The sequence below is a fragment of the Rattus rattus genome, chromosome 1 (assembly GCF_011064425.1).
Source record: "Rattus rattus isolate New Zealand chromosome 1, Rrattus_CSIRO_v1, whole genome shotgun sequence".
NCBI lineage: Eukaryota > Metazoa > Chordata > Mammalia > Rodentia > Muridae > Rattus > Rattus rattus.
In genome coordinates this window covers 57,533,804-57,605,892 of record NC_046154.1, presented here as the reverse complement: position 1 = coordinate 57,605,892, position 72,089 = coordinate 57,533,804, and the positions used below count along the sequence as shown (strand labels likewise).

At 38.4% G+C, this 72,089-nt stretch overlaps 1 protein-coding gene, 3 non-coding genes and 1 pseudogene across 4 annotated transcripts; 4 read left to right on the top strand and 1 right to left on the bottom strand.

The window, feature by feature from the left end:
- The first annotated feature begins 36,921 nt into the window (after window positions 1-36,921).
- LOC116890432 lies at window positions 36,922-36,983 on the top strand. The gene has a single exon (XR_004386630.1). It is a non-coding gene; the product is annotated as a U7 small nuclear RNA (small nuclear RNA).
- A 12-nt stretch (window positions 36,984-36,995) lies between these two features.
- LOC116890429 lies at window positions 36,996-37,058 on the top strand. The gene has a single exon (XR_004386627.1). It is a non-coding gene; the product is annotated as a U7 small nuclear RNA (small nuclear RNA).
- A 13-nt stretch (window positions 37,059-37,071) lies between these two features.
- LOC116890414 lies at window positions 37,072-37,133 on the top strand. Its single transcript, XR_004386615.1, has one exon. It is a non-coding gene; the product is annotated as a U7 small nuclear RNA (small nuclear RNA).
- A 22,898-nt stretch (window positions 37,134-60,031) lies between these two features.
- On the bottom strand, window positions 60,032-60,719 carry LOC116887770 (annotated as a pseudogene).
- Window positions 60,720-69,709: 8,990 nt separating this feature from the next.
- Window positions 69,710-70,742, top strand: Tbc1d5 (TBC1 domain family member 5). Its single transcript, XM_032889319.1, has one exon. The coding sequence runs from the start codon at window positions 69,866-69,868 to the stop codon at window positions 70,397-70,399; it is 534 nt and encodes a 177-aa protein (XP_032745210.1). The 5' UTR covers window positions 69,710-69,865; the 3' UTR covers window positions 70,400-70,742.
- The last annotated feature ends 1,347 nt before the right edge of the window (window positions 70,743-72,089 follow it).

The following is a 72,089-nucleotide window of genomic DNA, read 5'->3' as shown; positions in this document are numbered from 1 at the left end:
AGGTACATTCCCACCCCCCATGTCTCAAACTGTCTGGAGTGGACAACTTGCTGTGGATTTGATTTCTATAGGGTGCAAGACCCCCTCTTTCCCAGCTCCCCGTCTTGTGCTTGGCTCTTTGTTGATTCTGTAACTAGCTCCTTTCTGAGAAAGTCTGAGAGGATGGTGAACGTCCACCTGGAGGCTCTCTGGCAGTGACTTAGGAAGAAGTTCTGGGGAGGCTGATGTGACCACATGGTGTCAGTCTTGCAGCACCTACAGAAGGACCCTGGCACCCTCTTTGGTAGCAGGACATGCTCTCAGCTTCCTTCCCATATCCCTCGGGTGAACCAGGGTGCAATAGCACCCATGGGAGCCCTTTCTTACCTTAGAGAGATGATATATGAGAGCTCTACTATACATACATTTCCCAAGCTTTTTCTTTCCCCCTCACTGCCCCTTTACATTCCATGACCCCCACCTGATTTCTTTTTTTTTCCAGGCAATGAGAGAAATCATACTTTTAGATGATTTTCTTTCACTAGAGTATGATCTTTTCTTTCACTTGGTATGATCCAGGATACTCCCAAAACTTTCACCTGAGATGGTGAAATTACTCAGTACATGTGGGCTCTCCTGGGTTTTATCGAATGGTTTCTACCTACACTTGCATTCTTAGCAGTTGTATAACATCAATCCAACTTTAAACATTTCGTGCCTCAGTTTTCTAGTCCCATGAAATCAATTTCTGAAACATTTTGTGATGCTCAAATCAAGTTTGATTTACAGTGCATAATTCATAATTGGTGTTCAATACAGGTCAATTATGAATCACACATGAGGAATAACTGCTGTAAATTTATGTATAAAATAGGACTTTGTACCTTTTACTAGTGTCTGATGAGGAAATATAGAATTATGTGCACAGATGAGAGTAAGGGTCTGAGAGAGTGATGGATACAGAGCTAGCCTACGAATATAGTGCTCAGATAAAATGTACGGTAATCAAAGTATTTGAAAGTGCTCCTGACACATGTGACACAGATGCTAGACTGGTCCTAGCATCTCATTCACCCTGACAATTCTTCGACTTTGTTCAGGTGTCAGGCAGCATTGGGGGATAGTCGTGATTGGCAGTGCAGTGCTGAGGAAAGACCAGTATCTTCCCCTGAAACAATTCCCAATCTTGTGCTCTAGGATCCCCTGTACCAATACCATCACACTCCCAGAGGTAGGTATAGACCAAATCCCAGGAAGATGCAGTCAAGGGCAAGTTGAAAATCAGCTCCAGGACTCATTAGCTGTATGAAAGAGAATAGCCACTTACTCTCTGGAGTTTTGCTTTCGTCATCTGTAAAGATGGGAGATGATGACATTAATTTTAATGTTTCCTGTTGAAGATTAAATGAGTATAAAAGAAGGCACAGGAAGTGTGAAGTCCCCATGTGTTTAGACCGTCAACAGATGCAGGAAGATGTCCAAGACTTGTGCCGTGATTGGGAGTTGCAGCTTCGTAGATGTATGTATTTTGCATGTAAATCATCTTCCTAGTATATTGTCATCTCCTGTAAAGTGGCACTGTCTTCATTTGTGTTGGCATGCCAGTGCACACACAGTGCTCACATTATGGGAAGCTCATGTCTGTTACACTCTGGTAGTTGAGGCTTGAAATCTTTCTTGCACTTAAGAGAACTGAACTGAAGCCAGTTTTCTGTAACTTCAAAGACCCAAATGGTTTCCATTACACCGTACTGCATCCCATTTCAATCATAAAAGTTCTATTATGTTTTGGCCCAAATAACCAATGGACCCCATTTTTGCTCCCATGGTAGTTGATAATTCTGTGGAGGATTACAGGGAACAAATTGTGGAAAAGCACAGGCACCTACACTCAGATTTCTATGACAGCATGGATTGCATTAGGCATCTAAATATAAACCCTGCCACACAGGGCTGAGAACAAAGAATGCTCTGAGTAAACAGCTGCTATTTAAGCTTCTGCAATGCAGAGACTGAGTTGCTATTGTCGGTAATACTTTCCTTTCACTAATGCCTGGAGTCAAAGATTAGATTCCAGTGTTCTTTGTTGCTTAATGCCTTGACTGATCAACCTAAGGGTAAGATTCTGGTGGTAAGGCACTTTGGCACACACAACCCAGGCTCTTTTCCCTGACCTTCTGTAGTGCACGAGGCCTCAATCAGAATAGCCGTGCTTGGAATTTGAATTGAGTCCCCCTTCCCTCTCCCACACTGTAGAAAACCAAGGGAACAGTTGACTTGTCTGTAGTTTGCAAATTTGCCAGTATAACACTGAGATTAGTTTCAGCGTTTTAGTATTTATATGTATCACCCTTCTTTCCCATCATGGTTTAAGGCACGCGTTTCCGTTAAGCCCTGAGGATTATTCTTCATAACTAGCTCCCATTTCCCTGTGGTTCCATCACATTCTCACAGTCCCTGTGTCATTATTGTGGGTTCTTTGTCTTGTCTTTTGTCTCAGGCTTTGTTAAATCATGTGGATTTCTTGTTTTGATATCACCCATGAGCACTAGGGAGAATTAGAACAAGCGACACTCTTGACTATCTTTGCTGAGTGCCTCTGTGTCCGTAGCTTCTTTTATGGTTCTTGTCCAGATGTTGAGGTGCACTTTGAAATTCCTGCTGTTTGCCACTCTGTCTCTGAACACTCTTGCTGCCATGAATTTTCATTCCACGTGCTTGGCTGTTCCTACTCATTCTTAAAGTCCATACCTAAAGGTCTTAAGCATTCCCTCTTCTGGGAATCCTTTCTTTCTCCTTTAAGACTAGTAGTGTTGCTAGCCAACTATTGACCTTGGATAATGAGAAATTATTCTCCTGTCTTTAAGCAGAAAGAACTTTCTGGAAATGGAAGAGAAGACTTAGTCGGGACAACAGAGAGATTCCAATGGCTAATTCCTGTTGTGTACACTCCTCACCTGCAGCTAGAAAATAAGGTTTAGGCTTAGTGTATTGCCTGCAATTACCTAAGACAAGAGAGGGAAAAGAAACTGACTGAGCACTAGTCAGTGAAAAGAGAAGTTACTGGAGACTAGTTCTGAGTTCAATCCTACAGAGATTTATTCCTATTTTCCAGAGTATGTGTGGATCTATGTTCTTCCCTGCCACTGGGAATGGCCTTTGGGGAGGTGAAGCACAAGGAGCCCTCGACTGCATCTCCCTGCACCAAGGCAGTGAGGTAGGCTTTAGGGAAGTGTGGGCACACCACTCATGGGGTAGGAAGACGCAGTCTAAGATGTAGGGGGCCCAAATTGGGCTTCTCTGATTTTTTTGGCCTCTTGTTGCCACTGAAGAACTGAACAGAGAAGTCAGAAATAAGTGCCAGGGGTCCATGGACTACAGTGAAGCCTGGACCAGGCCCTGTCAAACTCCTGGACATTCAGGTGCCACTGAGAAGCAAGGAGTTGAGAGCAAAGTCCTGGAACCTGTAGGCTAAGGACAGCAACTAGTCCAGAGTAAGGGTGGAGTGGGGGGATGGGAACTCCAGCATAGCTCATCACTCATTTTCCTTAGTTTGGTAGCTGCTGTCTGGAAGACTCACCCCATTAAGTAATACCTGGAAGAGGTCTACAGAGTTTGGCTGTAGGTCTGTAGGTTGAGGCCTTCTCTTTCCTCCCCATAGCAGTTCTCAATGAAAGAAATAGTACTTGGTTCCAAACTGCTTATTGTTTATTCATCCTGAAGAATGGACGAATACAAACTTCTCAGGGTGAACCAACGTCTAAGTGCCTTTTTCAGGGAGGAATATCCAGGAAGGGAAGCCTATTGGCTAAACCCTCAGGGACTCTAGGTACCCATTAGCATGAAGAACTCTGTTTTGGGCTATGTGACTGGCATGGGGAGTGATAGACACATATTCCAGGCCAAGAATCTGGCAAGGAGTAGGGAAGTGCCTACCATCTCAGGTGAGTTCCTCAGTTTCTAGAATCTCAGACCCATTCTACCTTACCGAGTTTCCTGGCATGGTCCATTGTCCCAAAAGTACATAGTACTGCATACTGAAATTCTGGTGGAAAATAAACAAAGAGCACATAGCTTCCATCTTTAGGTTTTATTTTCTTAGATGCCTTGATGTCCAAGCAAGGACTTTGTTCTCCAGCTCTCTCACAACCACACAGCACATCCCACAGCATATTAAATAGCATTGCTCCCAAGTTTCTTCCTTGACAGACTGTACGTATTCCTGTGCAGGGTTGAAAAAGCATATTCGCTCTAATTTTAGCTCTTACCCAACACAGGAGAGGATGCCTGTTGACATAGAGTGTGGATTTAGGAGGCAGACAGCTAAGGTGCTGATCTCATTTGTATTAATTAATGGGGTGAGATTTCTGGCAAATTCTATAACTACTCATGCCTGAATTTCCCCATGCGTAAAGTAAGGTAAACAGTTTTGCTTTTCCTAAGTTATTAACATAACCAAATGGCTTAGTGAATTTAGAAAGTCTTTTTCATAGAGCACCTCCCTAGTCGTTATTCGTCAGGATGGCATCAAAGTCATTCAAAACAATGCAAGCTATTGCCATTGCTTTGTTGATCTGCCAGAACGAGATGGTAAGACCTCACTACTAAAGATAACATTCTCTTTAGATACAGAAAAATGAGAAGCCAATTTGGAACTGACAGAGAATTCTCTCATTGATGATTAGCTTACATCTTGTCAGAAGGCACAGTAAAGAGGGAGAAAAGACATGAATGGTGTTATCCAACTCTAGACCCTGCATGTTACAACACTGACATGCTGGCAAGTTGTATTCGTAATACAAAAGTGATATCATAAACATAAGTGCTTTCTGATTGGATTTGAGGTTGATTTCACAGGAGGGATTTCCGGTCTAATACTACAAACCTGGACAAAAGCACAATATTGAGGAGATCATAGTCCTCAGAGTTGGTAAAAAAAAGCTTTTTTTCTGGAACGGGAAGTGGTTAATATAGAGCTTCACAGCAATAGAAAGTTCTGAGTGTAAATAACTGAGTTCTCGGCTGTGTGTGTTACCTACATCAACCTCCCACCATTCACAGCTCGCGGGACTTTGCAGAAGAGGAAGCAGAAATAATGTAAAAGGCAGTGATGGGAATAAAGCCATGAAATGCAGACTTCTGAATAAGACATAGCTATTGCGCACATTGGCTCCTATCAGCCACAGTGAAACATAAGACCTGCTAAATATTAAACAGCTAGAATTTCGTAGGAACAAGGAGTGCATCCCAGTGGCCTATCCCTGACTGGAAGAACCATTTGATACTCTTGGAGGTAGATTTACTTTCTTTGAAGATATGGCTACTAGTAGACTGATTGTACTCAGAGTATTACCACATATCCTGTACATAAAGACATCACTAGTTGGATTCAATAGCTTATTAATAACAATAAGAAGACATGAAGTTCAGAGAAGATGAGGTGGGAGGCAATGAGGGAATCAATGAAAGATAGTAGAGATAAATATGATTTATATAGGTGGTATAAATATAAATAAAAGCATTTATAGGATACAAATATTATATAAAATATAGTTATTATTGCAATAGAAAGGTATGTCTATAAATAGGCCTTGACTGAATACTAATATGATCATATATTTCTCCTTCTTATCTCCTCCTTGGTCTTTTGAAACACATCTTACTTTCCTCCCAACTTTGTAATTTCATAACCTCCTTAGAAACAAATAAACAAACAAAAAAAGTCATCGAGTACAATTAGTGTTGTTCTTATGTACACAGATATGAAGGCATCCACTTCTAACACTTAGTGTCTATATTTAGTGGCTGTACTCTTAAAGAATTAGTCTTCCTTCCCCCACTTCCATGCTGAAACTTTGGCTGGATTGATCTTGAACAGTGTTTGTGGGTGTAACCATAGCTCTGGTGAGATTAGGGTGCAGTTTCCAAAAGCTAGCCTTTCACGGTATTCACCCCATCCTCCCGCTCTCTTACATTGGTTTTGTTTCCTCTTCTATGTTTTTTTGTTTGTTTGGCTGGGTTTGGTTTTGTCTTGGTTGAGGGCAGGGGGCTTGATAAAGGTGTCTTATTTTGAGCTGAGCACTCACAGTGATTTATTCTTGGAAATTTGACTATGTGTGAGTCTATATGACTGTTGCCTACTGTAAAAGAAATTCTCTGACTAAGGCTGAGAACAACCCAGGTCTCTGAGTATAAACATATTTAAGAAAAGTGAATTTGGAAACATGACTTGTTCACAAAATAACAGTGCCAGATGTAGTGGCTTGAACAGAAATGGCCTCCACTGATTCATGTGTTTAGATGCTTGATCATAAGGAATGTCATGATTAGGAGGTGTGTCCTTGTTGGAATGGGTGTGGCCTTGTTGGAAGAAATGTGACACTATGGAGGCTGGCTTTCTGAAATGGTCAAGCTATAGCCAGTGTGACTTACAGTCTTCTTCTGCTGTCTTTGGATCAAGATGTAGAACTCTCAGCTTCTCCAGTGCCATTTCTGCCTGAATACTACCCTGTTGCCTGCCATGAAAGTGATCCTATAAAACTGTAAGCCAGCCACAATTAAATGTTTTTCTTTATGAGTTACTGTGGTCATGGTGTCTTCTCACAACAATGAAACAATAACTAAGACACCTGGCTTCAATCTACAGCCCATGACCTCCTTAAGCATCAGCTTTGGACTTTGTTTTCAGTTCCAAATATGAGATCCTTTCTGTGGAGCAAACTTCAATTCCAACCAGAAGGTAGAACATAACAGTCTTACCATTATTGTACCAATGGGCACATGTTGTCTGACTGATCAATGTTATAGCATTCAGGGTCCAGTGCTAGATAAAACCACTAATGTCTTTTGTTCACCACAACACTTTTTGGCCAGAGATGGGAAGAATTTTATGGCAAGTTCGAAGTTGATTTCTCATTGTCCTGTATCCAGTGTGATTGGTATCTTTTAAAATAGGGTCTTCCCATGTTGCTATGATGAGAAAGCAAGGAGAATGGCAATAGTACACGTACTTATAAGTATTCATATTCCTCTCAGGCATATGATTTTATCACCATGTTTTAGTCAGATAATCATTATAGAAAAATAATTTAAGCCATGGATGATTAGTTTTGAAGGCTCCATATAGCTTGGTTTCGTGTAAGTAGGCAAAGAAGTGCTACCAAATACATGGTAGAAGTCCAAAGGCTGAGTTTCAATAGCTTTGGTTTTTTTTACTGTTGTAGCATGAACATCATTTGTTCTGTTTCAGATCATGCAATTTCATCTTTTTCTTGTTGTTATCTATGGTTTGTCCCCAACTATCTTATTAGTGTCTTTCCTTTACACAGCACGCTAATCTCTAGATAAAGAGCTAGATGAATGGAGACTTAGTAACTGTGTGAGAGGGAGTGGGACACGCAAATACAGGAGCACTGACTCCCAACTTTTGCACTCTACACATATCAGCTGTGAATATTTTGATCCAAGATTTAGTGTGGGTGTTCATTTTGCCAAATTCTAAACAAACAAGCCTTACATTTTTCATGCCTGTATCATTTCAATTTGGGGGGAAATATTAAGCAAAATCCATTAATTTCAATGTACTTTAAAAATGGCTAGTTAATCTAGTAAATTCATTTGAATTTTATTTTTGAGAATTTAAAGCAAACATTTTCATTAATTTCAACTATATCTAGATTGCTAAAATTTTTAAGTAGAGGATTTTTTGAGGTCTTTTGTACAATCCTCTGAGCCAAACAACCTTCATCTTTGGTTGTTCAGCTATAGCCACTTGCTGGATTTCCTGGCTGTTAACACCCTTCCATATAAGAAGGGGTGAGGAGATCATGGGGCCCTCTCTTGCATATTCAGTTACTCCATATTACTTGTTGCATTAAATTCTATCCAAATTTTGCATGGGGGTTATGGTTTGTATATGCTCAGCCCAGGGAGTGGCACTATTAGAAGGTGGGGACCTGTTGGAGTAGGTGTGGCCTTGTTGGAGTAGGTGTGGCATTGAGGGAGTAGGTGTGTCACTATGAGTGTGGGCTTTAAGACCCTCACCCTAGCTCAGATGGAGATGTAAAACTCTCAGCTCTGCCTGTACCATTCCTTACTAGATGTTGCCATACTCTTACCTTGATAATAATGGACTGAAGCTCTGAACCTGTAAGCCAGCCCCAAATATATTTTGTCTTTTATAAGATTTGCCTTCATCATAGTGTCTGTTCACAGCAATAAAACCCTAGCTAAGACACATTGTCTCAGGGAGGAGTTAGAGTATTTAGGCTGGCAAAGACTATGGAGGATGCTCTATCTATGTTGCTGTAAGAGAGCTTTCCCTTTTTGGGGGGACATCTGTCACCTTTGGGGTAGCCATGCACAATGAGATTTATAATCATGATACTCTTGAGTGGTAGTTTCCAAAGACACTAGTGATGTGCAGAAAGCATTCCAGCCTCTACTGCTGGCAACTACTGTTTCATGTCAGTCAGATCTGTGATAATTGTTGGAAGGATGTGGGTTTTTTTTTTTTTTTTTTTTTTTTAGAAAAGCTTGAGAATGAAAACGAACCCAAGAGTTTCATGTGAAGATGAGCCATTTCTATCATGCATTCTGATGTCACGGCAGAAAATTTTGAAGATAAAAAAATAAGATTAAAATGAAAGAAAGAAAGCTTTCATTGTTGCTAGATAGAGACTTTCTAGTGTGGTATTTTAAAGAGAAGTATCCATACTATTCTAGGAAGCCCCTCATCCGTGCTCTATAAGTAACCCCAGTAAACTCATTGATTTTTTTTTCAGTGTAAACTTTGGTGGGATCGTATCACAGTTTGTTGTTGTGACTTTAGAAGAAACGGTGGACATTGCTTACATCTCTATCTGGGAAAAAATTATTACCTGGTTGTCTTGATGAAGAGATGAATTAGTTAAGGCTATCTGGAGCTAAGAAACAATGGGATGTGGTGGGTTCCAATTTATTAAATGCTTATTTTAGCTCAACCTTGCCATTATCTGTTATCCTGACCATCATCTTCTTAGCCATAATCAGTTCCCTTCTGAAGTATAAAGCTGGGCTGATCATCACAGACTTGGAGCAGCCATTCCAGAACAAGAATCTTGAAGCAAGAGTCTTGTGTTCTGAAATAGCAGTAAAGTTTCCCACATCCATGCATACAACAGGGTCTCTGGGGTTATCTACTATGTTTCTCCAAGTTTCCACAAGGACCAAAGTGATAAACGGCCACAGAGATGGAAAGAGACTGAGAAATTTTAGGAAAGTAAGGGGAAGTTTCACACTTGACATTCAAAGCCAAGACACTGAGAGGAGGAGGCAGCAGAAAGTGCTGGCTGCATACACAGATGTTTATAAGGAAAAGAAGTCAGTGTTACTGAGGCCTCACTTCATCCCTGTGGGCTCGGCTGATGAGTTAATTAGTCAGCTATCAGGAGATAACTTCGTTGCAGTCACACTTGTAACTGTGTAATTATCAAGGAGTTTCCATGAAACAACATGTGTTTGTAAATATACAATTAAGTGTTGTCACTACCATTTACTATGAAATAATGCCAGCCTCTCGCACTTAAGGTGCCAGCTGCTGGTCTCTGCAATTACACTTTTCTTAAAATAGGTCTAACTTTCTTAAAGGTGCCAACTCACAGGACCCCACAGGAGCACAGCTGATGCTGCCAACGATACAATCCTTTGGCCTCAAAACTCAAGTTTCCTATTTCCTATTATGCTTTAACAACCCCTGTCTAGTCCCTGAAGCAAGGCTCAAGTGTCTGTTCTTTTCCTTAAATTGTAGATTCCTTTGAACCAGATGTTTCTTAGGCTTCTTTTCCTACTTAACATTTTGTAGCTCTTAAGAATTTTTTAATACATTATATCTTGCTGCCATACCGAAGAGCAAGGAGAAGAAAGCATAGAAGTGGCATAAATACAATACTAATTCATGTCCCATATATCTTGGGGCCTTTGTTTTATTTTGTGTAGATCCCTGTTTAAGGGACTGGGAACACAGTCATTAATAAAGCAGATATGATAAGTACAAATAACAGAATCAAATGTATCTATACAAATCATTGACTATATGACAAATATTTTCAAAATACTTTAAATTTTGTATTATAGTTATTCTCTGTGTGTGTGTGTGCATGTGCATGTGTGTGTGTGCATGTGCGTGTGTGTGTGTGTGTGTGTGTGTGTGTGTGTGTGTTCGTTCCTGCATGTAAACAATGGTCAGAGGACAACTTGAGAAAATCAGATAAGGAGAGTAGGGAAATTTTATTTCTCCATGGATGAATGTCTTAACAGGTTGTCTGATACTAAGTAGTCAGTTTTAAACATGTGTACATACAGTATACATGTAACGTTAAATAAACTCAGTAGGTGGTGTGGTGTGCATATGTAAAGGTATGCATATATGTATATATCTGTACATATGCATGTTACCTACTGAGTTGATACACACACACATATACACACAACAACAACAACAGTAGCAGCAGCAGCAGCAGTGTCAACAACAATAGTTGAAGAACATGGCCTTCAAGCTCCTGGAATTCATCTTCAAGTAAATGAAGCATTTCCAGCACCTCTGCCCTAACCAATAATGTACCCTCACTCTTGAAATCCCTACCCACTCCCCGAGATTTATATAGCCCTTTATCACCCTGAATAAATTTGAGCTGTCTCGTTGAAGCTGACCTCAGAAGTCATTCCATCCCTGTCTGCCCCCTTACTCTTGTGGGTTAGTGGCCAATAATCTTTAAGGAAGGGGAGACCCACAGGAGTGTTACATATATTCTAAGTTTACCCTTTATACCACAAAAGACAATGTTAATGATATCTCTGATCCCTTGGGACTGTCTATCAATTCTTTTTGCATTCTCCTTCTGTAAGTTTCTATACACAACCACCTTAGCCTCTTTCTGGAAGCTTGCTATCTGGTTTCTGTGGCCTCTTTGCCACAGGAGGTATCTGGGAATGTTAAGACTTTCTCATCTATGTGGCCTTCAACGACCCTAAGCAAAGGAGTTTGAAGGACCAGCAACTTTGCCATAGACAAGGAATGCAGTCCAGCACTACCTTGTAGGAGCTGCCTGAAACTCTCTCTGCTACTTTGTATGTGACCAAATGATTTGGAATTCTCTGCTTCTCTATCTACAATCCCAGTCCTGAACAATCACTCCATAATAGTTGGCAAATTCAGAAATAGTGTTTCGAGGCCTGCCCTTACCTTGTCAAAGATAGCTAGAAAACTTGTACTTATTTTTTGTGTCTTGGGTCAAGCATTGTTCCTTGTTCCTTAGGAGCTTTCAATCAGTCGACGCTCCTCTCCTTACCCAAAATGACACTATCTCCACTAAAGCATGTTCACTTGGTAAAAGTTGTTTGGATCAAAGCTTCTTTATTATGAAGCAAAGGATACTTGTGTTAGATTCTCTTTGTCCGCAATGCTTGCCATAAAAGCAAAAGGGTCACCAGTAAAGATTTGTTAAACAATAAGTGATCCTGATATAATGACATGTGAAAATTGCATCATTTATATTATGAGTAATAAATACCTTCCATATAACAATAGAGTGGTTAATACAAACCTCATACTGTCTTATCTTTCCACACACTTAATAAATATTTGTGAAATGAATGCGTGAAAGCATTGAAACATAATGATGTATAAATTAATTGTACAATGGTAAAAATCACAATCTAATTTGAGGAAATGAAGCATGAATATGGGAAAACATACCCATATTCAAGTTACCAAAGGAAACTTAGGCTCTGAGATATTTTTGAAAATTTCCAAGTTGGTTTCTAGTGTACCTTAGCAAAGGAAAATTTGTACTTCTTGTACATCTTCGTAGATGGGCTATTGCCAATGCCATCTTTAATGAAATTGGCCAAAATGAAGTGTTTTGCAAGAGCTAAGGTTCAATATAGCCCAAGTCACCCTCATTGATGAGATTTTGCCTTGACACAATCTTCTTTTACAACAGCTTAGAACTAAAGCAGTTCTAAGCCTCATGGTTTCTTGCCACTGTATTTTAGAAGCATAGAGAGTTCTTCAGTTGACAAACCTTAGTCCAGAAAAAACATATTAACATTTTAAGATATTTTATTTAATAGGAACTTATACCCTAAAACCAGCAGTTGATATTCGAAGTTCAGTGTGTCAGATATTAGATTTAATGTCTTAGACATTAGATTTAATGTCCTCAGACATTGGATTTTATTCAGAGGCCCATCCTCCAAATTCTACCACTGCTCCAAAGCTGGAAGACAGATTTTTATCAATATTATACAACTATTATTTTTGAAAAATCTTCCCTTTGAGGCAATTTTTAGGTGGAAAATTTTAACATCTGTATAAGATAGACATGAAATGGATTGAACTTGAGTGTTAAAGCCAAATTTTAAGGAAATGTTTATTGAAATGCTTATTCTGGATGTTAAATGTGGCTAAGGAAAGAGAACATTTTTCACATGAGTGAATAGCAGTTGCTTTTATCGATATATATTTACCTATATAATATTTATATTTATTTATGTTTCTTGATATGACATACATTGACTATGTGTACCTCAATCACAATATCAATAACAGCTAACTGACTGTTGAGCATATTTTATATCTAACCATCAAATTGTCATGAAAACCAAGACATAAACAAGATGACCTTCAAGTTAGAGATTCAAAGATTAATTCTATCAGTTTCCCACTCTCTATCTCAACTGATCCCAGCCAATAGAAGTTTAGCTGGATTTGAATAATGCATAGATTTCGTCAGTATCCAAGCATGGCAAAAGCTTGGATTCTGGAGCCAGAATGTCTGTGTTCAATTTCCCTTTCTGCTATATATTGTCTAAGTTTAGAAACAAACTGCTTAACTTTCACTCTTGTGCTGTAGGAACACAGTAACCTAAAAGCAGAACACATAGTAACAGCTGTAGCACCCCCTGCTTTTTGGGGCAGATTAAATAAAATTAATGATGTAAAGTGCTTATTATTATGTATTATATTTAAAGTAACACGATTAGCTCTGTCATTTGTTCACTCATATTTGTACACTCATGCAGAAACTCCTTAATGTCTTCGAGTTTACTTTCTATATTGCAAACTGAGACCAATAACAAAGTATTCCACTGTGCTTTGTGAAATTTTATTTAATGATCTGGGAGAATACCCCTCACTTATGATAAACCCATCATTTGAAATATATTAAACATTTAAAAGTATTGCATGAACGATTGAAGGAAATTGCATGAAATGACAAATTTTGGTGATAAATTATTTCATGGTCTCCTCATTGATTTATTTCACAAAAGTCATGGGGTATCTTCCAGGTGTTAGCTTTCATGTTAACTCTTAGAGAATGTGAAAAGCGGCCTTTCATGGAAATCTGCCATCTCATGTGAGAAATAGAGAGTTGCTAAGTAACCAAGCAATCCATCATTACAGAGACGTGTACCAACCACACTGATGAAGATATGTGACGACCATATTCAGTGAGTGCATCTCTCTCACATTGCAAAGGTAGAACAGGGATTGGAAGAGGTGGACCAAAGCCGCGGGCTTACATTTAATCATTGAATTCTATATTGAATGAAAAAAAATTGGTGACTTTTTACATCTTATAGGTTAAACTTTGTTCTTTAGGTCAAATTGTACAGCTTAGTAAGAGATAAATGTCCATCCATTTATTAAAATATATTTTACCATGAAAGGCAATTTGAAATAAAATAATATAAATAATCATGGTTTCCGATTGTCAACTGCCTTCCCCATACAAAGTACTTTTTCTTTGAATGCAATCTCTTCTATTGCAGCACACTCAAACACAGTTAATTAGGAAGAACTCAAGGAAGGAGGGGAAGGAGAAAGAAAGGAAATCAAATCTGGACTTTTGGCAAGGGGCATTTTATTTGTCCTTATGCCTGTTAGATCCTTCTTTGCCTTCCACTTCACATTGCTCAGCCACTCCTCTAACAAACACAGATTAAAAATGTTCCTAGAATGTTTTACTTATTCAGTGACTTCATCATTAAAAGGACACTAGGGAAGGAGGCAAGAGTAGTGTTTCCAAGATCCATTACCATGTGCAAGCTGCCTTCTCCCACATCCCACTCTTGAAATATCACCATCCATTCAGTTTTATGCTGTCACAGTAGCTATAAAGCAGTTCTCTGCAAGATATGTGGAAAATCTATCACTCCACACTAGAGCAAAGAACTTTAAAATGTAAGGCCAAGAGAAATAGGCATTTTATAAATTTGAAACCCAGATGAAAAAAATGCACATGCAGTGGTAATACTTGTTGTGTATTTTCTTCCATAAATACTTAAAATTATTGGAGCAGTCTTCAAATAAGATAATGCAGTAGAAGTTGGTCTCCTTGTTAGACTCCTTTAAGCATGGAATAAAGGGGAAAATCAGTAGCCCAGAATCAAATTAAGTGGCACTGTTCATTTGCAATTGTTTAAATAATCAGGGTTCAGAACCAGAGTAGACTATACATACACAAGAAGGATTTAAATAATGAAACACCTTTGTAATTATGTCCTTGGTGATTAGAATACAATTATAATGACATATGCATCTTTAATTGTGACAAAGTAAGTGCATCTATGTGTAATATGTCTTCTCCAGCATTCGTGGAGTCAGCTGACAGTCCAGAGGAGAGGCCCAGACAAAGGAGAAGGGGAAATGGTTTTGTTCTTCCCATCAGTTTCCTTCTTGTTAATTAGCTTCAGTTTCCTTTGTTCCCAACTGTCTCTTAGCAAATAGAAAGTGCTCTACCTGAAGCTGAACCTAAGATTTCAGCATTTGTCCTTTCTCGTTTCCTTGGGGGAATCACAAGCTCCATATGACAGAGCCCTGGACAATGAGGACCAGTTTCAATGAGCAGGTGGTAAAGTGTAGCTGGTGATTCTCAGGCAGTTAGGATCAGAATTAGCTGGAGGGCTCATAGAACACAGGGAGCTGGATGGAAACCGTAGAATGTCTGATTCAGTGGATCTAGTCTAGAGGTACTCTTTTGCTTTGTAGTGTGATAAAAATCAATATGACCAAAAGCAACTTGGGGAACACAATTTTATTTACCTTTCACTTCCATACTGAAGTCCATTATTGAAGGAAATCAGCACAGAAACTCAAGTCAGCAACCTCAAGCAGGAACTGAAGCCTGAAATAGCTGTCTTATGAGAGGATCTGCCAGAGCTGGACAAATACAAAGGTGGATGCGTACGGCCAACCATTGGACTGAGCATGGGGACTCAGTATAATGACTGAGGACTCCCTACCAATGGAGGAGGTAGGGAGAGAACTGAAAGAACTGAAGGGGTTTGCAATCCCATAGGAAGAATAGCAAAATCAAGCAACCAGACCCCCCCACCCCCAGAGCTCCCAGGGAATAAACTACCAACCAAAGAATACACATGGAGTGACCCATGGCATATGTAGCAGAGGATGGCCTTATCTGGCATCAACAGGAGAAGAGGCACTTGGTCCTGTGGAAGCTCAATGACCCAGTGTAGGGGAATGCCTGAGCAGAGAGGCAGGAGTGATTAGGTGGGTGGGTAGAAAGCAGGGGGAGGGGGTATGACATAGGGGTGTTCTGGAGGGGAACCAGGAAAGGGGATAACATTTGAAATGTAAATAAATAAAATATCCAATAAAAAGTATACATAAAATTGGAATAAAATGGTGGTGGGGTCAGGATAGAGTAAGAATTACAAGGAAAGATTACTGGGATGTATTTGACTAAAATATATGATATACATCTATGAAATTATCAAACAAGAAAATGACTAAAAAAACATAAAACAGATCCTGAATTAGTTGCTATATGTGAAAAAATGCCTAAAATAAATTTCAAATATTGAACATTACTGCACAGGAACAATGCATGCAGGTGATGGAGACTCCCAGGGTGACTATAGAGTTGTTTTAAGGATGTAGAGTCAGGAACAGCACACATGAGTTGTGTTTGTTTTAACAGTTTTGAGCCCTACCTATCTCAAATAGGTACATGATTTCATGAACCATAGTCATGGTTCATGAAAGTCAGAAACAAGCATTCTTGGTTTCTGTCATTGTAATTTTGTTTTGGTTTTGGGTTTTGATTATTTTTTCTAATAGACTAGATTATTTATATATAAAATTTTCCTATGTATATACCTTTATAATAAAGCTTAGCTTCTAAAATTGGTTCAGAAATATAAAAGCAACAACTAGCAATAAAATGGAAGATTAATACAATATGCAGTAATGAATGCCTCCTTTCTTCTCTCTCCATACTACCAACCATGTTCACTGGTAAGTGAAAATATGGATGATGACCCTCTGGATAGGGAAGAGACTATTTTCTTCTGCCAAGTATTCTGATATGTAATCTAATTGTAACTCCACAAATCATCATTCTGAGGTAATATTTCGTCCACTTTAAATATGGAACATGCACTGTAATAGAATGGTAAGCTCTACACATCTGCCTTAATATTAGCAATTTCTTTAGATTTATTGTAATTGCATTTACAAAATTCATTTAAACATTTGTGAAATATTATTCACTGCTATGGAGTTAAAATTCGTTTGAGAGGAAGAACTAAAAGAAGTTCATTTAACCATAAGAAGGAGATAGAGCCTCTTCTCAGGTCCTAGGCAGAAATTAAAGAGCATCAGCACAGATGTCTTTTGGTTGCTGTGCTTGCTGTGTGCTGAGAAGTAGCTCTGAAAACATAAAGCTTATAAATTGATTTGCTTATTCTTTGGATATTTTATTGTTCTTGCAGTTTTCCATCCTCTCCTCGCCATTTACAATATTGGACATAAAAGTAAAACAATTTATTGAACAATAAAAATGTCCTTATAAAACAAAGGTTGTAAATTCTTTCAAAAGACAGCCCAATGACATTCCTCAGGAGGCCCAGGGAGAGGACCTAAGTGGCATAACAGAATCACAGCTGTGGGAGCATACTGAATCCTTACTGTCAGAAAGCAACAATTAGAGAACCCATGGATGTTTATGTAATGGGGAGACACATGATGTTGTGTGTGTCAGGGATGAATCAAGACCCTGGCATGTAAAGAACCGCCCAAAATAGTTCTACTTACATGTGTTCTGCATTGACATTGAACATTCAAAGGTGTTTTAAGTCACTTTGGTAGAAAGATTGATGAGGTATTGTGTGGCAAGCTCATTTAAGTGACAGCTCACCTGTCATAGACAATGGAACTGTTTTAAGAGAGTTTCCATATTCATACCAGTCTCTATGACATTTTCCTTTAATAATGCATTGTGAAAAATAAGATGTTTAGCCAAGGCTGGTAATTCTTTGAAGCTCTAATCATTTAAGCTGTCTAACCTTGTTCAGGATAATCATTTCTATCCATTATCCATCATGTTAAGAAATGACAGCTCAGGGACAAGGAGACTTTTCAAGTAAATGCTTTAAGACAGTACTTCAGTGTGCCTGCACTGGCCTGGCCGATGTTAATTAAATTATATAAACAATGACTCACGATATAAACACACAACAGAGAACCCTGAAAAATACAGTCCAATAATTTAAAACCATAGATTTTTTTCAAAGAAAATGAATAAGGATCTTTTAACTCTTGGGTGTGTACTTATCTTCCTAAAGTTTCAATTGTCAAAAATGCATATTCTCTCAAAGTCTCACTTCTTTGGTTAGAGGAGGGAAGGAGGATTATCTCTTTGTTCTTGATAAGACACATTTTAAAGGGAGGAAAAGAGGATTCTCTAGGAGTCACAGGACCACAAATAGAGATTTTTTTGACACACTTAAATTGAAAAATCAAATGCCAGTGGATGAGGTTTCCATTATTTTGTAAACACCAATATTTATTTAATATGCATTCTTGTTGAGTAGCTGCAATACTTTTTAACATACATTGTTCTTTTCTAATGAGCATTGGAAATTTGAGAAGTGTATCATGTTTCTGGGAAGCTTTATTTACTCAGATGGACAACAACTTTGGAATAAGCAGCAACAGAAATTGCAGCAGCAGAAACATGCTCTCCACAATAGTGTTTACCCAAAGCCAAGGGAACATATCCCCAGGCCACTCGTGTGTGTGTGTGTGTATGTGTGTGTGTGTGTGTGTGTGTGTGTGTGATATTTTTATTGGATATTTTATTTATTTATATTTTAAATGTTATCCCATTTCCTGGTTTCCCTTCCACAAACCCTTTATCCTATCGCTACAACCCCTGCTTCTATGATGGTACTCCCACACACACACACACACTCCCACCTCACCTCGCTGGCATTCCCCTATACTGGGGCATCTAGCCTTCATAGGACCAAGAGCCTCTCCTCCCATTGATGACAGATAAGGCCATCCTCTGCAACACATGCAGCTGTTGCCATGGGTCTCTTTATGTGTATACTTTAGTTGGGATTTACACCCTGGGAGCTCTTGGGGTTCTGGTTGGTTGATGTTGTTGTTCTTCCTATGGGTTGCAAAACCCTTCAGTTCTCTCAGTCCTTTCCCTCTCTCCTCCATTAGGGTGCCCATGCTCAGGCCAATGGTTGGCCCCAAGCATCCACCTCTGTATTTGTCAAGCTCTGTCGGAGCCTCTCATGGAACAGCTATATCTAACTCGTATCAGCAAGAACTTCTTGGCATCCACAGTAGTGTCTGGGTTTGGTGACTGTGTGTATATGGGCTGAATCCCTATGTGGGACAGTCTCTGTGTGACCTTTCTTTCAGTATCTGCTCCAAACTTTGTCTCTGTATCTCCTTCTATGAATATTTTTGTCCCTGCTTGTAAGAAGGACTGAAACATTTTGAGCTTTTAGGCTAATATCCACTTATTAGTGAGTGTGTACCATATGGGTTCTTTTGCAGTTGGGTTACCTCACTCAGGATGACATGTTCTAGTTCTATCCATTTGCCTATGAATTTCATGAAGTCATTGTTTTCAATAGCAGAGTAGTACTCCGTTGTGTAACTATACCATTTTTTCTGTTTCCATTCCTGTTGAAGGACATCTGGGTTATTTCCAGCTTCTGACTTTTATAAATAAGACTGCTATGAACATAGTGGAGCATGAATCTTTGTTGTATGTTGGAGCATCTTTTGGGTATATACCCAGGAAAGGTATAGCTGGTTCCTCGGGTAGTACAATGTCCAGTTTTCTGAGGAACATCCACACTGACTTCCAGAGTGGTTGTACCAGCTTGCAATCCTACTAACACTGGAGGACTGTTCCTCTTTCTCCACATCCTCAACAGCATCTGTTGTCACGTGAGGTTTTTTTTTTGTTTTTTTTTTTTTTTTTTTTTTTTTTTTTGTGTGTGTGTGTGTGTGTGTGTGTGTGTGTGTGTCAAGCCAGGAGAGGAAGAAAGGAAGAGAGAGAGAGGAGAGAGAGAGAGAGAGAGAGAGAGGAGAGAGGAGAGGAAGAGGAAGAGGAAGAGGAAGAGGAAGGCAGAAGTCACGTGAGTTTTTTATCTTAACCATTCTGACCGATATGAGGTGGATTCTCAGGGTTATTTGATTTGCATTGTCCCTAGTGCCCATATGTTCAAGGCTCTTCCCCACTTTTTCTTCTACCCGTTTGATTGTATCTGGTGTTATGTGGAGGTCCTTGATCTACTTGGACTTGAATTTTGTACAGGGCGATAAGAACGTATTAATTTGCATTCTTCTACATGCTTACTTCAGGATGAACCAGCACCATTTGTTTAAAATGCTATCTTTTTTCCAATAGATAGTTTTAGCCCCTTTGTCAAAGACCAAGTAACCATAAGTGTGTGGGTTCATTTCTCGGTCTTCAATTCTATTCCATTGATCTACCTGCCTGTCTTTGCCCAATAGCATACAGTTTTTATCACTTTTGCTCTGTAATACAACTTGAGATCAGGGATGGTGATTCCCCTAGAAATTCTTTTATTGCTGAGGATAGTTTTTGCTCTCCAGGGTTTTCTGTTATTCCAAATGAATTTGCAAATTGCTCTTTCTAACTCTATGTAGAATTCAGATGGAATTTGATGGGGATTGCATTGAATCTGTAGGTTGCTTTTGGCAAAATGACCATTTTTACAATATTAATCCTGCCAATCCATGAGCATGGGAGGTCTTTCCATCTTCTGAGATCTTCTTCAACTTTCTTCAGAGACTTGAAATTCTTGTCATACAGATCAATCACTTGCTTGGTTAGAGTCATGCCAAGGTATTTTATATTATTTGTGACTATTGTAAAGGGTGTCGTTTCCTAGTTTCTTTCTTAGCTTGTTCATCCTTTGAGTAGAGGGAAGGATACTGATTTGTTTGAGTTAATTTTATATCCAGCCACTTTGCTGAAATTGGTTATTAAGCTTGGGTATTTTCTGGTGGAACTTTTGGGGTCACTTAATTATACTATTATATCATCTGCAAATAGTGATATTTTGACTTCTTCTCCTTTTCCCTTTGTATCTCTTTGACCCCCTTTTGTTGTCTGATTGCTCTGGCTAGGACTTTAAGTACTATATTGAATAGGTAGGGAGAGACTGGCCAGCCTTGTCTAGACCCTGATTTTAGTGGGAATACTTCAAGTTTTTCTCCATTCAGTTTGATGTTGGCTACTAGTTTGCTGTATATTGTTTTAACTATGTTTAAGTATGGACCTTGAATTCCTGATGTTTCCAAGACTTTTAAGATGAAGGATGTTGAATTTTGTGCTATCATCTCAACATCTAATGAGATGATTATGTGTTTTATTTTCCTTTGAGTTTGTTATATAGTGGATTATGGTGATGGATGTCCATATCCCTGTATCACTGTGATGAAGCCTACTTGATCATGATGGATGATCATTTTGATGTGTTCTTGGATTGGTTTGTGTGAATTTTATTGAATAATTTTGCATTGATATTGTTAAGAGAATTGGTCTGAATTTCTCTTTCTTTGTTGGGTCTTTGTGTGATTTAGATATAAGCTTAATTGTGACTTGGAATTGGGTAGTGTTCCTTCTGTTTCTATTTTTTGCAAAAATTTGGAGAGTATTGGTATGAGGTCCTTTATGAAGGTCTGATAGAATTCTCCAATGAACCTCTCTGATCCTGGGCTTTTTTTGGTTGGTAGACTTTTAATAACTGCTTCTATTTCTTTAGGAGTTATGGGACTGTTTAGATGGTTTATCTGATCCTGATTTAACTTTTCCAGTTTTGTTGAATATAGGCCTTTGTAGTAGGATCAAATAATTTTTTTGAATTTCCTCAGATTTTTTTGGTATATCCCCTTTTCATTTCTGATTTTGTTAATTTGGATACTCTCTCTGTGCCCTCTGGTTAGTCTGGCTAAGGGTTTATCTATCTTGTTGATTTTCTCCTGGTTTTGTTGACTTTTCTTGTGGTTGATTTTAGCCACAGTTTGATTATTTCTTGTCCTGTACTCCTCTGGGGTGTATTTGCTTTTTTGTTTCAGATGTGCTGTTAAGCTGCTAGTGTATGCTCTTTCCAGTTTCTTTTTGGAGGCACTGAGAGCTATGAGTTTTCCTCTTAGCACTGCATTCATTTCCCATAAGTTTGGGTATTTTGTGCCTTTATTTTCAGTAAATTCTAAAGTTTTTAGTTCCTTTCTTTATTTCTTTCTTGACAAAATTATCATTAAGTAGAGAGTTGTTCAGCTTCTAAATGTATATGGGCTTTCTGTTGTTTTTGTTGTTATTGAAGACCAGCCGTAGTCCATGGTGATGTGGGAGGATGCATGGGATTATTTCAATCTTCTTGTATCTGTTGAGGCCTGTTTTATGACCGATTATTTGGTCAATTTTCAAGCAGGTACCATGAGGTGCTGAGAAGGTATATTCTTTTGTTTTAGGATGAAATGTTCTATAGATATCTGTTAAATCCATTTGGTTCATAACTTCTATTAGTTTCTCTGTGTCTCTGTTTAGTTTCTGTTTCCGTGATCTGTCCAGTGATGAGATTGGGGTGTTGTAGTCTCCCACTGTTATTGTATGAGGTGCAGTGTGTGCTTTAGTAAAGTTTATTTTTACAAATGTGGGTGCCCTTGCATTTGCAGCAAAAACATTTAGAATTGAGAGTTCATCTTGGTAGACTTTTCTTTTGAGGAGTAAGAAGTGTCCTTATCTTTTTTGATTACTTTTGATTGAAAGTCGATTTTATTCCCCATTAGATTGGCTACTTCAACTTATTTCTTGGGATTGTTTGCTTGGAGTTTTTTTCCAGCCTTTTATCCTGAGGCAGTGTCAATGTTTGTCACTGAGGTACATTTCCATTATGCAACAAAATGCCGGACCCTGTTTATTTATCCAGTCTGTTAGTCTGTCTTTTGATTGGGGAATTGAGTTCATTGATATTATGAAATATTAAGGACCAGTAATTGTTGCTTCCTCTTATTTTTTGTTGTTAGAGATGGAATTATGTTTGTGTGGGTATCTTTTTTTTTTTTTTTGATTTGTTGAAAGAAAATTACTTTCTTACTTTTTCTAGGGTCTAGTTTCCCTATTTGTGTTGGATTTCACACCTCTTATCTTTTGTAGGGCTGGATTTTTGGAAAGTTATTGTTGAAACTTGTTTTTGTCATGGAATGCCTTGGTTTCTCCATGTATGGTAATTGAGAGTTTTGCTAGGTATAGTTGCCTGGTCTGTCCTTTGTGTTCTCTTAGTGTCTGTATGACATCTGCCCAGGATGTTCTGGCTTTTAGAGTCTATTTTGAGAAGTCTGGTATAGTTCTGATAGATCTACCCATAAATCTTACATGCCATTTTTCCCTTACAGCTTTTTAATACTTTCTTTGCTTTGCGCATTTGGTATTTTGATTATTATGTGGTGGGAGGAATTTTTTCTGGTTCAGTCTATTTGGAGTTCTGTAGGCTTCTTGTGTGTTCATGGGCCTCTCTTTGTTTACGTCAGGGATGTTTTCTTCCATAATTTTGTTGATGATATTTACTGGCCCTTTAAATTGGGAGTTTTTACTCTCTTCTATACATTATACTTACAATTGGTCTTCTCATTGTGTCCTGGATTTCCTGGATGTTTTGAGTTAGAAGCTTTGGGAAATTTGCATTTTCTTTGACTGTTGTCTCAATGTTTTCTATAGTATCTTTTGCACCTGAGATTCTCTCTTCTAGCTCTTTTATTCTGTTTGTGATGCTTGCATCTATGTCTCCTGATTTTTTTCCCTAGGTTTTCTATCTCCAGGGTTGTCTCCCTTTGTGGTTTCTTTATTGTTTCTATTTCCATTTTTAGATCCCAGATAGTTTTGATCAATTCCTTTACCTATTTAGTTGTGTTTTCCTCTATTTCTTTAAGGGATTATGTGTTTCCTCTTTAAGAGCTTCTATCTGTTTACCTGTGTTCTCTTGTATTTCTTTAAGTGAGTTATTTATGTCCTCCTTAAAGTCTTCTATCATCATCATGAGATGTGGTTTTAGACCAGACTCTTGTTTTCCATTGTGTTGGGGGTATCCAGGGCTTGATTTAGTGGGAGAATTGGATTCCAACAATGCCAAGTAGCTTTGGTTTGTGCTGCTTGTGTTCTTGTGCTTGCCCCTCATCATCTGGTTATCTCTGGTATTAGCTGGTCTTACTACCTGTGACTGGAGATTGTCCCTCCTGTGAGCCTGTGAGTCTGTGATTCTGGGAGACCACCTCTCTCTGGGAGGTATTGGGTTATGGAGAGCTGTGATAAGATGTGCCAGAACTCCTGGGAGATCAACTCTCTCCAGGCAGAATTTGGGTTCAGAGAGCTGTGGCACAGGGTTATCTCCTGGATGCAGATGGAAACTGCAGTCCTTTGCCCTATGTGCTCCTGGCAGGTCCCTCTTTGTCCAGCTATTGGAGCAACAGTGCTGGTCTCATCTGTGACCTTGTGTGTGACAGCACTCCTGGGAGACCAGCTCTCTCCAGGCAGAACTTTGGAGAGCTGTGGTACAGAGCACAGATGGAAATTGGAAGCACTATTCATATATTTTTAAATATTACACAGTCAACACCCTGACATCTTCCTGTAAACTCAGATGTTTGAAGTGTTAAATTAATATCTTTAAGAATGAAAGGGGCTCTTAGATCATTCTTGTCTTCTGACATCACTGTCTGAAATCATATGTAGTAGTAGGCCCACAAAATGGTAAGTCTTCCACAACAAATGCCCAACAACTTACTATGTGTTCATATCCCTATGTACATTTTCATGTTCCTGAGGTTACATACTGTCTTATTCATCTTTGTATGGTCCTAAAGGAGGACCTCAGAGTGAAAGTTATATAAACTAATGTTGAAACTTTAGTGTGGATGGTGTATATAGGAAGTGCTTCAGCTTAAGCCCATGAAGCTTACCAGAAGAATGCATTGTTTGAATACTCCATAAACATGGGAAAACCAAATGCTGCAAGAAGAGAAAATTGGGAACTTATAACCAAGTATAAGAGCTTGAGCGTGCATTCAAACTCCTTTTACCCTTCTGTTACATTCAGATTCTCGGTGCATCATTATATGACAGCCTCTCACATTGGAAGGGGTGGAGTCTCTTTACTCAGATGCTACTCTCTTTCAGAAACCTCTTCGCAAATACTTCCAGACAAAGTTTTCACCAGATACTGGAATGAGGCCTATTCAAGTCTACAAATAGAATGACAGCAGATATCCAGCTTAATTCAAATATAGTATCAAAGGAATGATGGATATAATTCACATATCAAATTTATATTTTCATTGGTACAATGTCCAAAAATTCATGAGTAAATATAAGCTTTCTAGAGCTCCAATCATTATTATTAGTAAAAACAAATGAAGCAGAAATAAACAAAGAGCCACAAAGTACAATATATGAAGCTATGCCTGCAGTGAGAGATCACATCAGTCAGGATCTGCGTTACCTGTGGAAGGGAGAGCTTTGGAGATACAATTTAGAGTCTTCGATTATCAGAAATCTAGGCACATACATAAACTAGCTTAGCAACACTGGTGGAGTTTTTGTAGAGTAGCTGGCTCTATGCTGATGTGACCAACATCACAAAGCAAATTTGATCAATATTTTTGATAAAATAATAACATTGGGAAAGTCAATAAGGACATTCTCTATTGAAGCTACTACTTTATTCAAATTTTTATTAATCATTTTATTTGTTTACATTTCAAATTATACTCCCCTTCCTAGTTACCCCTCCACAATCTCCCCACCCCATCTGCCCTCTACCTCCTCCTCTTTGCCTCTATGAGGGTGCTCATCTACCCACTCACCCACTCCATCCTCATCAGTCTCTTCCTATGCCAGGGCATCAAACCTCCACAGGACCAAGGGCCTTCCCTCCCATTGATGTCAGATAAGGCTATCTTCTGCTACATATGTATCTGGAGCCATGGTTCCCTCCATGTATGCTCTTTGGTTAGTGGCTTAGTCCCTGGGAGCTCTGGGGTTTCCAATTAGTTTATATTATTGTTCTAAGTGTGGGATTGCGATCCCTCTCCCCTCCTTCATTCCTTCCCCTAGCTCTTCCATTAGATGGGCACAGCTCCCAGTTGAGGAATGAGGTCACACACAGCTCCAAATTGTTAACCCAAAAATGTTAGGAAAGACAAAGATAAAAAAAAAATGAGGGGCTGGGGATTTAGCTCAGTGGTAGAGCACTTACCTAGCAAGCACAAGGCCCTGGGTTCGGTCCCCAGCTTCAAAAAAAAAAAAAAAAAATGAAACAGAGATTGAAGGAAGGGCCATCCAGAGACCGCCCACTTAGGCATCTAGCCCACTTGCAGACACCAAACAACAAATTATTCAAACTTTTAAATTCCTGCTATAACCTAATAACACCTGAAAAGTCAGATATGATTTTCCTGTATTTATGATAATATTACTAAATGAAGGAAATGTTAGCTGATAGGGTAACTAAGACTTCTATTAAGGATTGGCTTCTGCCTCAATATCATTTTTTTAATGATTCCAAAATTATTATTTGAACTATTTACTTGAGAAAATAGGCCCTATTCCCTCAATGGACTAAGACTACTAATAGGAAAGAAGGCCATTTGAACAAATTTGTTTTAAAGATAGGAAAACAAGGTCAATGTATGTATAATATCTAAATGATGTTTGTTAAATAGGGGGACATCAGAAAAACGATAGCTAATTTGATAATAAAATCAGATGATAAACATTCATATTCTCAACTACTGCACTTAATGTGAAACGATGAATGAGGTACAGAGGAAAAGTAGAGAGAGTGACAGAGAGAAGTGTATGTCTATGTTAATAATATATAAAATGTGACAAATAGCACAAGCAATGATCAGAAATAAATTGGGACATTAAATGCATACATCAGAAGAGAAAAAAGACCTAAAATCAATTGATTAAACAATAGGAAACTAAAAGTAGAGAAAATTAAATTCTCAGTAATCAAAATAATATAAGTAATAAAAATTAGGACTGAAATAAATTGTTTATATTAAAGCAATATAAAAGCACTTAAACTAAACACTTTTCAAAGATCAATAAAGGAATATTAACTCTGCAATATAAGGACCTTTGCCTCTGCCATGAGACTGCTCACTCCAAAGTTGATCCTCCCTTTCTGCTCCTTCTGGGACCATAAGTTCTACCATGTGACCTTCACTAAACCTGCTTTAGCCACAGATAGCCCTTCCTCTATCTTTCTCTGGGACCTAGACTCCATCATCTGAGAGGTTATATTGAGTACCTTCTCACCCTTCAGTTAACTATCCCCCATATCCTGTCTAGGACCCTAAAATCACCATCTGCATATATGTACCAAAGACCTGCTCACTTCAAAAGTTGCATACATCTCTCCCTCCCTCTATGTCTTCCCAACACTGCCATTAGAGACCTGTGTGGAAATCTGTGTGCTCCATAGGTAATCCTCATCTCTGCTTCTCTCTGGTGTTCTAACTTTTGGCTTCTAAGGAACCACAAGGACAGCTTGCTCAGTGTACTGACTGGTTTTGTGCATCAACTTGACACAAGCTGAAGTTATCACAGAGAAAGGAGCTTCAGTTTAAGAAATGCCTCCATGAGACACAGCTGTAAGACATTTTCTCAACTAGTGATCAAGGGAGGAGGACCCAATGTGAATGGTATCATCCCTGGATTGGTGATCCTGGATTACAAAAGAAAGCAAGCTGAGCAAGCCAGGGGAAGCAAGCCAGGAAGCAACATCCCTACATGGCCTTTGCATCTGCCCCTACTTTCTTACCTGCTTGAGTTACAGTCCTAAATTCCTTTGGTGATGAACAGCAATATGAAAATAAGCTGAATAAACCCTTTCCTCCCCAACTTGCTTATTGTCATGATATTTGTGCAGGAATAGGAACCATGAGTGAGACACTCAGTTTACAGAGTGCCTGCTGATGGGAACTAGATGAACTAAGAACTCTACTGCCTACATCCTGAACCAATACTGAGTGATCACAAGACTCAACTTCAAACATCAAACACTTGATCTGAAACCTGTCAAGCCAAGGTAACAGCAAATAAGATTCAAATAATCACTCAATGAAGGTGAGCCTAGCGTACCACAGGACACAATCAATGTTCTAATTCCAGATACCCAGGTCTTATTATATAAAACATAATAAAGCAAAATATCTCCTGCAAAAATATTAACTCCCCAGTAATGGGCCCAAGTGAGAGCAACTTGGATGACACTTAAAAAGAATACATTCAAAATAACTATTACAAATATAGTAGAGGCACTCAAAAGGAATGTTGAAAAAGAAAATAGAATTAAATGAAATGAAAAAGACAATCCAAGATATGAAAGTAAATGTCAATAAAGAAAAACATGAGAACCCACACCAAAATATGACTTGAATAAAAATTCAGTAAGTCTAGGAAGTTCAGTGGAAAGCCTCACCAATAGAATTAATACAGTTTAAGACAGAGTGAGAAGCTTGAAATCAAGGGAAAGGAATTGGATTACCCAGTAAAGAAAATGACAAGTTAAAAATGAACAAATAGAAACATCTCACAAGAACTATTAATAGAATGTGGCAAATCTTTGGAACATTATGAAAAGATCAAATCTGTGAATCATAGGCATAGAAGAAATTTAATTCAAGGGTGAAGAGAATATTTTCAATAAATCACAAAAATGAATCCTCAAATCTAGAGAAAGAGATGCTCATTCAGGTGGAAGAGGCATATAGAATACGAAATAAACAGAAAAAGATAGGAAAGTCCTCCATATCACATGATAGTCAAAACATTAAGTGCATGAAAACAACAACAGCAACAGAGCAGTCATTGAAGGCTACAAGAGAGAAGAACCATGTCATTTATAAAGGCTGGTCTATCAGAACAATACCTGGATTGTCATTCTCCCCTCCAGCACCCCACACCTTCACCAGACCAGGAACGTCCAGGTTAGATCCCTTCACTACCCCCATTCCCCTGCACTAGAGTCCTCTAGGGCATACCCAGCTGTCCTGAACTGCTTGCTACCCCTGGTCCCCAGCTCCATTGTCCAGCCACTGCTCTACCTTTCTTCACTAGACCTACAAAACCAAGAACATCACCCTACACAAAACTCAAGTCAAGTGGATCAAAGACCTCAACATAAAACTGGACACACTAACCCTAATAGAAGAGAAAGTGGGAAACTGCTGTGAACTCATTGGCACAGGAGACAAATTCCTGAGCAGAATACCAATAGCTCAGGTGCTAAGATCAACAATTAATAAATGGGATCTCATAAAAGTGAAAAGTTTTTGGAAAGGCTAAGGATACTACTCATGGGAAAGAACAGCAGCCAGCAGAATTGGAAAAGATCTTCACCAACCATAGAGCTAACAGAGGAATAATAGGGAAATGCAAATCAAAGAAATCCATGTTATATTTAAAATAATCCCATCTTACACCTTTTGGAATGGGTAAGATCAAAAATTCAACTGACACCTTATCCCTGCGAGGATGTAGAGCAAGAACACTCCTCCATTGGTGGGAGTGCAGGCTTTGGAAGTCAATCTGGCAGTTTCTCTGAAAATTAGTAATAGTTCTAGCTCAAGTCCCAGCTATAGCAATCCTGGACACACACTCAAAATATATCTTCTGTTCCACAGGGACACTTGCTCAGCTATGCTCTTAGGAGCTTTCTTTGTAATAGCCAGAAACTGGAGACTATGTTGACACCCATCAACTGAAGAATAGATAGAAGGTGGTACATCTATCTATACAACGGAGTACTTTCAGCTGTTAACAATAAAAGCATCATGGAATATGTAAGGAATGGATGGAACTAGGCAATATCATTCTGAATGAGGTAGCCCAGACCCAGAAGGGCAGGTATGGTGTAAACTCCTTTATAAGTGAACATTAGTGAAGGATAACCATGCAACAATCCACAGACCCCAAAATCCTGGGTCCCAGGGAGCCAGGGAGGCCCAAGGGAGGATGCATGAATCTCACTTAGAAGGGGAAACAAAATAATCATCAGGGGTGGATGGAAAGATGGAGGTCGATGGGAGAGAGCATGAAAAGGGGAACTGGGGTGGGGATAAGATGAAGGGAGAGGATGGACAGAGAGGGCTGGGAGTGACATTAGAAATCAATTGGCGACATCTCTGGGACTACCTAGAGACCTGGGATGGAGAGTCTCCAGAGAGTCTTTTGGGAGACCCTAGCTAAGATTTATAACAATGGGGTATATTGAGACTGGAGTGACCACCTCCTCTAGCCAGGTGGACTTTCCAGTAGAAGGAGGTTGACATCAACCCACACACAAGCCATTCAATTCAAAACTTGCCCTGTCTATAAATGTATAGGGATAAAGACTGAGCGGAGATTAAGGAAATGACCAACTAATGACTGGCCCAATTTGAGACCCAACCTATGGGAGAAAGTCAAACCATGACACTATTACTGATACTCCGCTATGTTTGCAGACAGAAACTCTCTCCTGAGAGGCTTCATCCAGCAGCAAATAGAAACAGATGCAAACCATCTGGCAAAGAAAGGCGAGTCTTGTGGAAGCATCAGGGGTAGAACTGAGCAAGCTATAAGGGTCAATGACATCACAAGAAGTACTACAGAGTCAAATAACCTGGGCCCGTGAGGTCTTACGAAGACTTAACCACCACTCAAAGAGCACGCAGCTGCTGGAACTAGGTCCCATACATATCTGCAGCAGATGTGGGTCCCTTTACAGTTGAGGCTATGGCTGTCTCTTACTTTGTTGCTTGCCATTGGATCTACTTCCCCTAGCTGGAGTGCCTAGAGGGGTGGGCCACAGTGAGAAAGGATGTGCTTTGTCTTTAGGAATAAATGTCCCAGGGCAGGGTAGTAGCAAAGAAGGCTTCCCCTCCTCTAAGATGAAGGGGTTGGGGATAATGTAGGAAGGAATTTATAAGGGTGGCACTGGGAGGAGAAGAGAAAGAGGATTTGTGATCAAGTGTAAAGTGAATAATAAATTATTGGAAAATATTAGATATTTTGTATAGTTTTTCACAGAAATATTTTCATTGATTTTTTTTAATGAAAAACATTAAGAGAAAGAAAGTATTGGGCTGATATCTTGTGAGTTCTAAAACTGTGTGCCTAAACAGATGATTAGAGCTAAGGAAAATGTCATAATTGCAAGGAAAAAATAACTTTCCACGGTGACAGCAAAGTAAAGAATTTATGTTCATCAAGCTAACTCTACAGAGAAAACTAAAATGGATTTCTCAGACTGACAGAAGAGAAGAAATACCATGCTTAAAAATACAGGTTAAAAAAAAAATGAACAATGCTAGGTTAGTTAATCAAAGGTAGACTAAGCAGAAAACCCAAACTATAACGAAGCTGTAAGAATGTATGTAGGGCTCTGGTGTTGGGGGAGGGGAGGGCACTCTCCATGGTGATCTAGGGGCTAGGTGTGTGGATTTTCCAGCAAAGGGAAGATAGCCTGGCCAGGAAGAGGGAACAGCTTTGCCACCTAAAGTGCCAGTCTTTGTCCTTTCCACTGAGGCAGCTTCAGTTGCTTGGACCAGGCTGAGCCAGCAGGGGACTGACTAGCTGGCCAAGGTGTGTGTGTGTGGGAGGGGTGGGAGGGGGGAGGAGGAGGGAAGGTGGGGGTGGGGAGCGCTTCTGACAGCGATGGCTTCAGGAGAGCAGATCTCAGAAGCTCTCAGAGGATGGAATAATTTCTGCACACCTTTAATTCTGAACACAGCACTTAAATACAGTTTTTTGGATGGGTCAGTTTCTGACAGCAGGTGCTTCCCATTGGTTTGGCCTGAGAGCTTGGGAAGACCTCATCTACATATTCAGGGGTGTGGTCCTGTCTCCATGACTGATCTGTCTTGAGATAATGTGACCTGTGCTCACATCCTTGCCTGTGGCAGAGTGGCTTGGGGCATTGCTCTATGTGACAGGTCTGTCTCAAACCTCTCTACAGGGATTTGTGGAGGGCTGCAGTTAGTTAGGCCCTGATCTGGGAGGCTGGGAATACACGTGCCATCCCCTTTAGGGTCTCCGGAGGATTCGACCTGTCTAGACCAGGAATCTTTCACTGCCCGCTGCCCCACAAATTTATATAAATCTCTCAAAAATAACTGTGAATATTAATAGTCTAAAGTTCTAATCAAAAGACACTGGCTGGTAAATTGGATTTTAGAAGTCAGAATCCATTGTTTTATTGCCCCTACAAAATAGCATCTAATAACCTAAGACAGATACTGCCATGGGTGAATGCTTGGGCAAAGCTATTCTAGGCAAACAGAACCAGGAAATAAGCAGGAGTTGTTATTTTAATATCTGACAAAATTGACTTCCAATCAAAATTAATCAAAAGAGATAAAGATAACTGCATACTGATCAAGGAACAATCAATCATAAAGACATTACAATTCGAAACACATATGCTCAAAACACAGGTGTACCCAATTTTATACAGGAGGTGCTACTAGACATAAAGCCAAAGATAGTAAAGACACGGGAAGAGTTGATGACTTCAATATTTTGCTTTCAATAGTACACAGGTCATCCAGACAAAAACTAAGTGATAAATGTGGGCATTGAATGACACTATAGAGCACATTGACCTGTCATCCACAGATTGGCACTCAAATGTTAGAGAATAAATAGTCTTCTCAGCAACCCATGTAACTTTCTCTAAAATAGAACACATATTGTGACACAAAGCAAGTCTCCACAAATATAGGAAAATTAAGAGAACTACCTAAGTCTTCTCTTACCACAGTGGAATGAAAGTACATATCAACAGAATAGAAAAATGCAGAAATTATACAAAGGCACGGAAATAGAACAACATGGTATTGAATGATGAATGTATCATTGAAGAATCTAAAAAGGGTGTATAGATAGAAAAAGAAGTCAAAGTATCTTTATTTGCACATTATATGTGTCTATATGCAAAGTGGCAGGGTACAAAATTCACACATAAAATCTAGAAGCCTTCCTGCATAACAATAGCAAGTACACTGAAAGAGAGTATCTGAAGTTTTATAAAGAATCATGACTGCGCCCAACATTCAGAGATGATTACTGAAAACTATTAGTGATAAAATGCTAAAAAGCAAATGACTATGTGGTACCCATCTCCAACTGATGCATTTTAATTGCAGCACCTACACAGCTAAGTCTCAGGGATTATAACAGAAGAGGGGGTGGAAATAATGTAAGACCCCAAGGAATAAAAGTTTGCTGTGAGATTATGTCTCTGAGAAATCTCAAAGAAGGCAGACCCATGAAGTCTCATTAATACAACTACCTAAACAAGACCTGAATAAGGATGGCACCAATGGATTTCCTTACATAAACATCTTTAATTGAAAAATCTCATCAGTCCTTCAATCTAGGGAAAAAAACCACTACAGATGATTAAGGAATGCTGAGAATGGGAAAAATAGTCTTCTTCCCCAGGGAAGATTACACCTATTGGTTACCCAAAACCAACTGACCATCTCTGAATTATGCAATACAAGTAACTATATGTTCTAAGCACAATTTGTTTATGTATTTAACAATATATAAATGCATGGACATATAGTAAATAATATATGGTTTATTGAATATGTATCACAATAACTGAAGAAACAATGGTGAAAACATGGGAAATATTCGAGGAAAAGAAAAATGAGGAAAATTATGTAACTATTTTAATTTCAAAAAGTGAAAAAAATCATAAAGGATTTAAAAAGAAGTCATGGACATAATTCAACTAACAAGAGTCACAAAAATAAAATACCTAGAGATAAACTTAACCAAAGAAATGAAAGAACTCTAACTTGAAAGGTTTGACAGTAAAGGAAGAAATAGAAGAAGACAGGTGGAGAAGAAAAGAACTTCAATACTCAAAAATTAATGTGAAAACAGCCGCTCTACTACTAAAAGCAATCTATAAATTTCATGAAACTCTAATAAAATTCAGGTGCATATATACTTCACATACATAGAATAAGTAATCTTAAATTTTGTACAGGAAGAGAAAAATCAATGAACCACCAAAAAAAAAAAAATACCAAACCAAATTAATACTGTAGTATCACTGAACTTAATTTCCAGTTATTTTTAGAGCCATAGTAATAAAAGCCATACAACACTGGAACAAACATATAAGACAATGGAATAAAATTGACGACCTAGATATACCTCCATGTAACTGTGCTCATAATTGACATAGATGCTAAAATTACATCCCATATCCCAACAAATGGTTCTCTGGGAACTGTTCTTAACATGTAAAAGAATAAAGGTAGTGTCTTGTTTCTCCTTCTGCACAAAACTCAAATCTAATCAATCTGAATGTTGGACTGGGTACTGTGAAAAAGTAGGGAGCACATTTCAACACATAGGCAAAAGAAAAGTTCATTGTTAATAAGAATTTGGTGGTACAGGAAATAAGGATCTCATGAAAACAAGAAGCTCCTATACAGCAAAAGAAAGTCTACTGAATATGAAGGTAGTCCACAAAATAGAGAAGATATTCATTGTCAGTTATACCTCCAACAATGGCTTAATATCTAAAATACACACGAACAAAGAAACCCGAACAAAAATAAAATAAACCCAATTAAAAATAGGTCATCCATCTGAAAAGAGAAATCTCAAACAACAACAATAAAAACACTTTAATTTTTTTATTTCTTGGCTTAAAATTTTTTATAAAATGTATGTGATATACCTAGTTGGAGATGCTATTTAGAAGGGTTATGCAACCTGTATTAATCTTATTGGAAGAAGTGAGTCACTGTGGATAAGCTCCTCTGGCACTGAAGCCTACTACTAATTTCCTAGTCTTTTTCTGCTTTCTGATTCTACCTTCCTCCTTCCACTCTCATGTCCTCCCCTCTTATTCCCGTGCCATCCTCACTGTGATAGAACGATGTTCTCAAATTGTAATCCAAAATGAATTCTTCCTCATTTAAATGTGAGTGTGTGTGTGTGTGTGTGTGTGTGTGTGTGTGTGTGTGTGTGTGTGTTCAAGTATACATGTGTGCATTTCCCCCATAGGCCAGAAGAGTGGGTCAGATTCCCTTATGTAGTACAAATACAAATACAACTTTATTTATCCTTGTGCACACACCTCATATCTAAGAAGATCAAAGACCTCCATGTAAAACTGGATACACTAAATCTAACAGAACAAAAACTGGAGAACACCCTTGAACTCATTGGTCTAGAGACAACTTCATAAACAACATCAGTGGCTCAGTCTTTAAGATCAACAACTGATACATGGGACCTCATGAAATTGAAACATTTCTGTAAGACAAAGGAAACTGAATAGGAAAAATAAAAAAGCAACAGCCTTCACATTGGGAGAGGATCTTTATTCAGGAAATGCAAATCAAAGCAACTCTGAGTTCCCATCTTACACCTGTCAGGAAGGCTAAGACCATAATTTCAAGTGATAGCACATACTGGTGAGGATATGGAGCAGGGAGAACACTCTTCCACTGCTGGTGGGAATGCAAACTTGTATAACTATTTTGGAAATAAATTTGATGGTTTTTCTGAAAACTGGGAATACTTATATCTCAAGACCCAGGTATGCCACTCCTGAGAATATACCAAAAAGATGCTCTACCATCCCACAAGGGCATCTGCTCAACTCTATTTATTGCAGTTTTATTGATAATAGCAAAAAACTGAATACAACCTAAGTGTTCCTCAACAGAAGAATGAATAACATAACTGTCGTACATCTACACAATGGAATACTATTCAACCATTAAAAACAAAGACATCATGAATTTTGCAGTCAAATGGATGGAACTGGATATTATTATCCTGGGTTTGGTAAGCCAGACCCAAAAAACTACACACATAGTATGTACTCACTTATAAATGGATAACTCCCATAAAGTACAGGATACTTACACTATGTTGTACAGAACCAAAAAAGCTAAAGAAGAAAGGCTCAACTGAGGATGCTTTAATCTCACTTAGAAGGGGAAATAAAATAATCATAGGAGGCAGATGGGAAAGGGGAAGGGGAAGGAAATGGGGATGAGTTAGTGATCAGATGTAAGGAGAGACAGAAAAGAGGGCCAGAGGGCCAGGAGAATGAATAGAAATTTGTAGCAGAGGTGGGAAAGTAGGAGACATCTTAATGGTATGTCAGAGACATTGGAGAGGGAGACTCCCAAGTATCAATGAGTGTGACCTTAGATGAGACAACAGTGGGAATATGGAACCTAAAGTGGCTACCCCCTGAAGCCAGGCATAAACCTCAGTGGAGAGATAGGGACACCAACCAACGGAAAAAAAAATTGACTTTAAGTTTACCCTGTCTACAAAGAATGTAGGGCCAAAGACGGAGCAGAGACAGCAGGAATGGCACACCAATAACCATCCCATGCTGAGACACATCCCATTGGCAAGTGCTAATCTCTGACACTATCAATAATACTCTGTTATGCTTGCTGATAAGAGCCTATCATAACTGTCCTCTGAGAGGCTCCACTGAGGAACTGATTTAAACAGATGCAGTGACCCACAGCCAAACATTTGATGGAGCTGGAAGACTAATGGAAGAGTAGGAAGAAGAAATAAGGGCTCTGAAGGAGATAGGAACTCCACAGAAAGACTAACAGAGTCAACTAACCTGTATCCTCAGGGCTCTGAGAGACTGAACCACCAACCAAAGACCACACATGAACTGGAACTAGGCCCCCTGCACATATGTAGCAAATGTACATACAGCTCAGTCTTCATGGTGTCCCCCACAACTGGAGCCGGGGCTTTCACTAATGTTGTTGCCCTGTTGGGGTCTGACATGGCCATGAGAGAGAGTGTGATAGTGTTCTAGCCCCTGGATCAGAGTCAGCAGTGCATAGATATCCTCTAGCATAGAAAGTAGTTGTAAGTGCAAGACTTGTTTACAAAATGTACATATTTTTCATGTTCCATGTAATGTTCTTTGTGACAAAGTTAATGACTCTATGATAATTGGAAAAAGCATGAGCCCAGGAAGTGAGAATATGTCTAATGTTCCTCAGCAAAAATGGTAATGCTGTGATCTTCAGGATATCCCTTAAGGCTGTGGGAAAGAGCTCTGAAAACATGAATTCAACAATGTATAAAAAGGATTTCTCAACTCTGAAAAATATAACGATGCAATACGAATTGTATGAGGGACTCCAAGGACCTGAAAGAACAGAGACATCTGCACTATGGAATCTATAAAAGGGAAGGAATAGTTAAGAAACATTACTCATGGTTCAAGTACTAAAGAAGCAGCAGGAAGTAAGGGAGTTGTTGTCTCTGGGTGATATCCTGCCCAGCTAAGTGTATTCTTTGTGTTTACAAAGGGAGGTAGATTTCTGAGTTCAAAGTCAGCCTGGGACAGAGTGAGTTTAGGTCTAGCAGTGGTGTGAGTGGTGATCTCTGAGCAGGATTCCATCCAGCAAAGCTTATTGCTTGGTCTGATTTGTGGGATAATCAAAAGGGAACCTGGAGTAAATGACTGAATTGATAGGTAAATAAAAGACTGGGCTTTGGACTGCAGGAGCTGAGCTAGCCAGAGAGGCATTACAGGCCTTTTCGAATTTTTCTAGCAGATTTTCTGACATTGGTCAGTAAACCCAAAAATATGCAGGGAATTATTACAGCTCTTTCACAGTTTTGTTTAGCAGATTTTCTGATACTGGTTGGAAAACCCAGGAGCGACCCAGAGCACTGCTATAGATCTTTTAGAATTTTTCTAGAAGGTTTTCTTACTTTGGTTGGAAAACCCATGAACTACCTAGAGCACTATCTTAAGCAGAATATATAGTTGACAGCTTGCACACTATCATTGACTGAGTTGTTTGTTCCACTGCTCCCAAAACCTCCTCCTTAGAACTCCTGATCAAGCTGAATCCGATCCTCTGCAGTTGCCTGTCTATGGAATACACTCCCCCTGACTGGGTTGCCTTGTCTGGCCTCAGTGGCAGTGGATGCACCTAACCCTGAAGAGACTTGATGTGCTAAGGTCGGGGGAAGGAGTTGAATATCCAAGGGGAGCTGTCATCCTCTCAGAAGAAAAGGAGAGGGAGTTTGGGGAGGGACCTTGTGAGGGTGGGACAGGGAGGGGGTAGCAATTGGGATGTAAAGTGAATAAACAAATAAGTGAATGAATGAATGAATATTTATTTTTTAAAAAGTAAAGGAGAGAGAGAGAGAGAGAGAGAGAGAGAGAGAGAGAGAGAGAGAGATAGATATCTGGTTCTAGATGAGTTCATTGATGAATTTTACCAAATTTAAACAAGAAATTAAGGAAGTAGATCTGTATTGTCTCTTTCAGAATAGAAAAACACAGCCTATGAGACTATCATTACTATAATGTAAATGGTAGGTCTCAACATTAGGAAAAAGCCAAGAATCCAAAGTGCAACCAGAATTCTATATGAATATAGATGCAAAAATCAAGAATTACATATTGTCATATTGAAACACTAATTTCATAAAATGGATTGCACCCAAGCAAGCAAGTGGTATTAATCACAGGCAAGAAAAATATCTCTGATTAAACACTCAAAAATTAATTATTGAACCCATCGCTCTAACAGAATTATGAAGAATAAAACCACACTATTGTATCAGTAGATGAGGGAAATACATTAAGCAAAAATCTATTTATCATAAAAAATTAAAGAATTAGAAATTTCTTCATCATAAGTAATCTCTACAACTTTTCCCCTCTTGACTATTTTCATATTTTAAAGTGAAAAGCTGAAATATTTCTGAATAATATGAAAGACATGGTTTTGTATTCTTCTTCACCAATGCTTTCCCACAATGTACTAGAAGTCTGGAATTGACCTGGACCAGCAGGTTATTCTTAAGTGACAGGTTTTTGAGCAGGAGGACTGGGAGATCAGAAATAACAATGACAGGAAAATTGGGGTCAAGAGTTCTTAAACAAGTTATGTCTGATGCCAAGCAAGTTTATTAAGAAATAAAGCATCACATAAACTGTTCACAGGGGAAAATGGGACAGAGTAAGCAGAAAACTAATTAAGCAATATTGACAAAGAGAACAAACAATACCTCACACACAGCTATAATAAGACTGATAACCATAGCCCCAGGGGAAGAGTTAGGTTCCCCAAAACTGTAACCTTGACTTCTTCAAGAGTCCCTGTCACCAGCCATAGACTGAACCTTGTCAAATCTGACCTTGAAGAAGGACACAGAACTAACTTCTTCTTTGTCATTTCATGAGGGCCTCTGAGAGCATCTTGAGTCAGCCTGGGTTCTGTGTTCCAGCATGAGATAACAATACAGAAAGAAAACAACCTGTAACATGATCAGGAAGAAATAAAACTCATCTTTCTCCACAAATGACCTGGATCTCTGTATAGAAAATTCAAATAAATGAAAAAGAATGAGAAATGCCTGGAGACCATAGCAAAAAGATAAGGTTATTATAGACAAACCCAACTTACTACTGTATATCAACCTTGAACAAGTGAAACTTGAAATTAAAATCAAACTATCAGTTTTCACTTAGCACCTCAAAAGGAAAATTCTTACATAAAATTTAACAAAATGCATAAAACTCTATGTGAGGAAATTACTAAAATGTATTTGGGGAAATCATGTGTCATAGCAAAATATTATTATAAGACCCCAGCATCTTGAGATCCTGCTTCCTAGTCTCTAGAATTATAATATATTTTTAATCTTTGAAAAATACCCATCACAATATTCTGTTATAGTATCATGAAATGGGCAAAGACAAACACTATAACAAACATTATAATCCATGAATGAAAGAACTTATGAATTAGACTTGATAAAAATAAAGTTTATACTCTGCAAGTGACATTGTCATGCCAATTCCACATGGCCATGTAAAGGACAGAATGACATGGTTCCCACCCCTGGAACAGAGCCACTTGGGCAGGGGCCTCTACAATTGTTGATGGTTGCTGCAAGATATAAGGTTTGTTTGGATAGGGGTTGGGGATTTAGCTCAGCGGTAGAGCACTTGCCTAGCAAGTGCAAGGCCCTGGGTTCAGTCCCCAGCTTCGAAAAATGACAAAAAAAAAAAAAAAAAAAAAAAAAAAGGTTTATTTGGATAATAGTGTACATATTTCATGTTTCTCCTTTGAGGAATGTCCTCTCTTCCAAGGCTAATGACTCCATGATAGTTAGAGGCAGCATGAGTCTAGGAGTTCAGGGTGTGTCTATGTCTCAGCAAAATCATAGATGCTTTGACCTACATGCTAACCCTTAAGGTTGTGGGAATTAAGTTTAAATACATAATTTCGAAAATTTACTAATCATACAAAATATAAAGATGCAATATGAATTGAATAAAGAGCTTCACAGATCTAAAGGAACAGAGGCAGCTGCACTGTGAGCCAATTTGTCATAAAAATACTAAGGAAGGAGATAAGATTTAGGGGGCGGTGATCACAGGACAACACCCAGCTAAATTTTCCATTTGTTTATTCCTTTACACTTACATAGGCAGGCAGATTCCTGAATTCAAGGACTGCCTGGAACAGGGGAAGTTTAGGTTACGAGCGAGGCAAGGTAGAAATTGTATTATCAGGGCAGGGTCCCACCCAGTGATCAGATCTTATTCTGTTTGTCTGTTCCTGCTGACTCTTTCTAAGAATCAATGTGCTAGAGGAACCAGATGCTGATTCATGGGATAATTAAAAGGGAACCTGGGGTAAAGACTGAATTGATATGTAAATAAAAGACTAGGCTTTTATTTACAAGAGATGAAACTATGAGAGAGGGTTTTAGAATCACAAAAAAAAAAAAAAAAAAAAAAAAAAAAAAAAAGCTATCTGGAGCAGAGATATGATTGGAGATCTCCAGAGAGAGCAGAGCATAGAGAGAGCAATCTGGAAACCTGTCTCAAGCACAACATAGGCCATCAGCTTGTAACTCTGGGTTTGACTTCAAGTCATTTGTTTTACTGCTCCCAGACACCCCTTCTCCCAGGAATTCCATTCCAAGTTGAGGCTGGTCCTCTGCATTGTCAAGAGAATGAGAATTTACGCATGAGCTACATGCTATGAGGAAATTGTTGAAATGAACATATCAGATGCGATATTGTCACCCAAATCTACAAAGGACTGATAAAGCTCAATATATAATATACACACACATCTCAAATTAAAATGGTCTGCAAAGAGCTGGGGTGATGGCTCAATGATTGAGTGTTTGCTAGGCTATTGTGAGGACTGGAGTGTTGGACCTGAAGGACCACCACTAAAGATCCACTGGTCCCCAAAGACCACCGGAGCTGAGATTCGATGCAATCAGGAAGAGGTTTATTAATTCCGGCGAGTCAGGGTTCCTCAGCCTTCAAGCAGGAGAAGAACGCGAAGAACTCCATCCTACAGGTACATGCACAAGAACCACAAAAGCCACAGGAATAGGGATGGGTACATCCAGGCACACAAGGATTGGTTGGAACCATTTGCCCTTTAACTTCATTGGTCCACATCGTGGTCACATTGTCCTTGGAGCAATGCTGTGGATTTAGGCGGTGGAAAGTCCCTGCTGGTCCTGCTGGTCATGTGACTACCATGAGGACAGGATTATATCTAGGTTATAAAACCACAAATGGGTGGGGGAGGTATAACTGGTGGAATTTCCTGGCAGGAGAGATTTTCTTAGGGGAGGGGTGTAGCCTGTGGAATTTTCCTATGATTCCACAGGAGTTGTTCCTATCTCAGTACCCACATAACGTGTTATGTAGCCTGCAAATGCCTGTAACTCCATTTCTGAGGTGATAACCTCTTCTGGCCTCCACCTGTTCCATACAAGTGTGCATATACTCTAGACACATATGTCAAATGAATGAAATAAATATTTACGAGTGGGCCAACTACAAAAAGAGACAACTCAACTAAGACAACCTACAAATGGAAAATATATTAAAAATTATTCACATCATATATTACTAATAAATTTAAACTTCAATGATCCTGAAGTAACTCTACACACTTTCTAGAATGCCAAAAAATAGTGAACATTGACAATATAGAAATTTACTTTCATTACTGACCAAAATTCCAAATGATACCAACATTACAGAAGATGGTGTAGTGATTTAGTTTTATAAAGGTATGTATATTTTGCCATAATATCCAGTACTTTAATTCCTTGGTGTTTGACAAACAAGTTAGAGGTGTTATGGATATGTAAAGCAGATTTGTTTGTGACTGTAAAAAATTAAAAACAACTGAGATATCTTTGATGGTTAACAGATAAATTGTGGTATATCTAGACTGTGGAATTTTTGTTGTTGTTATTCAATGCTCCAAATACTAAATCGTGGCAGGAAATGACAGGGAGACTTGATTCAGTTTTAAATAAAAGGTATAAATGCAAAACTCTACATGTATGATTCCAAGTGTTTGGCACTCAGAAAAAGCCAAAGCAATAAAGACACTAAAAAGCGAAATAGTTGACAGGGGATGAGAATTTATGGGGGTGGGGGGAGGAAACTTCTCTAGGCATGTAATTATAAACTTTTCCTCACTCATAAGATGCACAAAACAATGGGCCTCCATGTAAACTGTAGACTCTGGGTAATAATGATGAATTCATGTAACTATCAATTGTGACAACTATACCATTTTGGTATTAAGTGTTGACAGTAAGGCGATGCTTCAGAAGTCATGAGGAATCTCTCAACATGGCTCCCAATTCCCAAAATGTTCTGTATAGAATAAAGCCTATTAAATATAACTACTTTATTCCATATACTTTTACAGGTTTATTAAGTAGGCAACAGCCACAAATTGTGTGGACTAGTATACTATGAATGTTCTCTACATCTCAATTTTCTTACTCATAATATGTACATAACAGCAGTCGTCTCATATAACTGACTGTACAAATTTATTTATCTAACTAGAAAAAATGAGGTTTGTAAATCTAGGTCCTTGGAAGAATACTGACAAATGGTCTTGTTATATAATTAACAGCCTTCAAAATGGTAATTGTATTAGTTTGAATACAAATGGCCACCATTTTTCTAAGAAACTGCTGAACAGATTTCCAAAGCGGTTACACAAGTTTACATTCCCACCAGCTATGGAAGAATGTTCTCCTTGCTCCACATTGTTGCCAAGATGTGCTGTCACTTGAGTTCTTGATCTTAGCCATTCTGACACTTGTAAGATGAAATCTTACAGTCATTTTAATTTGCATTTCCCTAATGACTAAGGTTGTGAACATTTCTTTAACTGCTTCGGTGAGAACCCTGTCAGAAATAATAGGCCAGCTCCCCACGATGGGGGGGTGGGAGGTAAGGGGGATGGTGGCTCATAGCCAGACTGCCTGGGGTAAGGACAGATAAGGAAATGGCCTAAACTGGGAACCATCCTGCCTAAAATGAGGACAGAGAGAGAAGTGACTCAGAGTAAAGACAATACCAGGAAATACCACAAATCACACAAGATGGGCATGACAGGGCCAAATGAAGGAAACAACCTTCCCATTTGAGTTGACCAATAATTTTAAATGTTGCTCAGGGTAACCAATCTCAGTCATCCAACTCAGACGACCACTGAATTCCCCACCAAAATATTTATAAAAAGTGTGTGCTTTGTGAGCTCGGTCTCCTCTTGCCTGCATGCTGGGGGACTCCAACATACGTTGGAACAATAAACTTCTTGCATATTGCAGCGATTCCAGTCTCCCCACTTATTGGGTGGGGGTCTTCCAACGGACCCTTACACTTCTTAGACGTTGAAAATCCTCTCTTTATCTCTGTTTAAACCAAGACACAGCTATACCCTCTTTGGCATATACCCAAAAGATGCCCCACCACCCAACAAGGACCTTGGTCAACAATATTCCTAGCAGCTTTACTCATAATAGCCAACCTAAATGTCCCTAAACTGAAGAATGGGTAAAGACAATATAATACATCTACATAATGGAATAGTATTCAGCCATTAAAAACAAGAACATCATGAAATCTGCAGGCAAATGGATGGAACTAGAAAAGATCATGCTGAGTGAGGTAACCCAGACCCAGAAAGTCACATATAGTATGTACTCACAAACAGACATTAGACATAAAGCATAGAATGGCCATCTTACATTCCACAGACCCAAAGTATTAAGGAAGACCTGAGGAAGGATACTTGAATCTTACTCAAAAGGGAAACAAAATAGTCATTAGAGATGGATGAAGAGATGGAACTGGGTGGGAGAGTGGGTGAGGAGGGGAACGGGGATGTTGAATATTTTTGGAGAGAAGGGGTGAGGCAGGACTGGGAGTGAGAATGGAAATAAGTGGGGATGCATCTCTAGAACTACCTGGAGACCTAGTAGAGTGGATGTTCTAGGGAGTCATTGGGAATCACCCTGGCATAGTTTCCTATCAGCTGAGGATGTGGAGACTGAAGTAGCTACCTCTTGGTTTTGTAGCCTGGTGGGGCTTCCAGTGGGCAGAGAAGTCATCAACCTACCCACAAAATCTTCAATCCAGAATTTGTCTTTCCTACAAGATGTGCAGGGATAAAGACAGTAGTATAAAAAGAAGCAGAATTATAGACTGAGGGGTTTGTCTTCTATAGATTATAAAATGGTCTTGTATAGCCAAAAGATGCAAATCAAATTTCTTAATCTCTATTACTTTATTTTCAGGATTCTACCACTTCAAATGTTAGCTTCAGTTGTCAACTCAGTGAAGCTGGGAAAAATGAGTTTAGGAAGGTAGGCTTAGGATTTATGAGAAAGGTAGATGAGCAATACAGATGACATACATATACATATGCATATACATATACATATACATATACATACTATTTGTACATATACATATACAGATAGATAGATAGATAGATAGATAGATAGATAGATAGATAGATAGAGACATGGAGACAGAGAGACAGAGAGACAGAGACAGAAAAAGAAAGTGTCTTTTCTCTATGTTTTTTGCTTCAGTTCCTGCTTTTAAGTTTCTGCCTCAAGTTCTTGCCCTGGCTTCCCTCAACAATGGACTGTAGCCTTTAAGGTAATTAACCTCTTTCCTCCCACAAGTCACTTTTGGTCATGAAGTTTATAATAACAGCAGAAACAAACTAGAACATCACCAAAGAATACAATTATTTTCTCTCACAATAATTGACTTCTCTTTAAAATAAATTTATTCAGCACCTTTCAGATACCACAAGAATGAAAAACAAAACAAAACAAAACAAAACACACACACACACACACACACACACACACACACACACACAGAGAGAGAGAGAGAGAGAGAGAGAGAGAGAGAGAGGGATTATTTACTTTAGTGAAATAATTTATTTTATATCTGGTTCTTGTTGGCTTCAATTTGGCTTAATTCCACCCAGAATTCTGAAATGCTATTCTATATTTAAGCCAAAAAAAGCATAATATTATTTTTGTTCATTAATAAGATTGCCTATAGAGAAAAGCTGACTGACTTCCATTTTATAAAATAAACATAAATAAAAACACATATGTGCTGTGACTGCTGGAATTGGGACAATACTGTTTGGGAAAGTAACCAGTAATTCACTGTAAATAATGTATCTAGACTGGTAGAACCTTACAGATCAACTAGTTCTATGGTTCTCCTTCTATAATGTTTATTCTTTTTAATTATGTTTATGCATGTGTGATGGTTTGCATGTGCTTTGCCCAGGGAATGGCACTATTATAATGTGTGGCCTTGTTGGAGGAAGTGCGTCACGGTGGGGGTGGGCTTGGAGACCCTCCTCCTAGCTGCCTGAGGATACTTAGTCTGTTCCTGGCTTCCTTCGGGTGAAGATGTAGAACTCAGCTCCTCCTGCACCATGCCTGCCTGGATGCTGCCATGCTCCTGCCTTGATGATAATGGACTGAACCTCTGAAACTGTAAGCCAGCTGCAATTAAATGTTGTCCTTTATAAAAACTTATACTGATCATGGTGTCTGTTCACAGCAATAAAACCCTAACTAAGACATGCATGTATACATGTGTGCATGCATATGGGTACCAATGAACACCAAAGGATGATAGTCTTTTGTAGGTGGAGTTGTAGTTGGCTTAATCTGTCCAGTGTGGGTGCTGTAAACCAAACTGTGGTCCTCTGCAATTACAGCAAATTCTCCTAAAGGCTGATCAGTATCTGCAGTCCTAAGTTATGTGATTTTCAAGCTGTGCTCTAAACATGGGGAAGAAAATGTGGCAATGAGAAAAGATAGTGAAATGGAAGGGTTCGATCTGCTTCCTTTTCATGTGAAACATGATAGTTTCACATTTTATGACCTGGATGCTAGGATTATAGGTGGACACTACCACATCAGACTTTAAAATATTCTTTCATTAAAGAAGAAAAATGTTCCTTATTAAATATTGAATCTGGATCTAGTTAGAATTTATATTCCAGATGGCGAATGATGCCTAATCATTGACTTTGTGTGCTAACATAGCTAGTAGTGGCACTATTACAATAGCAGTTCAAGTGCATAACCTTTCATAGGGTAAAATTTCAAAGTACAGTCTCTTCTCAGACTCAATTGTAGCCCCTTATGATATCTAAAGGAAAGATATAATTTCAGCATACAATGACAGAGAATAAAGACAACCATTTGAAAATGGATGTTTGATGCATAGTGAGGAAATATAGGACCAAAGAAATATTGGAATATAGCAGGACATACTCCATCTGTAGCATCATGTCTAACGTAAAAAGGCTTACATGGCTCTACCCTGACTAACTTTACTGACTACAACACACTTCTCTCTCTTGGGCTAGGTTCTATTCCTTTCCTCTCTGTAGCTCTCATTGACAAAGATCCATGGCTCTGGCTTCTTCACCATCTTGGGGTCTGAAATACTATCTAGGCTTCAGTTTCACAGCTTTACACAATGGTCTCTCACAGCCTCCATGCAGGGATTCCTCTCATACATCTGACCTCAGTGACTTTCCTTAACCATGGAGGGAGAGTCTATAACCTCTTATTTGGGTGTCTTCTATGACTCTAAAGCTTGAACCAGATAGAAAAACTTCCACTGCCAGGTTCGGGTGGAGCCTGCCCCCTTCCTTGAATCACATTTGCATAAACTTTCACTTTTAGGAGCAGAAAATTCCCCAGGCATTTCCTGTTTACGAGTTAGAAGCAAGTTGAGTGGGTTCTAGCCCTGAGGGTATTCTTCCTCTTATTCCATTTTGGAGCTGACTGTTTAATAATTTTTTTCTCTTTCATCATAAGGGTTGGCTTCAATCTTTAATGTCCTGGTGTGTTTCTCTTCTCAAACTTTACATTTTGTATTTATTTTTCTCACACTTGCTTTTTTTTTTTTACATTGTAAACCTGAAATAATATAGATTATTAATAATCATACAGGTGAGTGTCTGAAATCTCTGCCAAAGAGATTAGTCCATTATGTTACAATTTAGCCCTAGGGAGGTTTTAGTAAGAGGACAGAAAGTAGCTGCATTCTTTGAGAAAATATCAAAAGAATGGTCTCTAGTCCCATTGCTAATTTTTCCTCTTTGAAACATCTTATACTTGTTCTCAATAGTCCATATTGACCTCAGCAACACTGTCTTTCAAGCCTCTACTAGGATGATTTGTTAAGCCCTGCATACAGTATTCAACTGCTTTCCTAGCCCCAAATCATAGACTTTGACATTCGTCTCAAAAACAGCACTGCCAAGCCTGTCACAACAATAATCCCCTTCCCGTTCCCAACTTCTATCTTAGTTAATTCGCAATTGCAGTAATAAGACATCAGGACAAAGGTAACCGATAAAAGAAAGTGTGTGGGGGGCATGGTGGCTTACAGTTTCAGGGGTTTAGCCTTCATGAAGATTGCACAGAAGCAGGCAGCACTAGCTGAGATCTTACATCTCAATCCACAAGTATGTGGCAGAGAGCTAACTGATAATAGTGTATGGGATCATGCTAAGAATGAAAGTAATGTTCTGCACCAAAGATTAGATTTTACATTCATTTTAATATACACAAAAAATAAATTAAAACAAAACAAATTAGCTTTTCGGGGCAAAGTATAAATCGAAAAGATTAGAAACAGAAAATACAACAAAAGGTGCACCATAGCAGTGATGCACTAACACACATACACATATACACAGACAGATATACTCATACATATAAATACACATATGAATATATATATATATATATATATATACATACACACATGTAAATACACATATACACACACTAAGATAGGTACACATAGAAACATAGTCACATGAGCAAACACAGCAACATGACCATCATGTGGCATGGATTCAAAAGCAAATTATTAAGCATTGAAATATTTTAGTTCTTTTAGTTGTACTTCCACATAATTTTGAAACCACTTAGGGAATTGATATGGGAACTAAAATCTCCCTGGTTTCAAACTTCAAATTTGTTTCTTGGTAAAAATATGTTCATAAATCCATTTATTATGTAACCTTTGAACAACAAAGTTTATATCTATAAAATAGAAATAACACCCTGGTGTGAAATAAATTCAATTCAGTAAACTCGTATCTTTGATATATGCTATCCAGCAGAAGACAAGGAACTACAATCTACAGCAATGTTTCAGTAATATTCTGTTGCTGTAAAATTATAAAATGTAAAATGCTGTCTTTTACCTCGCACTAGATCCGGCACTGCAGTGCTCCAGATATCTGGTAGACATCTTCATCTCAGTCAGCAAAGCATCTCACCCGCTCTGCTCCATCCCATTTCACACTGCCGATGGCTTCTCTCTGAGCCTGGCAGCAATCTCTCTACCCATGTAGTTCCCAAGTAGGCTGCCATCATGCCAGAAACATACATCCAAACTCCGTGGCAGCCTAGTGTCTCTTGCTGCTGCACACTCTCTTAAACTTAAACCACTACATGAAAGAATAGACAACACAATAACCTCTGATCCAATTGATAAGATAGAATTGCCCACCTAAACATACAAAGGCCTATACGCATCCATCCCTTAAGAATATTCATAACAACCTGTAAATATACAGAGTGGAATCTTAACATCGGCCTCCATGTTCTCTCTGTGGCTTCCTCTGCCTTCCTGTTGCAGTCCCCTCCTCCTCCCCCAAACTTTTCTCCTGCCCATCCTTCCTTCTCATCCAATGACAGGCCTTGTTCTATCCTGTACCTGCCTTCACCTATGTAATGACATCATCCCACAGTATTCAGTCCAATTTCTCTACACTCAAAATAGAAAAAAAATAGAAACCCCACCCCCAAAATGTGACTTAATCCCTGTGGTCATCTCATGATGGATTACAAAAGACTGATACTCTCTCAGGCCTGTTCCACCTTTTCACTGAAACTATTTTTCAAAATAAGTGTTCCAGAGTCTTCAGTGTAGCTCAGTGGTCAAGCATAAGACTCAAATGTCTCACACTATGATCCCAAGCACTATCAGTAATGTCATCAAATGAAACCTGGTTGACATAGGAAATGCAAGACATATAATTGCTTATTTCCTTTCATTTGTTTCTCTTTCAATGAAGAGGTGAGGTCCTACTAACACCCAGTGATCACAATGAGATTTTTTTGTTTGTTTTTTGGGTTTTTTTTGCAGTATGCATATGAATTCATGCTTTTTCTCTATTTTATTATTTACTTTTTTTTAGCATTTTTAATTGGAGTTTTTATTTATATTTCAAATGTTATCCCCTTTCCTGGGTTCCTGTCCATAAACCCCCTATCCCACACCCATCCCCCTTCTTCTATGAGGGTATAAACTCATGGTTTTAAATAAATAAAATAAAATAAACATATCATGTGTCCCAAATTCATTGCACTTGTTACTAATGTGCAAATTATTCTATTTTTAAAAATTGTAGCCTACATAGAACTCTGGGAGTCTAAGCATAAAGATCCACCCCTAACTAGATTAAAATTTGCTTCCAGATATTACCAGTATCATTCAGATGAGCTAAATATGTTTCTGAGACTTATACCTGAAAATTAGCCCAAACCAGGATTCAGAGTCAGAGGCTCTGATGTAATTGATTCTGTAAAATTCATTAAACCTGGCAGGCGGGAAGAGGCAGCTAGAAGGCCTGTGTGACTTGGGCTGGCACCAGACTAAAGGAATAGATACATCACAGAATCTGAGTCTCTGATTTTAAAAAGCAATTAGCTGCTCACTGCCACATAAGCTTCAGGTAATCATAAATCCCAGAATTCTGAAAATTTAAAATAACCATCATTAAAGAGCAAGAGAGAGTGAAGAAAGCTGTCTGGAGGGCTCATCCGGGACTTTCCCCCTGGTAAATCTCTCAGAACTGTCAGGATCATATCTCAAGCCCATTTAACATGAGCTCCCCCAGTCAAACCTCATCCTTTGCCATTTATGTTAAGCAATATACAGGAGCCTAGCATGGCTGTCTTCTCAGAGGCACAGCCAGCAGCTGATTGAGACAGATGACAATGCTTACACACAACCATTGAGATGAAGTTGGGGACCCCTGTGGTTGAATTAAGGAAAGGATAGAAGAAACTGGAGAACAAGCCCATAGGAAAACCAGAAGTCTCAATTAACCCAGACCCCTATGAGCTCCCAGCACTGAGCCACCAACCAGGCAGCCTACACAAATTGTCCTGACACATGTATAGCAGAGGACTGCCTGGTCTGGCCTCAGTAGGAGACTTGAACCCCAGGGAGAGGAGAGGCCTGGTGATGGGGAAAGCATCTTCTCAGAGACAGGGTGGAAGAGGAGGAATGGGATGAGAAACTGTGGAAGGAGAGCCTGGAAGGGGAAGCAGTGTGTAGATTGTAAATATAATAACAACCACAGCAACAATAATAGTAGATTGCACACATGGCTTCAGACCGAGTGCCCAAGGCTTCCTGTTCTAATATAACAGGCTGGTTGTGTGGGAAGGAGTCCTAGTGGGTCAGCTATCTCATGTAGAAAATGTGCTACAGCATCCCTTTGCCTGCTTTGCCAGAATGGTTTTGAAGATGTTTGTAGGCAAAAAGCTCCCAATTCCCTCATACTGTACAGATATAGTTGTTAGATGTTTTCCATACTTAAATTCCATTGCCCATTTTTCTTTCTTCATGTATACTTTTGTATAAATCCACATGAAGGCGTGCACGCACACATACACACACACACAGTGCACACACACACACGCACACACACACACACACACACACACACACACTACCTTTCAGAAGAGCGTAAACATTATTTTGTCTTCTTTGAGTCTTTGTGCCTTTCAGCTAGACATCCAAATTTCCTTTATTCTGCTACATATGTCTAATTTGCAACTAATCTCCTAATTGTCTCTTGCTCAATGTAACTCAGTTAGATGTAATTTTTCTTTATAATCTATAAGAGACATAAGAACAGGGAGTTTGTATTTTGATAAAATTTACTGTGTTTTAATTTTCCTTGATAACTTTTCAAGCCATAGATTTTTAGAAATATATTTTTCTTAGGTACTAGATATTTTGAGATTTTTCTGTTAACTACATGTTAACTTGATCATATTTTAGTCAAAGAACAAATTCTGTAGCACTTATATTCAACTCACTTGGGTCATTTAATGACTCAGAATATAGTCTACTCCCTTATATATTCTATGGACCCTTAACAAAAATGTGTGTTCTGTCAATGTAGGGTAGAATAGTTTTAGTGCTCATGAGTTTCTACTGGCTACAACACTGAGAACTCTATATTCTTGCTGTTCAGATGCTCTAGAAATTTCTTTCAGAGAAGTATTAAAACTCCAAGTATAGCTTGGCGTGCCTTCTTCAATTCTTTCAATCTATGTTAACACACATCATGTAGCTACTTCAGTATTATGTTTTAGCAATCCTGCAGATTTAGGGTTAGTATACCTTCTTTGTAGATTAACCCTGTGTAAGCAATACTAAGTACCTATAAGAGTAGTTTTCTTTGGTTTGAAGTCTGCAACATGTAACCTCATAGCTGTTTCTATTTCCTTCTAATTCACATTTGTTTGTTATGCCATATTTAGTTAATATCACTGGGAGAATTGCACTTTTCTGAAGGTAAACAGGAGGAATGGATCTGGGGAAAGGGGATCTGGAAGGGAGGAACTAGCAGGAGGGGAGGAAGGAGAACCAGCAGTTGGGTTGAAATGTATGACAGAAGAATAAATAAATTGATTAATAAACAGAAGAACAAATAAAATACACTAATTAACTTGATTTTTGATGTTTAACCTATCCACACGACTCAATTTGTAGTGAACCATTCTTCTTAAAGCAGTTGTTCTTTAATTGGCTTTGTGGACCTTTGTCATTTTATTAATCTATTTAGATTATTTGAATTAAATATAATCCAGCTTCCCTGCCTTTTTATTTATTTTCTATACTTTTCATTTTTGTTTTGTTTTTCTTGAATCTCTATTTATTACTTCAATATATTTTTATTCTGCTCCTTTATTTGATTATCAAAAGTGTTTAGTATGATTAATTTTCAACAACCTCTTATAGGTCAACATCTACAGAAAACTCTATCCTAGCCCACCTTCCCCCCGCCCCACCAATAAACCCACTTCTACTGAAATGTATAATTGCAAGTCTTAGCAATTACAGTTTGTTTTGGATTTTTTTAAAAGGACCTCAAAGGGCATACTGTTTACAGTTTTATTGTCATTGTCAATAATCTGCACTTCCACTGTCCTGGGGACCTTTGGTAATCACAGGTACTCCCAAGCTTGTCTCATGAACTCTTTGAGACCCTACCAGCTGTCGCTTGAGGATCTATTCTTGACTCTTGGGTTTCCTTTCACTTAGGTGGAGAGTTTCATATAGAATTTTAAGACCTACAACTAGTAAAATGATTAGGATGCCAACCTCCATCTGTTCCACCTTCAAACCAAACCCAAGTATGTTCAGTAGTAACCTTTTTGCTACATATATTTTTCATCTAGCATCATCTGTATCCCCTGAGTCCTCAAATTCTACATGATAAAATCTCTTTCCACATTAATATCTCTGATATGTCCATAACCCTTGACATACCTTTCTGCATCTTTCTCCCTTGCTGTTGGATTTAGCCTCCTGGTAAACACTAGATATACTCAAAATCCAGGCTAGTATGGCTAGTATTTTTGGACAGGGTCTTCAAGTCCTTAATCTATGATGGAGCTGTCTTTTTCCCCACAGAACTGGACTCAATTTGTCAGTCTCACAGCAACTGACCTTATCTCTCTCTCTCTCTCTCTCTCACTCTCTCTCTCTCTCTCTCTCTCTCTCTCTCTCTCTCTGTTTATAGTTGTCTTTTAATTTCATGTCTCTTTTCTCTTCTTCCAAATCCTCCAATATACAATCCCCACTCACCTTCAAATTTATGGCCTCCTTTATTAATTGCTATTACAAAAATATGTATATATATTTTCTTAAATATAACTTGTTGGACTCATATAATGTTACTTGTATGCATGTTTTGAGGGCTGCCTCGGTGTCCCACATAGTCCGGCTGGTCTCAAATCTCTATATGCCTGAGGTGATAACATCTCTTGCTCCACTTCCTGAGTGCTAGGATTACAAGTATACATACATCACTATACACAATTAATGCTTAGGATCGAGCAGAGTTTTGTTGCATGTTCCAACCTAGCCCCTAATTAATTGTCATCTTAAAATTTAATCATTATTAATCTTGATAGTGTTATTATAACACAATCTCTATATTAGACTATTTCTGTCATTATACATTATGTATACATGTGCTCTACAAAACCCATTTGAAAGTATTTTAAGTTATTTTTTAGAATAAATTTGCTTGCCAAAGAAATTCTTAATTTTTCTTTATTTGAGAATGTGTTAATTTCTTCTTGATTCTTGCTTCAGGATATTTTTGCTAGATATAGAATTATAGTTCAATAGGGTCTCTTCTCTTCTTTCAGTATGTAAAGAGGGTCATGCCATTTCTTTCTCCTATATTCCTCTGACTTCTCTACTTTGTACGTAACCTCTTTCCCAACCTTTTGTATTTCATGTCTCACATACCTTATTGTCATCTCTATTTTTAAATACTTTTATCCAATGGTGGTCTCCATACTTAATCCACACTCATCAAGGTATGGATTTATATACCGCACATGAACGTTGTATAAGGATCTGCATATGGAAAAGAACACACTACTTCCACCCAAGTCTGAGTTACTTTGCTTAACTTACTTTTCTGAAAATTCCATTTTTCTTTGCAGCTTAATTCGATTATACACACACACACACACACACACACACACACACACACACACACACACAGAATTGGTATATTTATCACATTTTCATTAGCCTTCTAAAGATGTTCTTATTTCTTAGAGAACTTTCTTAGTCTACTGTCTTGCATTTTCTAAAACTCTGCTAATCCTATAGTCAGATTGATATAATTGGTATTGTTACACTAGTTTCCCTGGATCTGGCTTTTATTTTCTCTCATAATTGAGAAATGTTCACTGTTCTGTCTTTAACCTCCTTGACTTTTTGTTCTCAGCCCCTTCTGTTATATTTTGGAATCCATTACGTTTGTTGGAAACTATTTCAAGTCCTACAATTACCATTTGATTATTCCTTAATTTTTTTTGTCATCACTTTCTTTTTCCAACCATGTCATTACGTGTTCATTGAAGTACTTTCATGTTGATGGCTTAAAATCTTTGTGGTATAATTCTAATATTTCTCTCTCAGTGTTAGTTCATACGGATTATCTTTTTATATAAACTGATATGTCTCTCATTGTTTTAAGGCACTACATTTTTTGAAAGCTGGACTTTTTAATGTTGCACTGTGAGATTCTGGGTCTTATTTAGATCCACTACCTGACTTTCTTTCCTACTTTTTTTTTTTTAAAGAAAGAAGCATATGCTGTGTTATCAGTGTGACAGAAGTGTATATGCATGCTTTCCATTTGACTCAATTCAGGAGGTAGGAAAAAGGTGGCTTCCTCAATCTTTCCACAGATTCTACACTATGTAAAGGAGCATAGAAGCAGCTTTCTATTGCCTCGTAGAGTCAAGGCTGTCACCAGAGCGTATATGTGCAAGTTACCTTTGATACATGGTGAAAAATCCAGCATTTCTGTTGGCCGTGGGTATATACTGCTACACTCACTATGTATTTAGGGATGCTTTGTTCCTGATAGATGAAATTTAACCCAGGCTTTCTATATGATGTCCACTAGAACAACAAAACAGTGGTATTTTTGTTCTGTCCAATATCATGAAACTTAGTGTTCTCTGATCTCATCTGAGGGCAGGTTGAGACTCTTTATCATAGCATGCTGATAATAAAAATTCTAGGTTGCCACTTGCTTTTGAAGCATAAATGATGGTGAGCTACAGATTGTTAATTTTTTACAAATTATTTGGCTGAAAGAGAGGAATGCTAGTTTAAGTATTATCAGTTTCAATATATTGTCCTGTTCCTGTCCTCAGAAGAGAGAAAGATTTTGTTGGCACTTTATTATTTGGTCTACTTTTGTTGGCATTTCCAGTTTGCTGATTTCCTTAGTTCTAGGTCTTGCATGTGAGAGGTCCAAAGAAAACCCAAGAATTTGTCACGTTTTCTGTAATGCATCCTGAGATCACTAACCAGTTATCCTCCTGCCATTTGGGTTTGGCATTTTATAGCTAAATATCCATGTTTTCTTTCACTATTTCATCCATATACTTTATTTATTCTTCTCCCCTATTCACCTAAGACTTAATACAAAATATCTAAGTGAGTTTGATATAATTTTGTATGTAGAGAGCCCTCAATAATCTATAGAAGACAGTAGAAGCAAAACATGAATTCAGGAAAGTTATAGGATACAAATAAAACACAAAATGAATTGTAGTTTAAAACAATTTATTTATTTTTATTGTAAATAAGTATGAGGGACATCTCAAATATTATTTATACACACTATACCAGCCATTAAATATTGGATACAAATAGAACAATCATGAAATCAAAATGCTAAAACTCTGAAATAGGGTGTAGAAAAATTTTAAACTAATATTTTATCAATATGTTAAGAATGATATGTACTGTATTTTGATCATATTTCCATTTTCTACACAATTTTCCCCTCTCCCTTCCCACCCAACTTTGAATTCTCTTTCCTCACCACTTTGTTTTCTCTTTTCTTTCATCTCTCTTTCTCCCTTTCTTTATCTCTCTCTTTCTCTTCTTGCTCTCTTGTTCATCTCCCCATTGAGTCAAGTTTGTATTGACCATGCACTCTTGGTTATGAAGTACACACTGTATCAAAAGAGGGAGAAAAACAAAGAATGGTTTGGAGGAAGGGTGATTTATGAGAAAAACAGTCAGTGGGTGGTGTGAGTTAACAGATAAGGAAAAGCACTAAAGTATCATTTTCTACTTTGCCTTTGAAAATTACCAGTGTTACTCTTTACACAGTGTTACCAGTATTAGAGTTTGAATACCTACCCTGGGTTACATGGTCTGAAGAACATGGCCTCCCCTTCCTTTCCAGATACTAATAGGTAATGTCAGGCATGCAATTAAGCCATTTCTCTTTAGCATGAAGAAACTACACATTTAATAAAAACAAACATTAAATTAAAGGAAAATGGAAAGAAAACAGAAAGAAAGGAAGAGAAAGGGAGAAGAGAAACGACACTGTAGGAAAAGTTATTTGTTGTGCAGATAATGAATGAAATCTTGCAGGATAAATGAACTCAAACTCAAATGAACTCACTCAAAACAATGAAAATAAGTATTTATTAGTTGAGATAAAAAAATGGTATGACTGCATTTAGAGTTGAAAAAGATGATATAAGAAAAAACACTAAAGCTATCCTTCAGCTATTTCCCTGGTTTCACTTATAACAATTAAGACAACAAAGGCTAAGATGTGTATACGAGAGTAATTGCAGTTGAGAATCCTTACTTGGCAGTTTTGTGTTCCAAGCAATTGTATTAAAAGTTAGTTTTTGAATTAAATTCACACCAGACATAGGAGGCAACAACTACGATTATCACCATTTTACAAGTGCAGACGTGTGTCCAAGGTCATAACTATGAAAAGGCAGAAGTAGGATCCAGATAGTCTTACATTCTCTGAGTATAAAGTGGAAAAAATCCATACTTACTTCTGATTAATTTCCTCATTGTGGATGTCACATTACATTTTATAATTAAATAAATAACACGTGAAATACTACAAGTAAACACTGGAATGCTTCCTATTTGTTTTTAGTTTTCATACAAGAAAATTAAAAGAATTTGTTTTTATAAGCAGACTTGGGACATACTTGTAAGATGTCAAGAAGCTACAGAAAGCAGAAGTAGGAGTTGTACTAAATTTGTGGCCAGCAGGAGCCAGTACAATAATAGAGAAGGCCTGTCTCCAAGAATAAACAAATGTTTTTGGTTATCAGAAGCTATGGACTCTTTATAGCTATTAAAAGGATAGTTCAGTTACAGGATATTGCAACTCTAAACATATATGCACAAAACACAAGAACACACAATTTCACAAAAAGAAATGTAACTAAACTTAAAACCACAAATTAACCAAAAATAAAAGATAATGGAAACTTCAATATCTCACTCTCCCCAACAGAAAGGTCTCATTCATTCATATATATATAACTCTAGAGTTAAATGATATCAAAAATCAAATGGATCTAACAGATATCTACAGTCTGGTCCACCAGAATACTAAAGAATATACATTTTTTTCTCCATTCAACCATGTTTATTTTCCCAAATTAGGTAACACATGCTTTAGCAAATTTAGGAAAATTGAAATAGCATCATGTATTTTATCTGGCCACTATGGATTAAAGCTGGACAGCAACAGTAGAAACAGCAGAAAGCAATTCACTACTGAAAAAAAAATAGAAAAGGAAATAAAAAATTGTTTCCTACCATTTAAAACAAGCCACAACCAACATCATCCTAATGAGAGAAAATTCTCAAATCACTTCCAGTAAAATCAGAAACAAGATAAGCATATCTGTTCCTCCTCTTGTTTAACACAGTACTTGACATCATTGCTACAGCAACAGTACAACTGATGGGTGTAAATGGGCCACCAATGGATAGGTAGGGGATACTCAAACTATTCTTATTTCCAGAGTTGTAATAATGAAACACTGTAGTAACTTAATTGATAAGTGGAATAGAAAAGGGGAACTATAAACCTATGCTCCTAATTGATCCAATTTTGGACAAAGAAGCCAACAATACAAAATGAAGAAAAGACAGCATCTCCAATAAATGATGGCGGTCAAAATGGACAGCTCCATGTAGAGGAATGAACTTTATCCATATCCTTCACCCTGTACAAAACTCAGCTCCAAATTGATCAAGGATTTAACTTAAGACCTGATGTCCTAAGTCTGAGAGAAGAGAGACAGCTCTATTTTAATTCATTGTCACAATAAAGAATTTTCTGAACAGTGTCCTCTGTGCATTAAGACAGAAGACATGAAACTAGAATATTTCTGTACAGCAAAGAACACAATCAGGGCATGACAAGGCAGTTCATGAATGAGATAAAATGTTTTCCATATATGGCTCATGCTTGTTTTTCAATTTAAACCTGAATTAGCCCAATTGTCTAATCATTTTCACAACACTGAGGCGCAATGAGAATTTTATGTTTACATCCAAGTACCATATCCTTGAGTTCTGTTATCTAAAACCTTTAATTATGGTAACAAACATCCATAGACACGTACAGTTGGATGAACAGTGAATGCTCTATAGCTGTTATTGCATATTTGAATGTCCACTGAATGTCAATCCAAAGAGTTCAGGACATTCAAAAAGATCAAAGGTCAAAGAAGTTATAAACATGTCAAGATGGAGGATGTTTATAGAAATAGAATTTAAAAAGAAGTGAGTTGGTTTCTGAGCAACAATAAATGAGACTGACTTGACTATTTGTAGAAAAACATCTTTAATTTGTGGATTTAATTGCATATATTAAAATGGTTATTATTTCTACAATATCATAACATAATTTAAACATATAGCTTTTTGCATGCTTACATTTTTACAATTTCATTAGGACTCTACATGCATATTTGACGTAAATACCATAATAATCCCAGGGATCCTTTTAATATTTTACAGTATTTCTTTAGTACGGTTTTATCCTTCTAAGCATCTTTTCCCCAACATTTTACGTCAGCTCTGTTTTAGCAGTTTTACAACTATTTTTATCCTTGTTAGTGGTGTTAAATCACTAAAACCGGCATATTTAACATTCTGCAACATTCCCCCTTTATGTGTAAGTTTACAGTTTTGTCTAAATGAAAGGAAACCAAAATTTGCAACAGTTTAAGGATTTAAGAATTTCCACACAATATTATCAGGAATAGGCAATCTTGGTTGGATGACAGATTCTAAACCATCCTGCTGAAGGCGATTGAGACTTTAAGACCAGTTTATTATCCAATATGCCTACTAAACCTTGGACTATTTTACCAGCCTTCAATGAACACAACAGTATGAAGAAATAATTTTACATAGATCTAAAAGATAACCCCTGAAGAAACCTTCCTGAATATTTCAGACAGCATTTGACATTGAGAAGATATTTACTAGGAAGCACGTCCTGCTCAGTTCCCTGCTCCCATTTTAAATTTGGTCTCTATGATCTGAGTCAGCCTAATGTTGCTAGTGTGCACACGGGTTTAGAGCTGACTGACCGGGACTGGATATTGATTGGGGCTTGCCTCTAGAGAGAACTGATTCTTTCCCTCCCTCCTTCTCTACCTCTCTCCCCAGAACTGCCAGAAGACATTGATTGCCTTTAGTTTTTAATCTAAGGATGAGGCCTTGTGAAATTGCCCCTTCTATGTTGGTGTTGACTTTAGGCAGCCACACTTTTGGGATTTCATAGGTGAAGTTTCCCTGTCCTGTCAAAAAGACACTATTTCACAGTGGGCTTCTTGCTCTTAAAAATCTCTCTGCCTTCTTTTGGAATATTTACCTGGCCTTAGGTCTTGGTATTGCATGTTTGGTAAACTGATGGGACTTGGAAACCTCACAATCACCTGTTCCTTGAATACTAACCAGTTTTGGATCTCTGTAATAGTTTCCATCTGCTGCAGAAAAGAATTTATTTACTAAGCTGTATCTTTGCTGAATGATACAGCTATCTGTACCACAGATGCAGAGCTATCTGTGGGTCTAAAGGTAACTTTTAGAGCAGCAACTTTTTTTCAATACCCACACAAAGTTATTTTGGAAATTAAGATTTGCAAATTTATATATTCTTTCCTAGGAAGAAACAAAAGGAGGAAGAAAAAGAAAGACAAGAAAGGGTAAGGAAAACCAGGACGATCTGGAGAGACCTAGGAAGACAATCCCTGCCCGCATGCATGCTAGCAGGCAGCAAAAGCACGAGTACTTTTCCTGTGTGAGGTCTTCAGCTGAGATGACGCTCTCCAGCAGTGCAGCGCACAGTGGCAAACCACTTCTTCCGGAACCAGCAATCCGGAAGCAGGAGCATAGTCAACTGCAGTGTGTGCAGTCCTCGGATACAGGGCATGGCAGAGGTGGTGTCTTCCATCGTGGGTTTGCCATTTCCCCCTTTTAAACAATGGGGTCAAAGAAAAGTACAAGGGAAAAGTTCTCCACTGCAGCGACAATCTGCCAGTTACAGCCGGAAGAGAAAAAGTCCTGTGCCGATTGACAGTACTGGGTCCGTGCACAGGCTCTACTTGGGCTCCTCAATCACGCCTTTGCTGAGGTCTGTCATTTTGTGATATTTTACTCTCTCCTGGTCTAGCTCATTCTGAGCCCGAAGTATCAGTTTCAGTAATTTTGCCAGCTTGAGTGTTGCGGACTCTCAGTTCTTATGATCCAGAACAGCCTGGTTAACTTCACTCCATACCATATGCCTCTGCATCATGTAGAGTAGGTCTCCAAAAGGTGACTCCTCAGGGCTATCGAAGGCCAGCAAGGCCAATGTGTGCTCGATGTCTGTGAGGTATTCTCTGCCTTCCTCACCTGCTCTGCTAGTTGCATCTGAGCAGCATCCAATGCTGCTTCTGTCACACGCTGACAGAGAAGTTCAATCAAGTATTGTTGCTGAGGGTGGAGGTAAAGATCCCAGTTTGTGTCTAGGAGCTCTGGGTGGAGGCTGTTGATCAAGGCAATGCCTCCTGGTTCTGAAGCTTCAGAATCATGTCCCAAATATTGATTCGCTCATCAAGTGTTTCTAGGTCCACACTTGGTTCAATCCCAGACTCCATCTGAAATCTCTCTGGGCTGTCCTTCGAGCCTTCTGTGACTAGGTAGTTCATGATGAGTCAGTTCATGTCTGCTCGTTGAACATGTAAGTCATTGACCCTTTCCATCCATTCATCTTTGGTTATTTCATTGGGTTTTTCTGCATAACTCATTATGATTTATTTTGTGTGGATCCTGCCTTAATTGATTTTATTTTTTTCACTAATTTATTTGTTCACTTTACATTCCAATCACAGACCCCTTCTCCTCTCAGCCCCTCACATATTCCCTTCTTTTATCCCCCTTCTTGGGTATCGAAGCATCCTGGTACATTAAGTGACTGTAGGACTAGACCTATCCTCTCATATTAAGGCCAGAAAGGCAGCCCATTTAGGGCAATAGTATCCACAGGTGAGCAACAGAGTCGGGAACTACCTCTATTTTATTTGTTGGGAGACTCACATAAAGATCAGATTGCATATCTGCTACATATGTGTGGGGAGGCTATGACCAGCCCATGTATGTTCTTTGGTTGGTGGCTCAGTCTCTCACAGCCCTAAGTTATCAGTTTAGTTGATTCTTTTGGTATTTTTATGGAGTCCCTATTGCCTCTGGGTCCCTCAGTTCCTTCCCTCAACCTTTCTACAAGACGCCCGAGCTTTGTTTAATGTTTCGCTATGGATCTCTGCTTCTGTTTTGGTCAACTGCTGGGTTTTAATGGCTTACAAAATAGCAGGCTTCTGCACAGATTAAGTGTATACGCTCTCTCTCTCTCTCTCTCTCTCTCTCTCTCTCTCTCTCTCTCTCTCTCTCTCTCTCTCCTTATCTCCTCAATCCCTACCTCACCCTTTTGTAAAAGTAGCTTTTATTCACTAGAGGTAATTGTCTCCAAGGCTTACTGCCTCAGTCTGCTAACAGGTCTAGTTCTGGAAGCTTTGAGCCTCCATACTATCTTATCTAGGCCCAGAATATTTTCAGCTCCTGAGACTTCTGATTAGGCTCACCCTTTCTTGTTCTTTCTGAACTCTGACTGGCTGGTTCAACTCAACTGTTTTGGTTCAAACTATTCTCCAAGCTGGCTGATTCAACCTGGCTTCTCTCCCATCCCCTAACTGAGTTGCTCCGCTTGGCCTCACACTAACTCTAACAATTGGTTCTAATCTTCTGCCTCGTTCTCATTCTCTGGCTCAGTTTGTCTTTACCCGTGTCTAGCTTATTCTCGCTCTCTGCCACCTATCTCTGTAAACCTCTCCAGGTAAAACTGCCGCTTCTCTCCTCTCTCTGTCTACATTGCCCCTCAAGTAGTTTCCCTTTGATCTTTCTTCTCATGATAGTTGAGCATAACTTATTCTGTCAAATCTTTCTCTGATTTGCCACTTAGTCTGCCACTCAATTAGACACGTTTTCAAACATAGTGCTTCCTTTCACAAACCAAATTTACCTTCATTCTTTGGGATTGAAGGTGTGTACTAAGGGCATGTCTGTATTCCCGCCAGAGAGATTAAGGTATACTAAGGGCTGAGCTATACCACAACTAGAAATGTATTTTTTTTCAATAAATATAATTTCAGGGTTCACAGTGTAAAATATCGAGCAACTTTTTTCCCTTTATGTCTAAGCTAAAAGTTGTATATAGTTTGGCTTTTAGATAAGTTTTATAACCAAAAGTTCAGCATCCAGATGTCCTTATAATGATCCATCGATGTGATGATCCTTCAACCTGCAGGCCTGATCATCTGTCTTCAGCAACAGTCCATTTCAGCATCAAGGTATTCAATCTTCCAGTCTGATGAATGATTTGTCCATCTTCAGCTCATTTGTTGAACTGTTTTCATGTGTGTGTGTGTGGAGAGGGTGAGCTCTGCTTTCTGTGTCATCTGCATTGCTGTCTTTCTGAGTAAGAAAAAATTCCACATGAAAGTATGACTCTAGGAAGGCACACTTTCATGTGGAATATTTTCTTACTCAGATTAGATCTTCATAAATTTTGATAAAACCCATACTGTTTCATAGGCAAAATCTCTTTCCTAAATGAATACATTCTCTGAGTTCTATTCTGATGTTAAAACATCTTGAAAGTGTACAGGTTGATTTAATTCAGTAGTATTTTCTACCACCCAGTGACTTTCAACTAATCTTATTTCCCCTTTCTGTTTATAAAGGTAAAATTAGATCTTTATGAATACACATGTAAACTAGACATGTAACCACTCAAATTCCTCTGTTTCTTGTCTCTCAAGCCTTTGTATTATCATAGCTAATTTTTCTTGTTGTAGGGCTATTTGTTAAGCCTTTTTAGAGAGAAAATTATAAAGATTGCATTTGAAAGTAGGGAGAGATTTATTCCAGGGGTCACAATTGTAGTGAGTACTGTAATGGCCTTTTCAAGTAATATTTCTATCGCCTCAAGTCCTTTCCTTGCTCTTAAGGGATCTGAAATGGAGTTTCCCAATTCTGTTTTTAATGCATGAAAAGTCTGTCTATATAATTGAAATTATCTTTTAGGAAGGCTTACTGTGATTCAGTGTTTCAGAGACCTCTGTGTTGTTCCTTCTGTTCCTGCTTCTCCTGCTGCTCCTGCTGCTCCTGCTGCTCCTGCTACTCCTGCTGCTTAAGAGTTTCCCCAACCTCTCTGGGTGTCCAGAGGAACTAAAAGAACTAATGCTTACTCTAGAGACAATCCCAGGTGACTTTCTCCTTTGTGGCTTTCTGTCAGAGGTCTGCTGTCCTCTGTTTTCTTCTTTCTACAACTCTTCAACTCTGGTGGGCTTTTTCCTTCTCTAATCATGTTGGGTTGCAGCAGATGTAAAAGTAACTTTTATTTACCTGTAGTAATTGTTGTCTCTGAGGCTTCCTACATCCATCTGCTAACCTGGGTCTAGACATGGAAGCTTCTAGCCTCCGGATAGTTGTGTCTAGGCCTACAATGCCTTTCAGAATTATTGCTGAATAAGCTCACTGTTTCTAGTTCTTGCTAAGAATGCTGGCTGGCTGGTCAACTTGGCTGTTCTGTCTCAAAACCCCTCTCTGTGCTGACTGTTTCAAAGTGACTTCTTTCAGCTTCTAACTGAATTGTTCTGCTTGGTTGCATACTAACTTTGTCAGTCTGTTCTAATCTTCCAGCTCCGTTTCATTCTCTGGCTCACTGAGTCTTCCTCTGTGTCTGGCTTTTTCTCTCTCTGGAACCTGTCTTTGTTCAACTGTCCCTGCAAAACTGCCCTTTCTCCATTTCTTTCTTGGTCCTACTGTCTCTTGAATAGCCTCTCTTTTCTCTTTGTTCTTGTGAGAGTTGGGTACATCCTATTACATCAAATTTTTATCTGATCGGTCACTTTGTCTGTCATTCAATCATAAATCATGTTCAAACATGGGTGCTTCCTTCTACATAGTAGATTATCTTCATAGTTTGGGGTTAATGATATGTACTAGGGGCTGAGCCACACCACAACTAGATATGGAATTTTCTAGTAAATAACACAATTTCAGGATTCACTATGTAATTAAATATTGTGCAACACCCTCTCTGCTTTCACTATACCTGTGTTCTGCTTTCGGATCACCCCTGCCCCTCGCACTCTCTACCACTTTATAAAATAGAAACTACTTTTTCAGTGAGGATTATTTTTCACCAGCTCTCCTTTTGATGTGCAAATATAACTCTGTATGATTTTCAAATCTCTCTTCCAATGAATTTTCTAATGCTTCATTATTTTGCAGATGGGATTTGGTCAATATGGATTGCGCACATTAAACTTAGCGTCTTTTTCCTTTTAGATTTTGAGATATGCTCTTTAGGTTAGTCTACCCTTAAAACTAAAAAGATCCTCTTGATCCCCCTTCAAGGTTCTGGGATTAGAGGCATCAGCCAACATGCCTGGAATGTGCTGATTCATTTACAAGCTTGGAATTCTTAGGAAAATAAACAAATGATTTTTTTTTAAAAAACTACAAGTAAAAGCAATAACAAATAGTTCAATTAGACAGGAGTGCACATTTTATAGATATATTACTTTTATCATAGAGGTATTTGCCCTATAACACTACAATGTGCATAACATAGCCCTAAAACATTTATAAGATCATAAAATCTCAGACCCTATTTTGATATTTCTAACTTATCCATATATTTAAATTTATAATTTGTAGTTATTTATATTTTCTACTATTTATATTGAGAAGTTGAAGACAGTTGAAGGGAGTTAGCTTATCTTATCTTCCTTAATTAATCACATTAAATGAATTCTGAACCTACTTACCAGTATAGAGATTATTCACCAACATATATGAACAATATAGTCAAAGACATTTTCTAGCCCTTATTGCATTGAAGATGTATATGAACATAAAGGAACTGTTATTCAAATTCGGGGTAAAGAAAGCAAAGAATTTGTCTAAGTCAACTCATTGATACTAGCAATAATTTAAAACTTGTAATATTGTCATATTGTTGGACTGTTAGCTTAAAAACAGTGATGGCATTTATATTTTTTCAGTAGAACTATCAGAGTACTGAATAAGAATTTTGGATATTTTTAAGAAACTGCTTTAATTTGTTACTCAGATTTTCATAAGCCTTATCACTTGATTACATCATCTACCAGATTTCCTGGTGTTCTCATCTATATACTTCTTCCTAAAGGCCAGTTTCAATCTGACATCTTTCTGAGCACAGTGTTAATCCCTCTTTATAAACACTCCCTGGCTTTTCACCACCACTATTGCTACACTCAGTTTTCTTAATGATCCAATTCTAGCTTACGGTCCCTGGGAAGTGCAACCTGAGTGTAGGACATGAGAACTGTTGACAGTAAAAGGGTTATGATCTAGAAATAAAGAAGCCAACATCAGAGCTGTTATCTCTTGTTACATTGTACCCGTTGGTCACACATGCTAAGTTGGAGACTCCGATTTAAATGTCAGGTCTCATATATGAGCTGTGTAAACAGGATGGATTAGTTTGCATCATTCTGTCTTAATTTTTCATTAGTACCAAGTGACAGATAATAATTCATAGTTTTGTGGTGAGATGAATAAACTCCTGAGCTCCGAGCCTGATGCATCTTAACAGTTGCTTCCAAATATCTGTTACCTTTCTCCACTGGGCCATGCTCTAATCTCACTCTTTGACCTTCACTCGGTCAGTCTTCATGCAAAGTACATGTGATCACACATGCTTCTTGCTCTTCTCATGAATTAGTGTAAGATTATGGTAGGATGGTATGTTAGAAAATACATAATACTGGGCACTGGTAGCTGGTAATATCTATTTTACAGGAGTGTTTCACTGTTGTCATGGACTTGTACAACTGACTCTATCTGGGGATGTTATGGAATCCTTTAAAAATAATTTCCTGTCTATTTTACTTTGTTCATTGAAAATATATCAAGTCAGTTCATGTCGTTAACGAATGTATCTATGTCAGTTTGCATCTGGAAAGACATATAATGTAGGAGGGAGATGCTATTTATGAGGAAAACTTGAAGGTAAGCAGATTATTCAACCTGTAAAGATGATTTATGATGGCTCTTCAAGCATAGAAAGAGGACTTGCTTCAACAAAATTCAATATCTAAATCCCAATACTTAGAAAACCCAAATGAGAACAGAATCAATCACTTCACAAGAGAATTTCCTACCTCTCTTTTACATAGGGAATACCCCAAATAGAAATCAATTAAGTTTAATAGAATTGAACTTGCCTAAAACATACCAAAAGGAGATCCATCTGTCTAAATGCCTCCCACACAATTACCCACCTTCTGTTTTCTAATACCTAAAAATTAGTCAATAAAAGATTGGATTCTATATTATAAGACTCAAAGCCTTCGGAAGAACTTCATGTCTATATTGGCTAAACAATTATGAGTTCTGAATAATGAAAGCTAGTTACAAACTTTATACTTTGCATTAGTTAACTTTTGTGTTGCTATGATAGAACACCACATCCAAAAGCAACTTATGGCAAAAACAGTTTACTAGGGCTTATGGTTCCAGAGGGATAGATGTTGATCCTGTTATGGAAGGAAAGCTGCAAGCAACAGGCATGTTGGCAAGCATGGTGATAGGTGCAGTGCCAGAAATAGGAGGCTGAAACTCATATTCTTAACCTCTAGTACAAAACAAAGAGCAAACTGGAGGTCTCATGAGGCCTTTACTCTCAAAGCCTTCCACCAGAGACTCACTCCATATGCCACTGACTGCACCAGCTAGAGCCTACCCCAAACAGTGCTACCAACGGGGGACTAAGTGTTTAAGTATATGAGTATATGGGAGTAATCATTTAAAGGGCTATATCCCATACTTTCAAAGCAAGATTACCATCTCTGTTCTATCCAGGAAGATGGATTAGAATGAATATTTCTAAATTCTGAAGTAGTTTCAGCCAATGCCCTCTGTGTCCTTCCCAACACTAAGATGCAAAGATTTGTGGGGAACAGATAGTTTTCATACATATCTATAGAAAATATTAGGATATATCTTGCCATGTGGAGTAGATTCACAATATGAAATTATTTGTTGCAGACAGGGCAAATAGATAGGCAAGCAAATGGCTTGAAGACATTTCTCTAGTAAGATGCCTTTTAAAGTCCAGGACACTTAATTTGTCAATTTGAATAAGACATCTGAAGAAAATATCATTTTCTATAATTATTTTCCTGGAGATTTCCACAAATTTTCATCTTTATGCTTAGCACAGCACATATGTATGTAAACATACAGAAACAAAGGAGCAGAAAATAGAAATTCAATTGATATTGTTTTAGTGTGTAATAATCAAAATATATGAATATATTTTTGTAATAGTATGGTAATACATATTCAATGCCCAACTCTCTGAGAAGAAAAAAGTTTTCTGAAAGCTCTCATTTGTGGCACTTTTAAACTTCTGTGATAGGAGTTCTTCCACAGAACCATTTCTGATTGCCAACAATCTAGCAGAAAGGCACAGCTGTGAGGATTACATGCCATGAGTTGCCCCGAACTACCCCTGGCCTACAACTACACCTCCTCATGACATCTGACCCTCTCTCAGGCTTGCAGATTTGCACCTGCCTTCTCTTTCTGGTGCTTCTACAATACTTGCTTTGTTTCTTTATCTGATTCATTTCTGCCCTTCACTATTCATATCACAATGACTGCACTTGTCTAGTGTTTCAGTGATCTCCACAGAAATGCATGAATTATGAGGCTTTTAAGTTCTAAAAGCTACACTGAAGCCCAGTGGTGAAGAGAACCGACTTACATTCTTTGCAGTTATTTCTTATTTCAACAACTTAAAAACTTTACTGAACCATTGAGCAAGTGCAGTTCCCATGTTTCTTTTTTCATTGCTTTGTTGGATAGAAATTCTGATTTTGCCCAATTACACGAAACAGCATACTCAAAGAATTTCAGCCATCCTTAGAGCATTGTGTTAATATCTCATAATATTTCTGAGGATATTTGTTGATAGAGGGCATGAGAGCCAAATATATATATATATATATATATATATATATATGTGTGTGTGTGTGTGTGTGTGTGTGTGTGTGTGTATAGAATATATATCTATAGTATATTTATGTATATCTGTGCATACTTTCTTATATGTAGATATATGTATAATTTTATATGTATATATAGGGAGGTATAGAAATCTGTCAGAAACATGTCTCACATTTTCAAGAACAGTGAAGAGTGCCTTAATAAAGGAAGTTTACTAAATCTGTTTCTTTTCCTAGCCTTATGATGACTGGCATATGAAGACTGGATCTCTGACTTTAGAGTTTTCTACTGATATCTAAGAGAATCACAGAGACAATGACCTAGAACCTTGAGGTGGTTGACAGACTGAGTCAACTAACCTCAAATTGCTTGGCCTCTGACTTTTGTTATCCAAGAATATAAGTCATATCATTCATTGTATACACCCTAGAGACATCCTAACTAAATCACTACCTAATAGATTCTACAGACTTCCCCAGTGTTCTGTCTTATGTGGTACAAAGTATGTGTTGTCTGTTTGCTCCCCACAATTTATTTCCTCTGTTGTCACTTTTCCATTCATTTAAGGTCTCTGTATGTTATATGTTTTCTTATTACTTTCCTTGAGTGTTTTCTTCCTTTTACATTACTGATGCTATGTTGGGCTTGCAGACAGTCTACCAACAGCTGATTGAGTCAGATACAGATACTTAGAGCCAACCATGGAAGATTAGGGGAAGGATTGAAGGAGCTGAAGAGGATGGTAACCCCATAGGAAGACCAAGAATGTCAACTAGCCCAGACCCCTGAGAGCTCCCAAAGACTAAGCCACCAATCAAAGATCATACATGGGCTGGTTGGTGTCTCCAGGCACATATTTAGCAAAGAACTGCCTTGTCTGGCCTCAGTAGGAAAGAGTGTGCTTAATCCAGTAAAAACTTGATGCCCTAGGAAAGAGGGATGGCCAGGGGATGCGGTGGTGGTTGAGGTGGCTGGCTGGCTGGATTGGAGAGCATCCTTTGATAGGCAAAGGGGAGGTGGGAGGGGACAAAGAACTCTGGGAGGAGGGACCAGGAGGTGGAGCAACGGTTGGAATATAAAAAATTTAAAAAGAGAAAAATGGGCTGTTTGGGCCAGGTCCGGCATGTTCTTTGAGATCCCAGCAGACTGAGAGAGAGAGAGAGAGAGAGAGAGAGAGAGAGAGAGAGAGATTGAAATAAGGGGAGGAGGAGGATTCAGGCAGTAGGAGCTGGGGAGCCCTGCTGTGCTACAGGACATCTGGGTTGTTTCCAGCTTCTGGCTATCACAAATAAGGCTGCTATGAACATAATGGAACACGTGCCCTTGTGATCAAGTCAAGGAAAACTTCTAATAACCTGGTGAAGATAAGAAAAACGTCATATAGACTGAAGCACTCTCATACTGCAATTACTTTTGGTGACTGTCTCTACCCTGTGCAATGTATAAGTCTGTGTCTGAAACTAGACATCCTCTGCAGTCAGAAGAACAAGAAGTAGGCATTGAGCCCTTGTTCACTTATTCAAATAAGCCAAGAGGAGATTTATGTCAAAATGGAAGAGGAACAAATTCCAACTCAGACTACAACAGAACCTTCAATTCATATATGAGAGTGGGAAGAACTCTTTGTAAATAACAACTACTTGGCAACAGTGAGACAGAAGGGGATTAATGGGCAGCTGAGATTCCACAGCATTTGTTGGAAGCTCTTTCTTTGTGTTCTTCCTCAAGATAAAAGTCAATGGATCAATAGAATTAAAGAACTAAGATCCTGGCATAGCAATATTAAAGAAATACATATCACAATCCAAGGAAAGTTGTTGACCAACAGGATCTGATGATCAACAATCCCCTCTCACAAGATGAAGGAAGTCTTTGGAACAAGTTCTTTCAAGATAAAGAACTGCAGTCCATGATTGAGCAAGATGTCAAAAGAACATTTCCTGAAATGCAGTTTTTCCAACAAGAAAATGTGAGAAAAATTCTTACAGATGTTCTGTTCTGTTATGCTAGAGAAAGCGAGCAGTTGCTTTGTAAACAGGACATGCATGAGCCTATCATCTTCACCCTTCACTGTGACCACCAAGCTTTTCTACACACCAGTGAGTCTGTACAGCCCAGTGAGGAAATGAAAACCCTCTTGAACCCTGAGTATCTGGAGCGTGATGCCCATGCAATGTTCTCACAGCTTATGGAAATTTCTGAACCTTGGTTTTCTACTCTTGAGCACTATGTTCAAAAGGGAAAAGAAACTCTGATGACCCCCATTCCCTTTGCTCGACCACAGGATTTAGGGCCAACAGTTGCCATTGTTACAAAAGTCAACCAGATCCAGGATCATCTACTGAAGAAGCATGATACTGACCTCTAATGCACTTGAACAGACTATAAATGGCACCACAAATATATGGGTTGTAAGTTTTAAGTTTCTGTTTTAGCCATTCTTAATTATGATTTTCTGGTAGTTTCTGAATAGGTTCGTTCTGTTAAAGTTTGTTCTAGTTCCATGCTATTTATTGTCAGGTTTACTACATTAACATACGGTCTCATTCAATACTTTATCAGTCTTCTGAAGTCACTGTTACTCCTTTGTTCTAGTTTAGGAAGCTAATCCTTTTAAAGTAGCTTTATAACTTTTAAAATTATGTTATAAATTACTGCCATGAGTCCTGTCAGATTGGTTATGTAGTTTTCAGGGTTTCTTTTGAAAAAAAAAAAAAGGTGTAGTTTCCCTTCTTGTGTTGGAGTTTTCGATCTGTTGTCCTTTGTAGGGCTGGATTTGAGGAAAGATATTGTTTAAATTTGGTTTTGTCGTGGAATATCTTGGCTTCTCCATCTATGGTTATTACGAGTTTTGCTGGATACAGCAGCCTGGGCTGGCATTTGTTTTCTCTTAGGGTCTGTATGACAGCTGCCCAAGATCTTCTGGCTTTTAGAGTCTGTGGCAAGAAGTCTGATACCTTTTCCCTCTTGCTGTTTTTAATATTCTTTCTTTATTTGTGCATTTGGTGTTTTGATTATTATGTGATGGTAGGAATTTTCTTTTCTGGTCCAACCTATAATTTTGTTGAAGATATTTACTGGCCCTTTGAGTTGGGAATCTTTGCTCTCTTATATACCTATTATCCTTAGGTTTGGTCTTTTCATTGTGTCCTGGATTTCCTGGATGTTTTGGATTAGGAGCTTTTTACCTTTTGCATTTTGCATTTTCTTTGATTATTGTGTTTTCTTGTATTTCTTTAAGGGATTTATGTGTTTCCTCTTTAAGGGCTTCTACCTATGTATCTGTATTCTCCTGTATTTCTTTTAAGAGAATCCTTCATAAAGTCCTCTATCATCATCATGAAATAGGATTTTAAATCCAAATCTTGCTTTTCTGGTGTGTTGGTGTATCCAGTTATTGCTGTGGTGGGAGAAGTACGTTCTGATGATGCCAAGTAGCCTTGGTTTCTATTGCTTAGTTTCTTACACTTGCCTCTCGCCATCTGGTTATTTCTGGTGTTAGCTAGGCTTGTTGTCTCTGACTGGAGCTTGTCCCTCCTCTGAACCTTGAGCCTGTAAGCTTGTGACCTTAGGTGTGTCAGCACTCCTGGGAGACAAGCTAAAGCCAGGCTGGATTGGGGTGTTGAGAGCTGTGGCACAGGTTCAGCTCCAGGGTGCAGATGGAAATGGGAAACTGAAGTATCATGTCCCCTGCTGTTCTTTGGTTCCTGTATCCTGTGGGCTCTGGGCAGGTCCCACTTGGGCCAGGTTTGGGGCAGTAGTGGTGGTCTCACATGAGAGCTTAGGTATGCCAGCACTCCTGGGAAACAAGCTATCACTGGGTAGGATTGGGGTGCTGAGATCTGTGGCACAAAGTCACATGGCAACTAAGTATGGTGTTATACAGGGAAAGAAACATGGATTTAGCCCTAAGACCTAAAGAGTCCTCTAAACTATCTAATTCTTTGAATGCTCTGAGTCAATTTTTGTTCTCCCCTTCATCCTTATATAAATGTACCTGCTATTCACCAGAAATAATTGTTGTCTTGGAGACTTACTGCTGAATAAGCTCACTGTTT

Excerpts from the sequence above, each read along its gene's own strand:
- Tbc1d5 (XM_032889319.1), top strand. The coding sequence starts at position 69,866 with ATGATCAACAATCCCCTCTCACAAGATGAAGGAAGTCTTTGGAACAAG.